Raw genomic sequence first — 72,089 nt, 5'->3', positions numbered from 1 at the left:
AGTCACGTACTAAGAGCTCAGGTGACCTTGTGGTGGTGGTCTGCTGTTACAAGGAGAATTTAAGATTGTGATTAAGGATTGCCAGTGTTACATTGACTAACTCAAATTTATTTATAATTGAGGAAAAATCAAACAGGTAGAGATTGTATTGGATAGAGATTGTTACAAGATTTATAAAGGATTGATGAGGTTTTAGAACTTATGAGAACATTACAGCTTGTTTGCTTACTCCAACTGCCATTTCAAGATAGATTTAGAGGATTGATTTTATACAGTTTGTTTACATCATGGCGATTGTGAGTTTTTATTTTGTGTGCTTGCTTATAATTTTAGAGAGCCCATAGAGTGATATCATTAAAGTGGCTAATAGCCTTATATTATGTAATTTTGTTGCTTCTTCAATGTAAGAAGCTAGAACTTTGAATCTTTCAGTGTATATGGAAATTTTACTACAAACATTTGCTCTCAAAATGAGCTTTAATATTTGGGGAGTAGCTGTTACTTTTCTCCAGAAAAGAATATTTGAAACTAATTTTAAGCTACTAAAGATATATTAATTGGCTAAGTACCTCACCTTACCAGAGGACTTAGGTCTTTGTTATGCACATTGAGATAAAACTTCAGCTGTGTTAATACAGAATTGTAGGCTAGAGTCATGGAAGTATTTTAAAAAAAACCTGGTGAAACATATCTTATTCCAAACAAGAGTTAATTGGTTATTACAAAATATTGATATTTGGCCTATTACATATATACAAATTTCAGGCAAATTGATAATTTTACTCCTTGCATGCTTTTGTATTTACTGTAAATTTGTGCATGCAACCCATAGAAAAATAAGCTTCCACTGTTTTTAAATGTTAAAATCAAGCTTTCAATTCATATACTGATAGCCAAAGGTGTGGCTTGTGGTTTTACAATTGATTAAAAGTTTTTCCTTTTTAGATACTACTAGCCCTCAAATTTTACAATTGCTTAATGCTTTATTAGAGGCAGGTTTTCTACTTGAAATCAGTGAGTGATTCCAGTGTAAATTGTCTGACAACTCACTGTCCTTTCAGTGCTCTGGCTCAGAGAACTAAACAAACCATAGACCCAGCTCTTTGAAATGATAATGGAGTTGATAAACACCCTCAAAAGAGGAAGCTCCATTTGCTTACTTTCAACGCCCAGCCTCACCCTGCCAACTCAGATTTCTAAATAAGGCTAAATCTGGACCTTGTTTACAGGATTTGACATTTCTTATTAATGCTTATGTTTAGGTAAATAAAGTTTGTGAGGTGCTGGAGAGATGGCTTAGTGGTGAAGAGCACTAAATACTGTTCCTTTATAGGACATTTAAGAACTCAAACTGGATTGCCTAGACTCCTTAACTAGGGAAGACAGATACCAGACAGATTAGACCTTACATAAAAAAAATTAGTAAAAAAATCTCACCCTTTAAAATCTCATTCTTTATATATCCAAAACAATAATGCTAAAAACAATAATTTGGTATACAAGTCAAATTATAAATACAAGTGCTCAGTGTCCTCAATTTAATCCTTGAGGACTTATCTTAATAAATAATATTTTAACAATTTTAATAAATAAAAGGGGGAGCTATCCCTGAATGCTAATAATGCTACTTTTATTTCAATTTTAAAATTTGGATGCCAAAGTTTATGGCACCTACAACTAGGCATACTCCTGCCTAGGTGAAATAGAGATCCACATATTGACATGATCCTGTCCAGATATTTTATATGGGGAAGAGGGAATGTTGTGTTTTTCTACAGGATGCTACAAGGTGTGCCAGCTGCCTGGGTGGTTGCTGAGACTTGCTGATCCTGGTTACATGAAGATTCAGCTCTCGTGGTTCGGGTCCCTAGAGTCATTCCTCTGCCCTGAAAGGAAGGCGGAAGATCCCCCCTTCACCTTTTGTCATCACAGAAATCTTGCCGTTGCTGCAGTCAGTGTTACCACTGCGTGTGTTCCCGTCCCACTGTGGCTCACGCTCAGACTCTGTACCTGCTGCTTGCTGATTCCAGCTGTTACCCCTGTCCCTTCATTTCCCTGGTGACTCTTGCTGCCTTAACTGGTAACTGGTGTTGCCATTTTACAGACTGGCTTCACAGAAAGCCACCTGTGTAAAGCTACAATGACTGGAGAACTCTGTCCTGGTCATACAGATCTCAGAAAGTGGTTCCATTGTCTGCTGGTTGTTCCAGAAAAATGACTGATCCTGAACTGTCCTGGAAAAGACCTTGACACTTTCGGGCTGCTATTGTAGCAGCCATTACTGCTGCAGACATTGTGTCTGCAGTGTCTGAGTTATCCTCCCCTATTGTTAGACAAGTACAATGGGTGAACTTTCTGGAGTAGTTACTAACAATTGGAAATTCTAAATTTCATTATAGGAGTGGCTTGACCATGGCCCTTGGTGGCAACAGCTGAGGAGGACCAAATGAGGTGCCCACTACTTATTGGGAGTGGCTCTGTTTGATGCAGCCCTATGCTGTGGATCAGTATTCATACCATGGTTGGTTTGCAAACTCAGATCTCAACAGTAATGTGACAAGGCCGTTATTCACTCAAGCACTTGTGGCCCATTACACAAAGGGCCTCCCCTGGAATTTGGTTATCTTGCTCAGGACTTACTCTGTATCTGAGTTCCCTGCTCCTGCACCCCAGGACCTGTGGGTCCATTTGCACTGGGAGGAGAGGGTCTCTCTCTGTATTTGAGTTCTCTGCTCTTGCACCCCCATAGATCTGTGGATCATTGCACTGGGATTGAGAGAGACTCAGTGATTTCCTTTGATCAGCCCCTGCACACGCTGAGGTTTCCTCATTGCACGCGATGGGGTGATCATGACTGCTATAAAATTATATATATTAAAAAGGGTGAGATGTAGAGGGCGCAATAATTTCGCCACCACTAGATGGCGCTGGCTTCCCTCACATTGGAAGAGCCAGGTCAGTCAGATGGCGCTAGCCTTTACCCATAAACCCGGCTCCTATGGGGAGATTATCTGTGTCTTGCATGTGCTAGAGTGCCTTCATGCCAGGTCTTTTGCCCATTTCGGGTACCTGATGAGGTCATGAGTAAGCAACCAATCAGGTGTGGGTGCGTACACGGGGGATAAATAGAGTGCGCCTGGCGGCGCAAGCGGGGCTTCCACCATGAGAGAGGAATAGACAGAAATAAAGTCACTCATAGTAAGAATTTCTATGTCTCGCGTGCTTCTTGCCGGCGGGAAGTCGTGCGTGGGACACTGGTGCATGGTCGAACGCTCAGTGGCCTGCCCCTTAAATAGAATTGAGTCTCTGGTCTCCGACACCTCCACCAGATACCATCAATTGTGGAGACTTACTCTTCGGTGTCTGTCACACTTTTGAAGCATTCTCTTCAGAGGCTTCTTGTCTAGTCTGTTACTTCTGAGGAGATGGGGGATGGGTCACTAGGGTTTGTCACAGATTTCCATGTCCTTCCCTCTCAATTGTGTGTGTCTGCAGTCATTAATATAGCAAAAATAGCCATTTTTACTGGTTCTTTTCTTAAACCAAATACGTTTCAAAAGAGTCCTTCTGGTTCAGATAATAACATATATTAAGATGATTTTCTTGCATATAACCCACAGTGGGAGTATGGGCCTCTACACAGTTTCTGGTGACAGCACAGACCACAAACACTGCCCCCTGCTGCGGTAGAACCACAGGCAAGGCCTTTGGAAGCTGGCCAGACCACAGATGTCAACATGGTCTCAGACTGCAGCAGAAGGCACCCCCACACACATAGCCCCATTGGTAACACAGCAATGTACATCCACATGGTTTCGGAGTGCACCACAGACCATGCAGAGCATCCGCCTGCCCTTTGGCGGTAACATGGGCCACCGAAATCAACACAGAACCCCACTTACAGTAGGATATCAGACCCTGAGGTGGCTCTTGGTGACGGCAAGGACCCAGATATCACCATGACCTCAGGTTGCAGCAGAGGTCACCCATATCTGCATAGTCCTCACTGGTAACACATGCCACCGAAATCAACCCAGTCCCCTGTAGGCATGGCTTGGAGGAACACAGGTGGTCATGAGACTAACGGGCTCGCCTGACTGGCTATTGACTTTTGCACCTCATGTGCAACTGCCCAGATCTGGGGCAGGGAGACAGATGGTACAGCTTCTTAAATCAAATATGTTTCAAAGGGTCCTTCTGGTTCAGATGATAACACATATAGTAAGACTATTTCTCGCATTTAAAGGCTCATTCTGGTCAGATTTTCGTTTGTCTCTAAAGCCTCATTTTGATTTATTGTCTCTGTCATTTTGATCCAACCATCCTGAATTCTCAGAGCTCCATACTGCAATCAACCCCAGCCTTCTGCACATGCTGAACTTTCTTTGACTCTTCAATACCTAATATTGGTTCTTCTATTTCATTAAAGAAAACAATAATAACCTTTTAAATATAATTTTAGATTTACCCGTAGTCCTTGTTTTAACAATACTTTTGAGTAACTGTTCTAAGAACTGCCATACTATCCATTGGCTTCAGATAACAAAAGTGACTTCGGATGCACTGAGCTGATTTGGCATCCACCACCATAGAAAGATCACACTTAAAAGAGGTCATCAGACTAAATGATAACTAGCACAATAAAACCAGAACTGGGCTTTCATTGAAAAAGACTGTTAATTAAGATATTAGTGACTTACTGATAACTAGAAGTTGAGTTACCACAAATAGAAAATAATAAGACTATTATAAATTATTTTGGATATGCTTCTATTTTCTGCACACACATACACACAAATACACACACTCAGTCTACATACACACTGTCTAACTATAGTACAATAATGTAGTGATAGTGTATTAAAAGGTCAAACTTAGGAAACCTCTGTCACCTGCAAAAAGCAAAGAACATAGATGAGAAACATCATTAATTATCAGAGGTTTTAGCAAAAAACAATAAGATCCTTAATAATATGGCATCACTAATTCGATTAAAAACAGAATTTTTTAATAAAATACATTCTGAGTATGGCTTTCCCTCTCTCATGTTCTCCCAGATTCTTCCCATCTCCCATCCACCTAAGTCTGTACTATTTCTTCTCTTTATTTCTATTGAAAACTACCAGCCATCTAAAAAATAATAAAATAAGACAAAATAAACAGGAGCAAACAGAAAAAAGAACACACACACACACACATACACACACACACACACACACCACATATAGACTTAGGCACACACAAATTTGCACACATAGAAATTATATAAAAGCACAAAATCAGAAACCATGTGAAAAACGTGTAAGCTTTTAAAAGCATTGTGAGACAAAAACACTTCCAAAAGTATCACTGAGTTTGTTTTATGTTGGCCATCTTCTTCTGGGCATGGTATGTACCCTTAAGTGTGATTTATATTGGAGAAAACTAATTTTTCCTTTGTGACTAGTTATCAATTAATGGCAGCTGTTGGCTTGAGGAAGGGGCTGCTGTTGGCTTCTCTTCTTAGTACTGGAACCCCAACCTAACTTTCCATAGTCGCTGTGAATTCATATGTGTGAGTCCTAATGTATCTAGAAGGCCTTGTTTTCTTAGTATTTTCCATCCCCACTGGCCCTTATACTCTTTTCTCTTCCATAGAGTTCCCTGAACCCTAAGGGGAGTGATTTAATAGAGTTGACCCTTTTAGGACTGAGTGTTCTAAGGTCTCTTAGTCTCTGCACATTGCTCACTTGTATTCGTTCACATCTAAAGCAAGAGGATGCTCTTGGCAGATGAATGAACAAGGCCCTGATCTATAAGTATAGCAGAATGCTGTTATAAGTCATTTATTGTTATGCTTCATTACCAGAACCATGGTACTTCATTATTCTCTAGGTCCATGGCCTATCTATGATTAGAATCTTAGTCACCCAAACAGTGTCAGATATAGGTTACACTTCATGGAGTGGGCCTTAAGTTCAATATCCAATGAGCTAGTAGTTGGTTATTCCTATAACATTTGTGTTACTGTTGTACAAGAGTATACTGGAAATATGCCATAATTGTAGATATAGCATTTACAGCTGGGTTAGTGGTTATCTTTCTCCTCTGGTAATGTACATTCTATTATCATGACCACTAGTCAGTCAGGGTAAAGGCAATAGGTAGTGTAAGGGTTCATGATTCACAGAAGAATAGTACCCTGGACTGAACTAGTATGTAAATGTAAGGAGTGTTTTATTCTGCAAAAGTCCAGCATGCTGGGGTCTACCATTTACAAAGATGGAGAAACTCTGAAATGAACTCACAGACCTGAATTAAAGCACTTTAAGGGAATTCCAGGGGGCGTGGGGTGTAGGTGACCTCTATATTAATCACGGCTCCATCTCTAGGGACATTTTAGCATCATTGCTGGAGCCTAGGGGCTGGAAACTGTTGCTGTGGAAGTCTGAAAACTGCTACTGATCCATTCATTGTCCTTGCCTCAGACCAGGTAGTGGGGCAACTTCTGAGGCCTGAGCAAACCTCAGTTCTTGAACTTGTCCAGTTCTTGCCTAGTCTCCTGAACTGGTAATTTGAAGCCTGATATGGAGTCAGCTTAGCCTTCTCAGTTGGTAGCACCATACTGACTTTTCAATGTTCAAATGGGTGTAGTGTTTGTATTCAACAATAGCTTCTTACCTTTGAAGGATCCTACGGGCTTTTGCCAGCCTTACACCCACCTCCTCAGGTCAAGACTAGGACTAGTACCAGCTTCCCACCTCGGGTCCAGGCTAGGCCAAGTTCTGTTCTCCACTCACAGTTCTCTGGAGGAGCAGAAACATTCTTGAAAAACCGCGGAATGTACTGACTGTCACCTGACCATCTGGTCCCAGATAGAGTTCGAATGGGTGTCATATGCTTGCTAGCCAATAGATTCAAAGGTCAATATGCTTAGCCAATAAGTCTAAACTGTAACCTTGCTGATGCAAACTGTACCCCTAAAAAGTATAAAAACTGCTTGTTATAGCCATTCAGGATCCCCTTCTAGTCACTTACCACGAGAGCCTGGTTGAGGGTCGACCCTGACAGGCTGGAAAAATAAACTTCTTGGTTTGCATTACACTCCATTTTGTGTCTCACTTTGGGGGTCTCCCAGTAATTAAGACTCACTTTAAGCCTTACACCATCAGTTTGTGGATCGCAGCCAATAGCTATGCAATGGTTTGGGTTGTTTGAGGATTTCCATGAGTCTCCTTTGGCCAACAAATCGATTATGGCCCAATTCTTGCACTGGACCACTTGAAGGGTTTTATAGAAACCTATTAATTCAAAGGTTTTTGAAAAAGAGACAAACATGAAAGAAACTTATGTGTGGTCACCAAATAATAGGGTAGACAAAGTCCTAAATATACATCTCTCACCACAAAATGAGATATTTTTAAAGGGTGACTCCACTGGAATTTGGCTAGCTGGTATTGTGACTCTAAGGAATAGAATCTTTAGAATATATCAGTTAGATTGTGTTAATACAAGTAAGAAGTTACATACATAATAAAATTATGATATCCTAATAGTCAGTAGTGCTATAAGTTTTGGAACAACTCTAGAATATCATTTATTTGTTGTCTTTGGTTTTGTTAATTGAAACTAGTATCTACATATATTTTATGTATCTAGAGTAGAACTATTGTTATTATCTTGCAATTTATCTGAAAGGAGGAAATCAGTTTTCATATGTCGCATAGTCCCTTGCACACATATGATGCTATCTTGCCATAGCACCTGAGTTAAGGTGGAAGGACCCGCCCTGGAGCATCTGTGGGATCCATGGAAAATGAATGTGCTGAGTGGGCAGATGCGTTTATTACCGCATCTGGTTATTTTCTAGAATGGATATGTGGCTTTCAAAGATCTAAAGATTGATCTAAAATATGCTATAATATAGGATGCTCTCAGTATATACTATCAATGTAAACTATATTATCAGTATGTACTACCAGTAAAGTCTAGGACAAACGGAAATAGAGTCAGGATTTCTTAAAGAGATAGATTTTCTAAAGAGTTTGTTAATATACACCTCTCGATAATGCACTTTATTATAGTAGTAACTCTGAATGTTATTGACCTCAAGTTTTTATGGACACACCAATTTGTTATTTACAAGAAATGCACATCACTGGCAAAGACAAACACAGCACTGAGGCAAAAGGAGAAATATAAGGGAAAAACATATACAGGAAATGTGACAGTGATTTCTCAAATTTCCGTGAGTGTAATGATTATTTTAGTACAGTTCTTCCTCTGCTGTCAGAACCAAACCCAATACTTGTTCTACATTTTATTTTGTTAGGGTTAAATCGTGCTAGGGGTAGGATGTGCTCATATTTTTTTCTGTAACATTGTCATTTATTCTACACAGTTACAGCAACTAAAAATTATTACTATCAGAGTTGCAAAGCAGATTGAGACATTCATAGTGGGCTTTTTATGTAGGTTCTGAGGATCTGAACTTGTAATTATATAATAAACATGTTACTGAATAAACTATCCTCCTTGCCCTCTTGATATGGTATGCTGTTTTAGAAATGATAATGTCATTTAATTTCAATTATTTTTATTTAAATATTGAAATTATTAAAATATTTATCAATAATTAAGTAAAACATTTAAATTTATAAGATATTAAAATTTCAAGCAATAACTATTTTTCAATATGAACTTAGCACTTATCTTTAGTGGAAATGTAAAATCTGCTTCAATATTTTGTGTATACATACATATGTAACTATAAATAATTATTATAGACTATTTCATATGAAAGGTACTAAAAACTAAAACTTACCTAGTGCTTTTTTAAAACTAATAACAGTCTTTTTCTGTTAAGTTTCTGACTGTCTTAGGCTGCTTTATAATAGGTGTTACTACAAACTCTGTTTACTATTTGAAGAAAGACTCCTATTCTCCCATAATGAGGACTATCAATCCATTTCTGCCTAAAGCAGGGGTAGAAAACAGGGTTCTGGCCCCTAGGATCTGCCTTGGGCCATACCTCAAACTGTTAGACTAAACAACATTATTCCTACCTCAGTAAAAAAAAAAAAAAAAAGTAAAAGCCAAGCTGTCAATGTGACCATTTCCTCCCCAAAGAAGGAATATGAAAGAGAGACATATAACTCTACTAGAAATATATAAGGCAGCTCTTCAGCATTTATCTTGTTTTCTGGACTTGTATATTGTATACTTGTACATTGTCAGATAAAAATAAATATTTTTTTCTGAAGCTTCCAGGTCAGTTTTTGGATGAGTTCAAACGAGATTTCATGCTGAACAGAGGCTCTTGAAGTGTTTTGTGCGATCACACATTTATGATCACATTTGCTAGGAGCTGTGCTGTGAAGCAGTCTCTAGCTTAATGACATTCTTTCAGCTGCCCGCCAACTTTCCATCTTCCACAGCAGCTAGATATTGGTGGACACTTCTATTTTCAGGTATAATGACAAACAACATAGATGGGGAAATTCCTGCAATGTCATAGCTGGTGGATGACAAAGAGCAAGAGTCACCTGCTTAAAAAATTCCTGCCTTCACCTTCTACATTAGATTAGGCTTGTATATCTGGATATAGGATATGAATATGACTGGGTATGGAATCTGATATACAGGGAATGTGACAGTGATCTCTCAAATTTCCATGAGTGTAAGGATTATTTTAGTACAGTTCTCCCTCTGCTGTCAGAACCAAACCTAATGCTTGTTCTTCATTTCATTTTGTTAGAGTTAAATCTTGCTAGGGATAGAATGTGCTCATGGCTTTTTTCCCCCTATAATGTCATTTATTCTGCACAGTTACAGCAACTAAAAATTATTACTATCCGAGTTGCAAATCAGATTGAGAACTGTGATTAGGAGAAAATGCCAGAACTGGACTATTTTATAACTGGTATGCCCTGGTCCTAGTTGTTTTCAGCTATTGGGTGATGTATCCATGTGCCATCAAACCAGATTTGTCACTATCATGGGAAACCATTTCAGTTTAAATGTATAATGAAAACAATTGATAATCTCAGAGAAGTTGAGAAATACAGAAAATTATAAGTATACTCTTAAACATTTGGGTAGAGGTATTTCAGGTTTTCCCTTTGTCCTTAGTTGTTACAGACCATGCCCTTTAACCTTACTCAATAGGCATGCATTGTTGGATACCGCATGTTCCCATCATCCTTTACTTTCTAGTGCCCTGGCTTTTCTCCAGCGTACTCTGTGATGACGTAGTTTGCCTTTTCTTGGTGCCATGTTATTAACTTTCTTTCCCTATTGGCATTTGACTTAATTTTTCATGGGATATTTAAATGATTAATAAACTTTTGGCAATCTAAACATTATGCAGAAACTATATTATAAATGTGTAAATATAAAACTACCACCATAACTTTCAATGAGATCAAGAATGAAAACTACTACTTACTGGGGCAGACCAGAGGCAAAATCAGGAGTATTAGGTCAGCACAGATCCAGAAAGATCCAGAAAAGGGAGAAAGGAAAAAGGGACCATACTCGCATTCAATGGTAAAGTCTCGAAGGCTAAAATACAGTACTTTCAACCAGCAGAAATTCACTAAATCATTTCAACAGAGCTTTTTATTGGCTTCCAAAACATGTAAACAAGTCTCTTAAAAACGAAAGCACTAGGGGGCCAGAGAATAGACTCAGTCCTTAGAGCACTGACTGCTCTTTCTGAGGTTCAGACTTCAATTCCCAGCAACCACACGGTGGCTCACAACTGTCTGTAATGCGATCAGATACCCTCTTCTGGTGTGTCTGAAGACAGCTACAGTGTACTCAGATACATTAAATAAATAAAATATTTTTTTTAGAAAAAGGGAAGGAAAGAAAGCGTTATGTATAAAACAGATCAGTGTTCAGCCTCCTAAGCACTGGGATTATGGATGTGGTCACCATGCCCCGCAAGAATTGCAGTTTTATGTATGTGACAAGTACCTTGTTTTGAAGTTAGTTTTGACTGAAATCCTTTCCACAATATCTAGTTCTCTGAATAAGGAAAGTCTATGGGAGAGCTTTCTATGCTTTTGGCAAACGGTGATTTCTCAGCCCCGGAACCACTAAGATGGAGGAACAGGTGAGGCTCCTCACCTTTACCCCTTTGAGCATCTTTAAGTAGTTAATGTTTGTTAGGAGGGGTGCATCACTTTCTTCCCCGAGAAAGCTACTCATAAATTATCTATGCTCCAGTAAATAAACTCCGACCCACACTCACTCAGGACACTCAGATTGAACTCTATGGGCTGCATACATACAAGGCATCAAAGTAGGAAGGAGACCTGGGAAGGAGAAGGTTTTAATAGGAGAGGGAGAAGGAGATGGTCTTACCAGGAGAAGAAAGCGATTGAAAGAGGAGGATAGGAAGTAAAAATGATTAAAATATATTATATACATATATGAAACTGTCAAAGACTTAAAAAGCCAAAAGTTTATGTTTGCGGAGAACAAGATACAAACTGCATGCTTACAGAACGTGCATTTTATTCATCAATGAAGTTAAAAATGTAATGCGATCTATGTATCTAGTAGATGCCCTGAGCCAACTTGTTGGATCAATAAATAATTATACAAATAAAATATGATATTTGCTCCCTTTTCTGTGCAAAGAGGTTAGATGTTTGCTTTGAAATAAAGTATATTTCTTTTGTGTTATGAACAAGGAAGTACCCCTTGTCTTCAAAGGAGTTTTATTTGCACAAATGTCGAGCAGAAATTAACTATATCTAACTTGCTCCTTCTTGTTCTAAATTCATAGAACAGAAGGAAGAAACCAAATATCAAGAGACATTTTGTACAAGTTTCACTTCAACAAAACCAAACACACAAGTATTTCAATAACAGAAATGGCTTCTCGTTATTCAATCCCTTTGTTTCGTCTATGAACTCCAACTGCCGTTTCCTGAGAACCTGCCAGCCATGCCTTCTGATGAAGAAGGTGTGCAAACTTCACTCTCCCTCCTCTCCCCCAGACCCACTCCCCTATTCTTACCACTGTCTCTGATGCACCACCTGCTGAGGCCTCTCCACACTCTCTGCTTCCATTTTCTAGAAACTAGGCAGATCTTGGTGGCACACTTTGCTTTCTTCCCTCTTGTGGACCCTACAGATCCTCCTCCTAGCCTCTCCCCATTCCTATGGGTCAGCCTCCAATTCCTAGAAACAAGTTCTACCAGTGGCTACCCTTGACAGGGCCTCAGAAGCACTCCCTACCAGGCAAACCACGGCTACCACATTCTCATAAGAACCAGAAAGAGGAACAGAAACCAACTAGCAGAGGTTGGTTTCTACCTAACAAAATCAAGACCAGATATCAACACCTAGAACTACAGTCATCCTAAATCCAGATGCTTAGATGCCAGCACAATAATGGGGTCAGTAACAACCAGGACAGCATGTCGCCACTAAAGGTCAGTAACGCTATTATGGTGGTCACTGAACAATGCAATGTAACTAAAGCACAAGACAAGGACTTCAAAATAGCCTTTCTGAATATATTAGAGGTCTTTAAGGAAAGTGTGAATGCATTTATTAATGAAATGTATGAAGACACAAACAGTGAAGTGAAATAAAAAAATACTTCAAGACATGAAAGTAGAAATAGAAATCAATAAAGAAAGAACAAGGTGAAGTAAAACAGGAACTGAAAAATTTGGGAACTGAAAAAGGATCTTCATAGGTATGAAGGATAGAGGAGATGGAAGAGAGAATCTCTGGCATTGAAGACAAGACAGAAAATTGGATACTCTAGTCAACAAAACTGTTCAATCTAAAAACCATGGCCTCCAGTAGAAACACAGACCATGGACATCCACAATCTCTGGGCGCTCTATGCGTTCTGCAGCAGCAGTACAGGCTACAGACACCAACATGACTTTAGTTGGCATCACAGAACCCTGCTATCTACATGGCCTTAGGTAGTTATATAAGCTAAACTCAGTAAGCATGTCCCACAGCAACAGTATGGTTCACCAGCATCGACATGATTTCAGGCAGCAGCACAGACTGCAGACATCCACAGGACCTGAACCTCTGTATGCAATTCAAAAGTAATTTGGGATTTCATCTTACTTCAGTTCGAATGACCAGGGTCAATAAAATAAATATAGCTCATACTGGTAAAGATGTGGCATAAGGGGACCACTCCTTCATTGCTGATGAGAGTACAAACTTGTACAGCCACTATGGAAATCAGTAAGAGAGTTTCTCAGGCAACTGGGAATTGGATCTACCTTGAGATTCAGCTATACTACGCAAAGGACTCCTGTCAACAGAAATTGGAAACAAATCAAATGTTCAACAACGGATTAATGACTAAGGAAAATGTGGCATATTTATACAAATGGAATATTATTTAGCTATTAAAAATATAATTTTTAGTTAAATAAAAGGAGTCAGAAAAAGAAATTGACCTTAATGATATAACCCAGAGCCAGACAGAAACATGGATGTTTGCTGCTAGGTCATTGATAAGCAGAGTGTCGCTCATATAACCACAGAAGTTAGTTATGGAGTAAGGGACTACTTGGAAAGGATGGGTCTCCCTAGGAAGGGTGAAATGGAAGTTTTGGGTTGTGTCATGTGATGCAGACTCACGTGGTGTTTTGCACATATATCATGGCTTCCAGTTTTATGTTTTTATGGGACTTCTGTATGTGTACGTGTGCCTCTGCATCTCTATGTGTTTCTTTTGCCTTTTCGTTGGCTCTTTTTCTTCTGTTGTGTTTTTCTTTGTCCTATTCAGACTTGTTTGTTTTAATCTATCTTATTTTATTTCAGTATTAAATTACATGCACTTGATTTTGTAAATGAAAGTCAAAAAGGTGGAACTGGGGTGGGAAGAGAGATGGGGGGAGGAAGAGGTGGGATAATGGGTAAGGAACAAAATCAAAATATATTGTATAAAATTGAATTTTCATTAAAAAGAAGGATAATAAAAGCAGTCAACATTGAAGGATGGCTGTAGATGCCCAAAGGCCCCTCCTGCTGTCCTTTTCATTTCTGCATCAAGATTCAAGTAACATCATAGTTCAGACAAGACCTTGTGAGCAATGTTCACTGCTAACCTGCACTTGGAGCACAAGAACTCCTTTGACAAGCTCCCAGAGAGTAGTAACAAGACCTCCTAGATGGCCACGTTGCTAGGTAACAGCATGTTTCCTTGGTCACGGTGAATCCATGGAAGATTCCTATCCCCAACGTAACAGCAGATTCTCGGTGGACAGTTCTCATATCCTTGGAAATGTGTGAAAGATTACCTACAGGAAAGTAACTTTTATGAAGCAAGACGGACTTTTATTTCTACCTTCCAGACATGTTCAGAAGGTAGGAAAAAAGGAATTTAAAGTATCTTTGCTATTATTTGAGAGTGAGCACAAAAGTCCAGCAAGCATAGATCATGTTTCCAGATTATATTGCAGTTAATGTTGTAAAGTCCTTACCTGGGGGCTGATGAAGGTTGTTGCTTCCAGAGTCAAACAAACTCAGCCATTACCATCTGCTCAGTACTTACTTGCAGCTAGCTGTAAACTCATGCAGTCCTAATCATTGCCTTATCAAAGGAGGTGTGCTGTTCTTAGGAACGATGTCTGCAGATACTCTTTAAGATGTAAGTGCAAGCTTCAAGGCGATAAATGGAACAGCTAAAATGGAATATCTATTAACATTAACTAGATAGGTGCAAATAAATCTATTTACTGCTGAAAGACAACTGAAACTTAGTTAAGGGCAAAGCCTGTTCTTTCCTTCCTCATTCCACATTACATCGCTGTCTCCTAAGTATTTTTACAGACCTTGCAGGTAATTTAAAAATGAGCATTTTGAAGAACTGTAATTTTCTTCAAGTTTTTAAATGTATATTGCTGTATAACTTGGTTCTCATCTTTTAAAGCATGCAATTCGCACTTTAGGCCTTCAATATTATGTTCGTCATGACTGCATAAGATATAGGAATCAGTTGTGGCTTCCAGTTACTGCCTGTAGACTAGAGTAAAGTTCTTAGGTAGGGAGCTGCTGAAATGACAGAATGGTCTGCTTCCATAAGCCAACTATGTACACCTCAAGTGGGATCATGATAGGACAAATGAAATATAAGTGCCTGATACTTCAGAGAATTGACAGGGGAAAGTAGTCATTTTCAAATGTGTAGAGACTCTGTACAGTGTTATGGACTTCATTTTTACCTGCCCTAGAAGGGAGTAATTTGTGAGCTCTATGTAAGGCCATGTTTACTATCAGTAATGTTCTTTTCCAGTGTGTCTCCATGGAAGGAATTTTAGGGACAATGTAAAACAAGTGACACAGAGATACAAATTATCTTTCATTACTGAATATTTGAAGGACAAAAGGAGGAAGAGGTAAGAATAAGGAGGCAGGACGAGGGGACAAAAGGAAGGAACCGGGTAGGATAAGAAAAGGAGGGCGGACTGAGGAAATCTGCAAATGGGAGGGAAGCAAGAAAGGAACATGCTCTGTTTTCTCAGCTTTGCATTTTCCCAGCCCCCTTGTCTGCACTCCTCTCTCCACAGTGCTTCCTAAAGGAGTCTGCTTCAGGTGGGTTTGCATAGTTTATCCTTTATCACAGGACTGATGCCTATCACATGTCTATCAGTATCTATTCTCTGCTAAGGCAGTAGGGAACCTGGTTACATTTTCAAAATTGTAACAATATAAAGAGAGGACAGGGTGCAAACCTAAGCAGGACTCCCGGTCCTAGGGTCCTAGGACAACAAAGCAATCCAGCGTCTAAATATGATTTTTAGAGAGGATATGGAAGTATTTGTATCTTCCTTGGCCTGAGTCCTTGAGCAATCTTTGCTTTAATAACTACCAGTAAACATGCTAGTGGCTTCTGCAATTTAAAAGCTTTTTTCTTTGTAGAAGACTCTTTCTTCTTTGTTTTCTTGCTTTTGTTGTACATAGATTTTGGATTCACTGCTGTTTATAAAGCTAGGCATGGAGATGTGGCAATGGGAGCATGTAAAATTTATGACAATAAAAATTTGGTTCTCATAAAATTAAAATCCAGCTCAGCTGCTAATATATGTAGCAAAAATAAACAGAATAAAATTTAACTCAGACTCAAGCCCAGGAAATGAACAAATATAGTTGGACAGTTCTTCAAAATTAAATATTATCTCATAACAATATAAATAATATCAGACTTGCCTGTTGTGATCCAAGGCTTTGGGTTAACAGAAAGAATTTAGAATGTCTCTAAAAGATAGTTTTCCAGAAGAGATGGCTAATAACGTATCATATGCTCAATTTATGAGTTTAGTCCTAAGAATTTAATATAGAGTTATTTGAGGGTAGTAATAATTTCTGAATTTAAACCTGGTACATTTCATTTGTCATTTCGGAAATTAACAATTCTTAAATATCAGATTACTCCTGGGTTTTATGAGAGCTGCATTAAGAGTTCTGCCTATTTTTCATTATCATCTCTACCGTGCTGATAGCACAAACGCTGCCGGTGAGCAAGCAAGCAAGATATAGTCCCGGAAGGAATTGAAACACTGGGTTAGACATAAAAAGAACAACAGAGGAGGAGCAGGGAAGGATTTTGTTAGTGGGTGACCTGGAAGCCTGGAGAGGGCATTGAGTGGGATGTAAAGTGAATAAGTAAAATAATTAAATTAAATTAAAATTTAAAATATCTGGGACACATTGGGATACTATGTGATGCTCTATCATGAGATCAATTGTATCATGTCTAAGATTGCCTGGTGTAAACAAAAATTTCATTAGTTTCCAGAGCCCAACTCTTTCTCTCTCTCTCTCTCTCTCTCTCTCTCTCTCTCTCTATACATCTATATCTCTCTACATATGTATGTGTATGTTTTAAAAATATATAATTTATAAGATTTAAAAATATGCTATATAAATTTATATATTTATTTATATTCTTAAGGGTAAGGAAGAGCTTTTACACTTGGGAAGAGTGCCTTTTGTTAACTAAAAAATAAATTGAATTTTCTTTCCTCCTCCTTCAATAGAGAGCCCTCATGGGAAAACCATTAATAGAAATGTAAGTTTTAGAAACTGAGTTGTACTGAATGCTATTTTGTTCATGCTGTATGTCATAGAGAAGCCCCTGGCCCTGATGTGCGCCTAGTGTCCCTTCTTCCAATCAAGAAGCTCAGCTGACCCCTAGGAAGTGGATTACCCGCTACTTCCTCCTTTGGTTACCTTACAAGTCATATATCTGCCTGCTACACATTTTAATTAAACGGCTCTCACTGCTGCAGACAGGTTATGAGGGTCATAAATTCATGACTAAAGGACACCACAGTCTTCTGACGGAAGGTGCTTGGGAACTGATAAGTTCCTATTGTTATTTTTCATCCTTCCTTCTCAGCTCACCCGATGGCTTCTCGTTAGTCACTCTACATGTTAAAAAACAAGAATAGATGGTCAGTTCAGACAATGCCACCTATTTTTAAAGACACTTTAAATCAAGCCTGATGGATGCTGTGTGGTTTCAGTCATGGAACTTTCTCTAGCACAGCTTTCTATCATTGCAATGATAATATTAATTCCTCTGTTATAAGGGTTTAGATTTGTAAATTATGATAGACAGTTCCTCACTGCTGGCAGAAGGACTAAGAATGAGCAAACAAATATAGCAGGCAAAGCACATGTGTCTGGTTTATTTTGAAGTGAGGGGGTGAGAAAAGAGTTTTATAGGCAGAATGCTGTTCTCTGCAACGCTATTCTCACCAGCTCCATGTTGGAGAGTTTAACTGCTGCTTGATGTGAATGAGACCTGTTCAGACTTGCAAGTTCTATTCAGTAGTAAAATGATTTATATATGGTCAGGTGGGACACTCAGAATAGGAAAAATCCATAGTAATAATTTTCCTTATCGAGTTTGCACTAATAATGGCAGAGCTTTATGATTCCTTACAGCAGTGCAGTACTCATCTGACACTTGCATTGTGTTTCAATCCTACTGGTTAACAAATGCACATTCATTCAATTTCTTGACCCTGTGTATCTCTCTTCTGTCCCCTCCAATACCTGTCCTGTCCCCCTTTTTTTCTCTCTCCACCTCTCTCCCTACAAAGTCCTCTCTTTCCTCCACGTCCCTTTGTCATCCTGTTCCTCCCTCTGTGCAGGACCGAAACATCCACCTCCTGGTCTTTCTTCTTCCTAAGCTCTATGTGGTCTGTTGGTTGTATCATGGACATACTGAGCCTTTGGGCTAATATCCTATTATCAGTGAGTACATACCATGTGTGTTCTTTTGTGACTGGGTTACCTCACTCAGGATTATATTTTCTAGTTCCTTCCATTTGCCTGTCAATTTCATGAAGTAATCGTTTTTAATGGCTGAGTAGTACTCTATTGTGTAAATGTACCACACTTTGTAACCATTCTTCCATTGAGGGACATCTGGGTTGTTTCCAGCTTCTGGCTATTATAAATAAGGCTGCTACGAACATAGTGAAGCACGTGTCCTTGCTACATGTTGGAGCACCTTTTAGTATATGCCCAGTAGTGATACAGCTCCATCTTCAAGTAGAACTATTTCTAATTTTTTCAGGAACCTCCAGATTGATTTCCAAAGTTGTTTTACAAGGTTATAGCCCCACCAGCAATGGAGGATTGTTCCTCTTTCTCCACAGCCTTTTCAGTATCTGCTGTCACCTTGAGTTTTTGATCTTAGCCATTTTGATTGGTGCGAGGTAGAATCTCAGAGTGGTTTTGGTTTGTATTTCCCTGATGACTTAGGATGTTGAACATTTCTTTAAGTGCATCTCAGTCATTTGAAATTCCTCAGCTGGGGATTCTTTCTTTATCTCTGTACTCCATTTTTAATAGAATTATTTGGTTTTCTGGACTTCTTGAGTTATATATATATATTATATATGTATGTATGTATATGTATGTATATATATATATATATATATATATATATATATATATATATTGGATATTAGCCTTCTATCAGATGTAGGGTTGGAAAAGATCTTTTCCCAATCTGTGGGTTGCTGTTTTGTCCTATTGAGAGCATCCTTTGCCTTACAGAAGCTTTGCAATTTTAGGAGGTCACATTTGTCGATTCTTGATCTTAGCACATAAGCCATTTGTATTCTGTTCAGGAAATTTTCCCCTGTGCCTATGTGTTCTATAGTCTTTCCCACTTTCTCTTCTACTAGTTTGAGTATATCTGATTTTATGAGGAGGTTCAAGATCCACTTAGACTTGAGCTTTGTACTAGGAGATAAGAATGGGTCAATTTGTATTCTTCTACATGCATATCACCAGTTGAACCAGCACCATTTGTTGAAAATATGTAGCAGTTGGGGAGGAAAGTCCCAGATGCCAGGGAAGAGAGAGGCATTCATTACTCAAGGGGGATGATTTTAGCCGAAATGTGCAGTGAATGGGAAATAGAACCTGTAGAGATCACCTCCAGTAGATAGGCATGGCCCTCAGTCAAGGGATGGGCCACTCACCCATCTCAATTTTTTTTTAATCCAGAAATGTTTCTATCCAAAGGAAGGACAGGGACAAAAAAAATGGAGCAGAGACTAAAGAAAGGGTCATCTGGGGATTGCCCCACCCGTGGATCCATCTATCTCCAGATACCCTGAAACTGTTGTGGATACCTAGAAGCACTTGCTGACAGGAACCTAATGTCTCTGTTCCCTGGGAGGTTCTGCTAGCACCTGACTATGCAGATGGGGATGCTAGCAACCAACCATCAGACTGAACTTGGGGACCCTGGTGGGAGAGCTGGGACAAAAACTGGAAAAACAGAGGGGTATTGCAACCCCATAGGAAGAGCAATGTCACCTGGCTGGACCACCCAATGTTCTCAGGACTTGATCACCAACCAAGGAGTGTACATAGAGGGATCCATGGCTCCAGATATATATGTAACAGAGGATGGCCTTATCTGACATCAATGGGAGGGCCTTGTTCTTGAGGAAGTTTGATGCCCCAGCATAGGGGGGATGCTGGAACAGTGAGGCAGGAGTAGGTGAGTGGGCGGAAGAGCACCCCCATAGGGGCAAGGAGAGGAAGGAGAGGACAGATGGGATGGGGGATTGTGAAGGGGTAACCGAGAAGGGGGACATCATTTGAGATGTAAATGAATGGAATGATTAATAGAAAAAGAAATAGACATATTAGGGGGCCTTAGGAAAACAAATCTTTCTGTATTAGCCACATCACTGTTGGTGTGATAAATTAGCATGGCCAAGAAATTTATAGAAGACTTTATTTGGACTTATGGTACCCAAGGGATAAGAGTTCATGGGGCCAGGGGGACAGAAATGACAAGTAGGCATGGTAAATGGTAAAAGAAGTTTAAGGATCAACTTCAAGCAGGAATCAGTGACTATATAATATTACCTCCTACCCGCAGTGACAAAATCTGTTTATCAAGGCTGCACCATCTAAGTCTCCCCGAACAGTGTCAGCAACTAGGAATGGAATGTTTAAATACCCCGAACCTGTGGGAGACATTTATCATTCAAATCATCCCACTCTCTGAGCTTCAATTTTATCATCTACAAAACCAAAATCATTATGTTTTATATTTTATTAGAAACATATAAAAAGTAGAATTCATGAATCCATTCAAAAATTTGATAAAGTGCCTAGCAAGCAGTAAGCACTCATTAATACTGGCTCTAACATTACGTTAGTTGCATGAGCCGGCAAGAAGGCTGAGAAGACAAAAGTACCTGCCTGAGGACTAGAATTCAGTCCCTGGAACCCACATGATAGAAAATGAGAGCTGAATTCCTCAGGTTATCTTCTGGCCTTCTCATATTCTGTAGCACACACACACACACACACACACACACACACACACACACACACACACACACACACATGCAGATAGATATGTAAAAAAATTATCTGAAGTAGTAGCAGCTAGAACATTACATAACCAGCACAGCTTCCTTTCATCAGGAAGCATCTGTTTTAGCTTCTGAATGCCGAAGCTAAGGAGTGATGGTACAGCAGTCACCACACCTCAGATTCCTAGGACTCACTTGTTCTGCAATGTGGCCCTCAGCATTGTGCATATTAAGATCGTCCTGGACCGGAGAGAGCAGTTTTACTAGGTAGTTATATAACCTGGAAGATGTTTTTTCTCTCAAGGGTTAAGAATCTGTTTTATTGTGATTTTTCAATAAAACACAGTAAACAAAATACAGAATGAAAAAAATTCCATATGACATTTGGAAGGAAGTGAAATCAGTGACAATTTTCAGAGTTCCAGAGGCTTCATCACAATGTTGTCCTAGGGCATAGCTTCTGGTCACTGCTTAAAGCCACACTGCCTAGGAGTGACAGAAGAATGTGAGGGCAGAAATGCAGAGGTGTCACACCCAATATGTCAAAGTAGTCACCTAGTGACTAATCTTCTTAGCTCCCTTCTGGCAGCAGGAGGGCATTGAGAGAGAGGGGAAGTAGGGTGACAAAGTGGAGGAGCTAGAAAGGGTTGGAAGAGAGAAGGAGGATATTGGATACTTACCCACAATTTTTTATTGGATATTTTATTTATTTACAGTTCAAATGTTATCCCTTTTCCCGGTTTCCCCTCTGGAACCCCCCCATCCCATCTCCCCTCCCCTGCTTCTGTGATGGTGCTCCCACTCCCAGCTTACTGCCCGGGCATTCCCCTACATTGGAGAATTGAGCCCTCACAGGACCAAGGGCCTCCTCTTGTATTGATGCCAGACAATGTCATCCTCTGCTACATATGCAGCTGGAGCCATGGGTCTGTCCATGTGTACTCTTTGGTTGGTGGTTTAGTCCCTGGGAGCTCTGGGGGGGTCTGGTTGGTTGATACTGTTGTTTTTCCTATGGGGTTGAATGAAACATAACCTGATTCGGTTAATAAATGATGGTTCATTATTATTGGGATAATGGCACAAAGGAGTTCTACTTTAAACCACAGAAATGTGGGGCTAAGGATGGTGCTCAGAGTTCAAGTGTGAGCTTCACAATAGCAGTGCCCTGGCTTTGGTCCCAGAACAACAAATAAATAAATGACCCAGAAAATTTTACTGCAAGACTGGGTGATAGAACGTCCCTCATTGACTTCTAGTCTTCTTTCACGTTCATCCCCTGTTCCCAGCATTCAACCACATGTGTACACACACATGAACATACAAGTACACACACAAGCATGCCAGAGAAAACCACCAAGTGCTTTCCTTTCTGCTCTGGACTTCAAGGAACTTACACACATGAAAGAAGAACTTCATGTATGAGAACCAAGAGAGAAATGTTAAGAATTTTCTGTTAATTCAGTTTCACATTTTGTGAACATAATTAGAGTTGAGACATTAACTACCCTTTGCCCGTTGTTTACTAGCATTTTGATTTCATTTACATTAGTGGATTTTATTTTTTTAAATTAAGTTAAAAGTCAAACCTGCATTCACTGTTAATCCCTGAGGGTATTATTTTATTTTTGTTCCATTGATTTCATTATGATTATTAGCTGAAGTTACGCTTACGGATGTCAGGTCTTGGTTATATTAGTAATCATAAAGTTCATAGACTGTAGTATTGTTCCTCAAATGCCAGTAAAATTGTTTCTAAAACAAAGTATTCCCTGAGAATGGCTAGAACAGGTTGGAAACCATTACACTGGGTGAGAAATAAGGCTATACTTTCTGATTTTTAAAAAATATTTAGGAGGGCATGCATGAGAAAACAATATCAACAGGTTCTTAGAACTTGAAATATAATCTACTGCAAGAGAGTGAGCTTAAAAATAGAGGGATAGCTTCTTAACAAAAATAATGTTTGTTTTAAAATTATTTATTCTTAACTTAGGTATGACACACATTACAGAAAGAGAAACTGATAACCATTGCTGGTAGAAGTTTAAGAATGAATAACAAGCTGTGGAATTGAGAGAGAAAAATAACAACATAAAACAAAGACACTGTCTATTTCAGTATAGAAACAGGGACGAATGTGGAAGAAACCAGAGATTTAAATTGAATGGCTTGACAGATTTCAAAGTGAGCAAAGCTATTTACAGAAATTTCCATTTTAGTTTGACTGCCACAAATTTGGTAAATCTTAGGGAATATTTATGGTCAAATTTATGAGGTACCACAAGACAGAGTAAGGATGCTGGCAGGTGCCAATCTAGCTGTGTAGCTCCATAGAGAATGGCATTACAGTGCATGACCTGAGCAACTTGGCATTTTATAAACTTGGTAGTAGGGTAACATATTTACTTTCCTGAGACAGGCAGTTCATGCATACATTCTAGTTTTGAAGATAAGGGACATTTGCTTAAGTGACTACTGTGTGTGTGTGTGTGTGTGTGTGTATACATATATGTGTATACATATATATGCATATATTTTTATATTATAAACTATGAAATTATATACAATATTTTATATATAAACATATATGTTTAAGGCAATACAAAGTTATTAAAATTTTTTCATAAACTCTTACAGTGTCATTCAACTTTTCTCTTGACAGAAGTTTGTGCTTATTATCTGCTCTTACTTTAAACAGAGGTGCTTATTTTTAGGGCAACAAAGGAGATACAAAAATACTTTAAATGCATCCTTTTCCTCAGTTTCTCAGACCAAGCCACAAGCAGTCAGGAGACCTGTCCATCTGTCACATCATACTGCTCTGGTCTCAGGGAGCCTCAAATCCATTCAGTTCTTCCAAGTAACAGAACATGTCCTTCACGTTCAGGTTCTGGAATATCATCCTTGGTAAATATTATTTCATTATCAATTTAACTTACATTATGTTTCAAAAATGCATGTCATGATATTTAATAAAAACCATGAATGTTTTTATTTCTCTCCCTTTAATTAAAATGGTTCCACTTAGCCCAGTTCAGTTAAGTTTTTATAGTCTGTTCTCAAATTATAGAACAAAACTCTTTCAAACATAGTTAATATACTTTATTCAATTTTTCTATTCCCAATGTCTGACAAAATTTTGTCACCCAACATATGATCACGCATGCATGCATGTATGTATGTATGTATGTGTGTATGTATGTATATGTATACATATATGTATAAGATATTTATTTATTTATTTAAAAGAACATAACAAAGCACACAATGAGCTATTGTTACTCCCATATAAGGGAAATATTTTTAAAAATCCTAGAGTTCAAGAGGCTCTACATAAGTCAATAAGGCCATCAAAATTAAAAAACAGAAAAACTATAAGACAAGGCATGACTATTCACTGTTGTCTTGTGGAGAAAAACAATCATGTCATACCACACTGACAACTTAACCCAGTGGTAATCAAGACGCACTCCAGATTCTTTGTGACATCACAATGGACCAATTAAGCCATGTAACTGCTCATAGAAATCAAAACGAGCTTTGTTGTATTTCATGTGAAAAGATGGATGATTTTCCTTTCCTCAAATACAATATAATATAAATGGATTTATCTTGAAGTTTCTTCTGTATCCACTATCTGCTTTCTAAAGAATCACTAAGAAGCAATAGGGTGTGGTAGCCCTAGGGGCTGGAACCTGAAGGAATGTTTTCTATATAGAAATTGTCTATTTAAAATGTCACAACAGAAGCAAGTGAGAACAACTTCTGAAAGCATAAAATTTTGGAAAGAAGTTTCTGAAAACATCTAAACAACGCAACTCAGAATAATTAATCTCTGCAGTTTAGCAATGTGAGATCTAGATGTGTTTACTGGTTGTTTTAAAGCCAGTTCAGAGAAGCAACTTAATGCCTAGAAAATTCATTAACAAACACTGATTATTTCAACACATTACACTAGCATTTCTAACATTTTAGCGTCCACTAATTGGGTTTGTGGTGATAGTTTATTTTTACAATGAAGGTGTGAATTATATTTTGAAAAACTCGGGTTATCAAAAGATTAAGTAATGATATAAAATGATCAGATTTTAAAATTTTATTGTCACTATTATTTTTAATTATGTGTGTGATTATGTGTTTATCTTTGGGTATCTTCTCTTGTGTGTGGAGTTGTTGGTGGAAGCCAGAGGAACTATTATCCCCTGGAGCAGTTGTGAAACAGTTACCTTGTGTCCTGGAAACTGAGCTCAGGTTTTCTAGGAAAGAAGGAAGTACTCTCAAATGATGAACTTATCCCAGCCTCGAGATCAATGAATCAAAGCCACACTTTAATAATTAAATTTGTGACAGCCCTTTTCCAGTTATTCCATATGTTGGGCCAAGAAAGGCATTAAGAACTTGAGGCCCCAGGAAGTTCGGAGGTCTGGTGGGGTGGGTGGGGTGGGTGGGGTTTGGGGTGGGTGGGGTGGGTAGGGTGAGGACATCCTCATAGAGATGGGAATTGGGGGGAGGAGGTATGGAATGTGGAACAGTTGGAGGATAGACCAGGAGAGGAATAAAATCTGGAGTGTAAAAATAAATAGATAGATAGATAAATAAATGAATAAATAAATAAATAAATAAATAAATAAATAAACAAATAAATGCCATCATGACATAAAGCCCACAGAAACGATTCATAGTGTAGACTCACATGTGTACTAGCATACTAACAGTTCAAAATCTCCTAGGAAAAACTCATGTTTAATTTATATTAACCACCTGAAAGATAAGATTATCTAGCAGTTGAAATATTCTTATATTGGTTACCCAACTTTATACCTAAGAAAAACATAAGCTATGTGAGAGGTTTAATAAGATGAATGGGGTTGTTCTTAATGTTTTGATGGCATTTTATCAGGCCACATATTCTCAATTGGTCTGGGTGTAAGAATGGATAGCAGGGGAATGGAAATCTATGATTTATGTAGATATTTAGCATAGCATATATTCAGTAATATAAATTTAGTTTGTTTATATTAACCTGGAAACTGTCAGAGATGCAAAATCCTGGGAGTTTTGATTGTCTGCAATGTTCGCAATAAGCCAGAGGCACTGTAATTCCCTGAAGCCAGAATTATAGGTAGTTGTGAAACACTACTCTGTCGTTGACAATCAAAAATAAGTAAGTTGCAAGTGCTGGGATACATGGCACGAAGATGCATAATGCGCTAAGGTGACGTACGTTACAGGACATTTGGAGTTCAATTTGACTGAATGTTTGACACATAGAAGCAAAAGAAACACATTATATGATGTGTGCATATATTAGATGATATTTATTTTCTCTTTTGTTTTAAGCTTCCATCAGATTCTTACAAATACCTCACTTGGTACAATATAGAACAGCACGAGATTCAAGGTAGTCAGCTACATTGTCCAAGAATAAGAAAAGGTAAAAACAATTCTTTTTACACTTTCTCTGAGTAAATTGTGTGTGTGTGTGTGTGTGTGTGTGTGTGTGTGTGTGACTATTCTATTGCTGTGAAAAGACACTATGACCAAGGCACTCTTAAAATAGAAAGCATTTAATTAGTGCCTTGTTTATCCTTAGGCAGAAGGCAGGTATGGGGGTTTGGGGAGACGAAGCATGGTGGGCACTTTTAAAACTTCAGAGCCCATTCTTAGGCTCTAACACATCTCCTCCAACAAGGCCATACCTCCTAATCCTTTCCAAACAGTTCTATTACTGAGGACCAAGAATTTCCAACTACAAACCTATGGGAGCCATTCTCATTCAAATCGCCACAATGTATATTTGAGTATATTTCCTAGAGATGGAAAGATATTGTTTATAGATTGAATTTTTTGTAATGGCAAAGCATTTTTTATATAGTGACTTCATCTTAAAGCATTGTGTAAATAATACTATTTTGTTCCAAATAATAAAAAGGGTTGGTTTAGATGGTTATGGGACCTACTATCTATATATCTAGATCTACATATATATATGTATTTGCATTATTATGCTATTAATGAAAACATACCTTTAAAATTGTATATATTTATATTACATGTACATGTTAAATGTTTGTAATAAATGTTTGATCATTTTTTAAAAATTAGTTTGTTAATTTGTTTTTATGGTAATATTTCAACAAATGAGCTAATACTGCTTTAATTTTGAGTAAATATATATTAAAATCAATAAGAGATTATATTCAGTGTGCTCCATTCTTCAGAAAAAACAAATCCACCAATATTTTTGTCTATACATAAAATTATATGATATTAGTTATAATAATTGGTAAAAATGATTATGGGAGATGTGAAGTCCCCAAATATGTCAGTAAATTGAAGAACCAGGGAATTACTACCTTAATTGGAGTCTCATGGGAAAATTCTAATACCAGGCCTAGAGTCTAAATGCCAGGATATGTGAATTTCTGATCAGTCCCATATCCAGAAGTGAGAGTGAACTCATCTCTCATCCATTTAGTTCTCTCTGAGACTCAATGATCGGGTTATACAAGCACAGGAAAGTGAACACAGGTCTTATTTACTTGTACTGAAGCGTCCTGTGACAATGACAATTTTATTTGTCATCCTACCTCGATTAAGAAATATGTAAAGAGATGGCTTAATGTTATATCTGGTTTTGCCTGTACAAATACTATTGAAAGTCTTTCATTTGAATTGGTAAAAAGAATTTCCTTTACACAGAAGAGGTGGGAACTATACACCTGTTTGAAGTCCATGATAGAAAAAAGGGCAGAGAAAAGATGATTTGTATCTCTCTTCAGGGGCCGGGATACTCAACTCCCATGCTTTGTCCCCAGAATCCCTACCTTAGATTTTGGCCTTGGACTGTAATAAGTTAGAACTGTAAAAGGAATTTATATACTTCTCATGTCATTGTGTATTGATCACACTTAAGTCAGTAAAATAAGACTATGCAATTCCTGTTTCACTGAACTTTTCATTTTTACAAAATTTCAAGTACTTTGAATTATTCTCATCTATATTTAAAGTATTACTGAAACACTGTATATTGTACAATTGTGTATAATTATAAGTATTATATATTATATTTGTATAATATATTTTATAAATTTTATACAATATTTACATTTTATATATAAATACTATATAATGCATGTATATATTATAGGTATAATATATAATATATGAATGTAAATATATGTATACATTATATTATATAATATACATAACATACATAACATTTATATATTATAAATGCATAATTAACTATATATTGTATAACTGTATATGATATAATTTAATGGCTAATTTTGAGAAGGCATACTTAGAGATGTTAACCTGTTCATTTATGTCTACCAGTAGCGCTATTTTGCCCACATAATACATGTCTTTCATTCAAACTCAGCCAACAAAGACCTAAACATATTCTCAAAACTGGTTCAAAACATGCTCACATACTTTAGTGCTATTAACTTTAGGGAACTAAGCATTAACTCATTTCTCAAAATGCCACTAAATAACATTAAGATATAGAATTAGACATTGCATTTAGGAACATTAGACTGTTTTGCTTTTTTTTGTTTTTTTTGTTTGTTTTTGTTTTTTTGAAAGAGAGACATTTTAGAAAATTAGGTAAGAGTGAGACAGAAGATACAGAGACCAAATAGGTACCTGTCAATGAGGAGTTTGCCATTGTATGAGAGAATGAGCCATGCCACTGCTTGAGATGAACAGGAGTCAGCTTGGATCTTTAAGTACATCATGTGAAAAACTGCATTTCTGGACCTTTTAAACCGCATTATGCTGTAATTCAAATGGGATGGACTTCTGGAGCATCACTGCACTTGCTAAATAAATGATGGCAGCAAATTCTGTTGGAGCCTGTCTGAAGGCTTTCCTATGAGACATACTGAATGTTTTGAGAAGAGACATCTGATAGTAAATAAAGGATGTGTGTGTGTGTGTGTGTGTGTGTGTGTGTGTGTGTGTGTGTGTGTGTTTGATTTTGTGCAAATATACACACACATGGTTGGGGGATGCTTGATGTTTTTGTCAGCTGCAGAGATGCAAGAAAAGCCTGTATTTGCAGTTGACCCGGATTCATGGGAAATTGAGGCTGAGGGAACCTGTGTGGGCCTTACCTAGGTTTTCTGCATATATGTTATGGCTGGGTAGTTTGGTGTTCTTGTGGCATGCTAATACTGGGAGCAGAGTCTGTCCCTGACACTTTTGCCCACTTGTGGGACCCTTTTATTCCTACTACATAATGTTGTCCTGCCTTGATGGGAAGGCATGTGGCTAGTCTTTTTGCAGCTTGTTATGCCCTGTTTGATTGATGTCCTTGGGGGGCCTTTTCTGAAAGGAGGCAGAAGGAGGGTGGATGTGGAGGAGAAGGGTGGTGTGAGAGACTAGAGAAGGTGAGGGAAGGGAAACTGCAGTTGGGATGTAATATATGAGAGAAGAATGAGTGAAAATAGAAGCTATAGTTTGAGCATAAGTAGAAGGCTGAGGTATGGTGAGAACTTCAGAACTGAAGAAACATGAAAGCATAAAAACAGTAGTAAGTGTGAGAGAAAAATGAAAGTGAGCATGTACAAAGACAGTTTCCCAGTCTCCTCCCCCTCCATGATTTAAAGTGCCAGGTCAAGTGCTGAGGTCATCAATCAGCAAATCCAATCCCACTCCATGACAACAGTAACCATTCATGCAGAGGACACCATTGCTCTTCTGAGATAAAGACACATTTTCCTTCCTTAGATCATTAACAGAACCCAATCTTTCCTACGTGACTAGTCATAAAAGAAACAGAGCTTTACCCAGGGGAAGGAAAACACTGGGCAAAAATCCTATCACCTTAAACTATAAAGAAAATAGATGTCCATTCTAAAATGGCCTCAACTTGATTTAAGTTTGTTTTGTGAGATGGAAAACAAATGTTTTCAAGAACACACTGATAAGAATTATCCTCCTCTGAGATTAACTCCTGAACCACTTATCAAAACTATTTTTTGTTGGTCTCAACTGTCCCAATTGTCTATTCCCAAGTTGGTGGGGAAAGCAAGGTTATCTGGTAAATGATAAACATCAATTTCCTGAGCCTTTGATTGCTGGATCAAGACTGACTTAGCTTCATCTAATTAAATGAAGCAAACAAGCCAATTGTTAGCAGAATCCTTCTAAAGGATAGATTTATTTCAACTGAAAATCTCCTAGCAAAGTGATTCTTTGACTGCCATTTCTGGTCATAAATCCAGTGAGGAGACAAAGAAAGAGCTGAGAGATAGCAAGCTAGAGCCAACATCCCTGGGCTGTCAGATACTCTGCTCTATAGTCTTAGCCCCTAAGATATATCTTCAATTACTAACCCCGTAGGAGTAAAAAAAATAAATTGCCAATTTAATGTAACTCCTCACAGAGGAAATGACCTTTGGCCTTCAATACCAAAGAAATCTTTGGAATCTACTGCAAAGAGAAATAATTAAAAGACCAGAAAATCAATAGCACTCAAACAAACAGTACAGGGCAGAGCTTAAAAACTCTGGGGTATTCAGCACACTATGAGCATTACCAAATCTGGAATAGGTCCAAGACAATACCATTTGAAGGTGTCTAAAATCAATTGGCTGGATTTGTCAAGCTTTCTACACTGTGGACTTTAGTTCCAATTATCTTCATTGATAAAGACCATTTCCTAATCGAGGTTACCTTATTTGCAAATTTGTTGAACCTACTAGAGTTGGGGGTCAAAGTATATCTTGGGTTACCACAGTAGAGTTCATTTTGACAGAACAGGGCTAGATGACACCTTGACCTATGCCTCCCACTGGCAAGAAAAGACTAATGCTTGTGTCAAAATAATCAAGCAGTGGGTTCTTTCTCTTATTGCCTCCATAAATCCTTCAGAAATGGAATCAGTACTTCCTGTCTTTATGTAGAGCAGTGGTTCTCCACCTTCCTAATGCTGCAATCCTTTAATACAGTTCCCCAGGTTGTGGTGACTCCCAACTACAAATTATTGTGATTGATACTTCATAACTGTAATTTTGCTATTGTTATTATCATAGTATAAATATTTGTGTTTTCTGATGGTGGGAGGTGACCCATAGGAAAGACATAGCAATCCAAGGTGAGAACCCCTAGTCTAAACAATCATGCCTTTTGAGCAATGTCAGCTGCGGTGCTTCTGTACGTTCCTTTTTATATGTTCTTTATCTTTGAAAAGATTGGAGTCATGAATTCCAGAAAAATAGAGGGACAGAAATGGAGACAAAGGATATGGGTACAACATATATAAATACAACATACTAGCACTGGGAGGCAGCTTTGAAAGCTCACTTTCAGTTGTTTCAGTGGCCCTGGATGGTAAAAGACTTAGCTTTGCTTGGGTAGCTCAATAAACCATGCAGCAGATTGTGGAAATAAAAAAGCATATGTTGGCCATTTTTTAAAGAAATAAATGTCTTATAAATAATCATAAGTACAAAACAAATGTGTTTTATATCCAAACTCAGCTCACTTTGGGCCCTTGCTTCCGACCTTTCTGGTATTTTTAGATATGCAAACAGCCGAAGGTCAGCACCTGAAAATCCATTATGTAGACTCACAGGGTTCCTTTCCACCCACCTTAAGATCAGAAGCAGAACAATCTTTCCTAACCTTGAGAGATGTGAACAAATCTTATTTGGAGGAGAAGATTGGATAACACTAGGAAATTGTTTTGGAAATACAAATGAGGATAAGATGTGGGCGGTCCTGTTGACAAGATGGGCTGTGTGGTAGAGGAGTAGTAAGTCATACCTGTCATGCTTTGTGTATGCATGCCACAGTAAATGTTGTCTGAAGGCAGGGAGCAGCATCGAAGGAAACCCCTGTAAAAGCAGCCTGAGCTTTATGAGATCTGAGTATCCAGACATTTAAAAGGAAGGGACAGAGTCTCATACTGAAAAACGATCAGATAAAGAACTCAGTGAATTGGGACACCTAAAAAGAGAAAATTGGGAATGGCTTCATATTCTTCCACACAAATTATATCAAGCATAGATATACTGCTGGCTCCCTTCATCTTCGTGTGCTAGATATAATTTACATAGGCCTATAGGCTAATTCTATATGCTGAATTTTCCTGCACTAATTAAAGTAACTTTTTTTTGTTTTTTACTTTTTAGTAGTTGTAGAAAAAAAAAAAAAGAATTACATTTGAGCTTAAAACCTATGCCCAAAATTTAGGATGGTCTATTAAAATGGCAAATAATATATAGTCTAATTACTGTTTTTCCCATTAATCTGCTACTTCAGATTTTAGAAGAAATATACAAGTGAAGTTTTGTGTGTTCCTGCATGTGTATGTGTCTGTATGTGTGTCTGCGTATATGTGTGTATGTTGACTGTGGATCAAACCCAGGATCTTCCATGTGCCAAGCACTTGTTCAACTCTGATTCACACTTCAGTTATTTTATTTAATTTACTCTTTATTATCTTTAGAAGAAAGGACCATTAGGGAGATATATGTGTATGCATGTGTGTGTCTACTCTATATATATGTTAGTATATACATATCTAATTAATATGTATATTATCATTATATTCCACATATGCATATAAATTTAAATAATCTGCAATTATAAATTCTCTTTTTTCTAAATTCTATTGAAAACGAAAATTAATAGATGAAAAATGAAGTTGTTCGCCAGTTCTCCTCTTATGTAATGAATCTTGGGATGGAGATATATAGATGATAGACCACTAGACAAGGCTTCTCCAGGAGAACAGGGTCCGGAGTCATATGTATGAATCTGACTCTCTGTTTTCAAACAGCGTCTAACCTCCCAGTGGACCTTCTATCGTGGATTCTACATCTTTAGTTTCAACCAATGACAGTTAGAGAACCTGTGGATGCAGAGGCTGTCCTGTACTTTGCAAGATATGAGAGGAAGTCCAGTGGGCAAATTCTAAGAAAAACATTTCTGGCAATCCTTCAAAAGTGGAAAATACAGTAAAGTCATTTTGGGGCTCAAGTGATCTAGCTTCCTTTTACCTGGGTTAGGCATAGTAATGGAAATAAGGTGATTAAATCAGGTTATTTTTCCATCCAGATAGAGACTCAATTTTCAAACGCTTGACAAAAAACAATCGAAGATGCCAATGGTGGTCTCCTAACAACTGGGGTTTCATATTATGTCTTTGGTTTAGGACCCTCTGAAGAGTGGTTGCTTTCCAGACAGGTGGGATGCATTGCCTCCAAAGAAAAGAGTACTTAAGAGAAACGAATGGGAAACCTGGTTACAAGAAAACTGGGAAGATTGCAAGGTGAGTTCTGGTAAAGGCTGCACTCCCTGCCAATCAATTTCAACATTACTCATGAAAATAATAGGCTATTTGCACTAATTCCTTAAAAATTCATACCGTATATCTTCCTTAAGGGGCAATAAGCCTGCATGAGTACCGAAATATTCAGCATCTCAAGATAAGAATCCACAATTCTTCATCTTTCCTTCCACTTTGCAATTTAATTTGGACAACATTATATATTTTCTACTTACAGGGTGGTATTGTTAAGCAACAGGAAAAGTTGAAAATAAAAGAAGATGAAATTGTTCCCTTTATTTAAAAGAAAGTCAAATTTCGGGTAGGAGAGATGGCTTCATGGTTAAGAGCACTGAGTGTTCTTTCATTGGCCACAGGATCAATTCCCAGGCCCCACACTGTAGCTCACACTGTTTCTAATTCCAGTCCTCGACAATCCAATGCCCCTTTTATCCTCTGTGGGTATTACATCCATGTGCTGTGCATAGACATAAACATACTAAAAACATCTGCACACATTAAAAAATTTTAACATCAAATTTATTATAATAGTGAGTATCATTATATGTATGATGTTATCTTGAATTTCTTGATTGACTTATCTTGGTAAAAGTCTTGAGAAGTCAAGGTAGCCAAAATGCTCTGCATGGAATCTGTACAAACACATTTTTCACCATGGAAGATATGAGCTGTGGTTTCACAGAGTGAGGCTCAGCTGACTGAGTGGGTGGCACTGAGACAGTTTGATTAGTCACACCATTCACTGCACAGGTGACAGTGGCTACAATCACTTGGTTCTAACTTAGTTCCTTAAAAATCACCTATATGCAGAGGACCGCATATCTATGTGGCAATACTATTGGCAGCATTGCTAGCAATAAAGAAATCATCTACTATGCAACTGTGTGGAAATGATTACATGACACTTGACAATTTTAGGACATCTAGAGATGAACGTGAGTGTGGAAGCTTGTTTCTTGTTGGGGTCTCCTGATTCATCCCTTACTTTACAGCTTGACTTCTTATGTCTCAACTCCTCCTTTACGACTTGACTTTGTATGTCATAGATTTAGTGCATGGAAAGGAATTTCTAAGAGGGTCTGTTGTAAATTTGCTCCATTGAGGAGAAGTCCAATAAAACAAAAGAAAACAAAACAAACAAACAAACAAATAAATGGTGGTTTTTCTCAAGTTGCAGAGCTGATTAGTGGAAGATGTACAACTAGAATACCATTTACAGTACAATGCTTCCTTTGGAATGGACTGAAAGAGCTTGCAGGAGATTGAGACCCCATATGAACAACAATGCCAAACAACCAGAGCTTCCAGGGACTAAGCCACTACCCAAAGACTATACATGAACTGACCCTGGGCTCCAACTGCATAGGTAGCAATGAATAGCCTAGTAAGAGCACCAGTGGAAGGGGAAGCTCTTGGTCCTGCCAAGGCTGGATCCCCCCAGTGAATGTGATTGTTGGGGGGAGGGCGGTAATGGGGGAAGAATGGGGAGGGGAACACCAATATAGAAGGGGAGGGGGGGGTTAGTGGGATGTTGGCCTGGAAACCAGGAAAGGGAATAACAATCAAAATGTAAATAAGAAATACCCAAGTTAATAAAGATGGAGGGAAAAAAGAAAACGAAAGATTAATTTTTAATGTTTATAAAATAAATGGATAATATTGCATAGTACTCTTTTAAAATTTAACAGTGTGCCTCCTACTCATTTATTTTGAAAGATAAACACTTCACCTGAGGCGCTGACCTCTGGTGCCAGGCTTCTCTCTGGTGCTGATTACTTTGGTCTATTCATTCTTTAGAGTTGTAATTTAAAGGATGGGGCAAGCATAAAGGTCAGTGGAGCTTGTTAATCAATGATCATCAAAAACATAATCAACCTTTGGGTAACTGTAAAAAGCTGACTTGCTAAACTCTAAACTACCATAGAAGACTAAATTGTAAAATAACAGAAGATAAGAACACTTACTGATGACATTGATACGTAGGTGATGTAGCTATGATTGTACTTCATTCTTTATGTTTTATTTTTAGCAAAAGAGCCTTTTGTGTTTTATAGAAAACAGAGCTTTAAGAATGAAATTTTATTCATTTCTGCCTATGCAGTTGGAGCCCAGGGTCAGTCCATATATAGTCTTTGGGTAGTAGCTTAGTCCCTGGAAACTCTGGTTGGTTGGCATTGTTGTTCATATGGGGTCTCAAGCCCCTTCAAACTCTTCCAGTCCTTTCTGATTCCTTCAACTGGGGGTCCCGTTCTCAGTTCAGTGGTTTGCTGTTGGCATTGCCTATGTATTTGCTGTATTCTGGCTGTGTCTTGGAGAGATCTACCCCATCCGGTTCCTGTCAGCCTGCACTTCTTTGCTTCATCCATCTTATCTAATTGGGTGGCTGTATATGTATGGGCCACATGTGGGACAGGCTCTGAATTGGCGTTCCTTCAGCCTCTGTTCTAAACTTTGCCTCCCTATTCCCTCCCAAGGGTATTTTGTTCCCCTTTTAAAGAAGGAGTAAAGCATTCACATTTTGGTCATCCTTCTTAAGTTTCATGTGTTCTGTGCATCTAGAGCAATCCAAGCATTTGGGCTAATATCCACTGGGAAAGGTAATAACAATTGAAATGTAAATAAGAAATGCCCAATTTAATAAAGATGGAGAAAAAAAGAATGAAATTTTATAATGTTTAATGTTAACAGTGGTTCTCACCTGGGGTTCATGACTACTTTGGCAAACCTCTATCTTCAAAAGTATTTACATTATGATTCATACCTTAAGAAAATTAGTTATAGTGTCAAAATGACCATAACTTCATGGGTGGGAGAAATCACAACATGAGGAGCTGTATTAAATAAAGGTTGAGAACAACTTGTCTGGAATAAAATCTGAGTTATGTTTTATTTAACCTTCTTTTCATATATGTATGATGTGTATGTGCTTGTGTGCATGCATGCACACACATTTGTGTGGATGTGCACAGACTATGTATGACATATGATCAGAGGATAGCATTAATTGTCACTCTTTGTCTTTCATCTTCTTTGAGATAGAGATATGAGTTTTGTTCACCCTATCTATGTCAGGCTAGCTGGCCTAGGAGACCTGAGGATTTCCCTTTTCTTCACTCCCGCATCTCATGGCACGCCCAGGATTATATGTGCTTGCCATCGTGCTCGCTCTCTGAATCTTTTCTAGGTGTTCACATGTGGGTTCTCACTATTTAGCATTAAGCATTTTATCCACTGAGTCATCTCTCCAACTTCAGGTTTTAATTTTCTATTTTTTTTTATTAACTGAGTATTTCTTATATACATTTTCAAGTGTTATTCCTTTCCCAGTTTCTGGCAAACATCCCCTCCCCTCCCTTCCTTATGGGTGTTCCCCTCCAACCCTCCCCCCCCATTACCGCCCTCCCCCCAAAAAAGTAAGATGCCTGTAGTTCCTTAAATATAGTAAATTATTTTGCTTCAGAACTTTAATAATGAGGTTACTCTTCTACTCAACAGCCTTTATTGGCAGAAGTTGGTGGTGACACCTAGGTTAAAATGATACACTGTCCTTTAGAAATGAAGGTTTCAAGAGCAGTGTTACCACCAGGGGTAGTACTGGCTTTTTATACCTAAAAGTTGATGGATATTAAAAGTAAGCATTCAATTACTGCCTTGAAATAAAGTAATTTATAAATATGTATTTGTAATTGCTTTAAACAACAAAATTTCATCTTTTGAATAACGTAGTCTTTTGCTAGATATCTTTTTAACATTTGAATTGCAGCTTCCCCTCTGTCCCTTTGTCACCTTCCAGTCTCTCCCGTCACCTCCCCCTGCATTCGCCCATCCTCCCCTTCTCCCTAGAAAAGGGAAGGCCTCTATGGGTGTCAACCAGCCTTGGTATATTAAGTTGCAATAAGACTAGTTCCATCTTCTATTCAGGCTAGACAAGGCACCAAGGTTAGGAAAAAGATTCTAAGACAGTCAGCGTAGTCAGACTCTAAACCACTTTTGGTGTCTCACATAAAACCTCAGATATACAACTGATACCTATGTACAGGGGGTATAGGTCCATCCCATGCATGCTTTCTGGTGGGCAGTGCAGACTCTGTGAGCCCCTATGGGCCCAGGGTAGCTGATTCTGTATCCTTCAATCCTTCCTCCCCATCTTCCACAGGATCCTCCAAACTCTGTTTTATGTTTAGTTGGGGGTCCCTGCATGAGTTTCCATCAGTTTCTGGGTGAAACTCTCTAATAGCAGTTATTGTAGCTCCTTCTTTGAGTATAGCATGATATCATAAATAGTGTCAGGTGGGCTCCCTCTCATTGCATGGGTCTCAAGCTGGGTCAGTCGTTGGTTAGACACTTCCTCAAATTCCCTGCTCATGTTTTACCCCTGCTCATCTTGTAGGCAGGACAAACGATGGGTCTAAGTTTTAGTGGTAGGGCTGGTGTCCCAACCCCTCCATTGGAAACCTTGCCTGGTTATAGTATATGAGTAGTTCAGGCTCAGTATCTCCATGTGCTAAGAGTCTTAGCTATGGTCATCCTTGTAGATTAGTGGGAATTTCCATTGTCCTAAGTTTCAAGCTCATTCTATGCCCCCTAATCCAGTTTTGTCTCCTAGTACTTTCTTTGTCCTCTGCACACCTTATCCCTCCTGTTTCCGTCTCCAGCCCTCCCCCTCCTACCTCTGTTTCTCTTGGTGTCTAATCTATTTCCCCTTCTCAGCAAGATTCAAGCATCCCTCCTTGGTTCTCCTTGTTACTTAGTGTCTTTGGGTCTGCATTAGGTAGCAAGTTTATTCTGTACTTTATGACTAATATCCACTTATGAGAACAAAATGTTCCAGAAGCTTTGGTTTTGTGACTTACTCTTGTTTTGAAGAGGTGGATGCTGCAATGTGTGCTCAACCACACCAGGTTGATGGGCATAAGGTGAAACCAGAGACCTGTTTCTAGAGACGATTCTGTAAAGCCTGGTGCCCATTTAATGGTGAAGAAAATGTTTGTTGGTGGTATTAAAGAGGATGTGGTAGAATATAATCTGAGAGACTACTTTGAAAAGGATGGCAACATTGAAACCATAGCATTATGGATGACAGAGTGGGGAAAAAAGAGAGGATTTGCTTTTGCAATTTGATGATCATGAAATAGTTAATAAAATTGTTGTTCAGAAATACCACACAATTAATAGGCATAATTGTAAAGTGCAAAAGGCCATTTCTAAACAAGAGATGCAGTCTGCTATATCACAGAGAGGTCATGGAGGAAATCTTTAGAGATGGTGGAGGAAACTTTGGTCATGGAGGAAACCTTAGTGGAAGAGGAGGCTATGGTGGTGGAGGTGGTGGCAGCAGAGGCAGTTATGGAGGTGGTGATGGTGGATATAATAGATTTGGAAGTGATGGTGGCAACTTTGGTGGCAGTCCTGGTTACAGTAGTAAAGGAGGTTATGGAGGTGGTGGACCAGGATATGGAAACCAAGGTGGTGGATATGGTGGTGAAGGAGGATATGATGGTTACACTGAAGGAGGAAATTTTGGTGGAGATAACTATGGTGGTGGTGGTAAGTATAATGACTTTGGAAATTATAGTGGTCAGCAACAATCAAATTATGGACTTATGATGGAGGGTAGTTTTGGTGGCAGTAGCTCAAGCAGTCCCTATGGTGGTGGCTATGGATCTGGAGGTGGAAGTGGTGGATACGGTAGCAGAGGGTTTTCAAATGAAACAGAAACAGCTGTAATTCTTAGAAAGAGAAAGAATGAGGAATTGTTAGGAAAGCTGTAGGCTACTTTGAGACAGTCATCCTAAATGCATTAGAGGAACTGTAAAAATCTACCACAGAAGGAACGATGATCCACAGTCAGAAAAGTCGCTGTGGCTTAAACAGAAAAACCTTCTTGTTCAGGACCATCACAGCGACAGTTTGCAAAAACTGCAGCCTTTGATTAGTGCAATGTAGTGTCAATTGGATGTACATTCCTGAGGTCTTGTACCTGTTGTAGTTTTGTCATTATTTCATTACATCAAGTATACTGCCCAGTAAATTGTGGTAGTGATACCAGGAATAAAAAATTAAGGAATTTTTAACTTTTCAAAAAACTAAGTGAGTACAAAAAATGTCTTTCTGGGTCTGGGTTACTTTTCTAGTTCAATCCATTTGTCTGCAAATTTCATGATGTCACTGTTTTTAATGTCTGAGTAATACTCCATTGTGTAAATGTACCACTTTTTTTATCCATTCTTCAGTCGAGGGACAACTAGTTTATTTCCAGTTTCTGTCTATTATGAACAAATCTTCTGTGAACGTAGTTGAGCAAGTATTCTTGTGGTAGGATGGAACATTCTGTGGGTATTTGCCCAAGTGTGGTATAGCTGGGTCTTAAGATAGATCTATTCTCAATGTCCTAAGAGACCAGTAAATTGATTTCCAAAGTGGTTGTACAACTTTGCACTCCCACCAGCAATGGAGGAGTGTTCCCATTGCTCCACATCCTTGCCAAAAACTCATTTGAGTTTTTAATCTTAGCCATTCATTAGATGTAAGGAATCTCATAATCATTTTGATTTGTAAGTGCTACTTAGCCAGTAGAAATTTCTCTATTGAGAATTATTGTTTTAGCTCTGTACCCCATTTTTAATTGGGTTGTTTGTTTTGTTAATGTCTAGTTTCTTGAGTTCTTGAGTTCTTTTTACATTTTGGTTATAAGCCCTATGTCAGATATGGAGTTGGTGAAAATTTTTCCCATTCTATAGGCTGCCATCTTGTCCTTTTGACAGTTCCGTTGCCTTACAGTAGCTGTTTGGGTTCATGAGGTCCCATACATTACTTGTTGATTTTAATGCCTGAGCTAAATTTTTCATAAATGTTACTTCTCAGTATTTTTGAGTTAGGCCAGTAGAGTAATCATTCATATCAGTCATTCTCCAACAGATTTTTATGCACTATAATCTATGTACCCTAGAAAATGTCAGTATATTATTTGAGGATCCTACCCTTCTCTCATCCATTTCTGACTTTATATCACTCAACAGTTCTGATAAGCACCCAGCTTCCACTAAGAATTCTGGCAATACAATTATAAGTGTTTACAAGGATGAATATTATGGAAGATGAAAAGGGAGATGATTTAATTAAAATTCAACAAAAGATGCATTATCACATTTGTAATAATAACTGCACTAACTTATTATGTGTGTTTTTCCTTCAGAAACTGAACATTTCATTTCAGGATCTGGGGGACCCTTACCAAGTTGAAAATTTTAACAGGATCCTTAGAAGACTGATTCGAGTTGAAACCCTTTGGTTGGTGGATAATTCACTCATTGATTTAAGTGCCATAAGATTGCCAAGGTACTAGTGACCGTTCTGAATTTAATATTTGCTCCTTGGATATATGTAGCTATAGTATACAGAGACTATACCATGATTTACAAAGGTCTTAGGAATGATCATTTGTGCTTAAGCAAAAAGTAAAACAGAAAAGTTTTATGTCAAAATGTCATATTTCAGAATGAAAAAAGTCTGTTTTCTTCCTAATTGATAGGTTTCATTTTTTTCTTTTTTTTTTCTTTTTTTTTTATTAACTTGAGCATTTCTTATTTACATTTCGAATGTTATTCCCTTTCCTGGTTTCCGGGCAAACATCCCCCTAATCCCTCCCCCTCACCTTCTTTATGGGTGTTCCCTTCTCCATCCTCCCCCCATTGCTGCCCTCCGCCCAACAATCACGTTCACTGGGGGTTCAGTCTTAGCAGGACCAAGGGCTTCCCCTTCCACTGGTGCTCTTACTAGGATATTCATTGCTACCTATGAGGTCAGAGTCCAGGGTCAGTCCATATATAGTGTTTAGGTAGTGGCTTAGTCCCTGGAAGCTCTGGTTGCTTGGCATTATTGTTCATAAGGGGTCTCGAGCCCCTTCAAGCTCTTCCAGTCCTTTCTCTGATTCCTTCAACGGGGGTCCTATTCTCAGTTCAGTGGTTTGCTGCTGGCATTCGCCTATGTATTTGCTGTATTCAGGCTGTGTCTCTCAGGAGAGATCTACATCCGGCTCCAGTCGGCCTGCACTTCTTTGCTTCATCCATCTTGTCAAATTGGGTGGCTGTATATGTATGAGCCACATGTGGGGCAGGCTCTGAATGGGTGTTCCTACTGTGTCTGTTTTAATCTTTGCCTCTCTATTCCCTGCCAAGGGTATTCTTGTTCCCCTTTTAAAAAAGGAGTGAAGCATTCACATTTTGATCATCCATCTTGAGTTTCATGTGTTCTAGGCATCTAGGGTAATTCAAGCATTTGGGCTAATAGCCACTTATCAATGAGTGCATACCATGTGTGTTTTTCTGTGATTGGGTTAGCTCACTCAGGATGATATTTTCCAGTTCCAACCATTTGTCTATGAATTTCATAAAGGCATTGTTTTTGATAGCTCAGTAATATTCAATTGTGTAGATGTACCACATTTTCTGTATCCATTCCTCTGTTGAAGGGCATCTGGGTTCTTTCCAGCTTCTGGCTATTATAAATAAGGCTGCTATGAACATAGTGGAAAACGTGTCTTTTTTATATGTTGGGGCATCTTTTGGGTATATATGCCCAAGAGAGGTATAGCTGGATCCTCAGGTAGTTCAATGTCCAATTTTCTGAGGAACCTCCAGACTGATTTCCAGAATGGTTGTACTAGTCTGCAATCCCTAAAAATGGAGGTGTTCCTTTTCTCCACATCCTCGCCAGCATTTGTTGTCACCTGAGTTTTTGATCTTAGCCATTCTCACTGGTGTGAGGTGAAATCTCAGGGTTGTTTTGATTTGCATTTCCCTTATGACTAAAGATGTTGAACATTTCTTTAGGTGTTTCTCAGCCATTTGGCATTCCTCAGCTGTGAATTCTTTGTTTAGCTCTGAACCCCATTTTTAAGAGGGTTATTTGTCTCCCTGCGGTCTAATTTCTTGAGTTCTTTGTATATTTTGGATATAAGCCCTCTGTCTGTTGTAGGCTGGTAAAGATCTTTTCCCAATCTGTTGGTTGCCATTTTGTCCTAACCACAGTGTCCTTTGCCTTACAGAAGCTTTGCAGTTTTATGAGATCCCATTTGTCGATTCTTGATCTTAGAGCATAAGCCATTGGTGTTTTGTTCAGGAAATTTTTTCCAGTGCCCATGTGTTCGAGATGCTGCCCTAGTTTTTCTTCTATTAGTTTGCGTGTATCTGGTTTGATGTGGAGGTCCTTGATCCACTTAGACTTAAGCTTTGTACAGGGTGATATGCATGGATCAATTTGCATTCTTCTACATATTGACCTCCAGTTGAACCAGCACCATTTGCTGAAAATGCTATCTTTCTTCCATTGGATGGTTGTGTCTCTTTTGTCAAAAATCAAGTGGCCATAGGTGTGTGGGTTCATTTCTGGGTCTTCAATTCTGTTCCATTGGTCTATCTGTCTGTCTCTGTACCAATACCATGCAGTTTTTATCACTATTGCTCTGTAATACTGCTTGAGTTCAGGGATAGTGATTCCCCCTGAAGTCCTTTTATTGTTGAGGATAGTTTTAGCTATCCTGGGTTTTTGTTATTCCAGATGAATTTGCAAATTGTTCTGTCTAACTCTTTGAAGAATTGGATTGGTATTTTGATGGGGATTGCATTGAATCTGTAGATCACTTTTTGGTAAAATGGCCATTTTTACTATATTAATCCTGCCAATCCATGAGCATGGGAGATCTTTCCATCTTCTGAGGTCTTCTTCAATTTCTTTCTTCAGAGTCTTGAAGTTCTTATTGTACAGATCTTTTTACTTGCTTGGTTAAAGTCACACCAAGGTACTTTATATTATTTGGGTCTATTATGAAGGGTGTCATTTCCCTAATTTCTTTCTCGGCTTGTTTCTCTTTTTTGTAGAGGAAGGCTACTGCTTTATTTGAGTTAATTTTATACCCGGCCACTTTGCTGAATTTGTTTATCAGCTTTAGTAGTTCTCTGGTGGAACTTTTGGGATCACTTAAATATACTATCATATCATCTGCAAATAGTGATATTTTGACTTCTTCTTTTCCAATCGGTATCCCCTTGATCTCCTTTTGTTGTGTGATTGCTCTGGCTAGAACTTCAAGAACTATATTGAATAAGTAGGGAGAGAGTGGGCAGCCTTGTCTAGTCCCTGATTTTAGTGGGATTGCTTCAAGTTTCTATCCATTTAGTTTAATGTTAGCAACTAGTTTGCTGTATATGGCTTTTACTATGTTTAGGTATGGGCCTTGAATTCCTATTCTTTCCAGGACTTTTATCATCAAGGGGTGTTGAATTTTGTCAAATGCTTTCTCAGCATTAATGATGACCATGTGGTTTTGTTCTTTCAGTTTTTTTATATAATGGATCTCGTTGATGGTTTTCCGTATATTAAACCATTCCTGCATGCCTGGGATGAAGCCTACTTGATCATGGTGGATGATTGTTTTGATGTGCTCTTGGATTCAGTTTGCCAGAATTTTATTGAGTATTTTTGTGTCAATATTCATAAGGGAAATTGGTCTGAAGTTCTCTTTCTTTGTTGGGTCTTTGTGTGGTTTGGGTATAAAGTAATTGTGGCTTCATAGAAGGAATTCGTAGTGCTCCATCTGTTTCAATTTTGTGGAATAGTTTGGATAATATTGGTATGAGGTCTTCTATGAAGGTCTGATAGAATTCTGCACTAAACCCGTCTGGACCTGGGCTCTTTCTGGTTGGGAGACCTTTAATGACTGCTTCTATTTCCTTAGGAGTTATGGGGTTGTTTAACTGGTTTATCTGTTCTTGATTTAACTTTGGTACCTGGTATCTGTCTAGGAAATTGTCCATTTCCTGCAGATTTTCAAGTTTTGTTGAATATAGGCTTTTATAGTAAGATCTGATGATTTTTTGAATTTCCTCTGAATCTGTAGTTATGTCTCCCTTTTCATTTCTTATTTTGTTAATTTGGACACACTCTCTGTGTCGTCTGGTTATTCTGGCTAAGGGTTTATCTATCTTGTTGATTTTCTCAAAGAACCAACTTTTGGTTCTGTTGATTCTTTCTATGGTCCTTTTTGTTTCTACTTGGTTGATTTCAGCCCTGAGTTTGATTATTTCCTGCCTTCTACTCCTCCTGGGTGTATTTGTTTCTTTTTTTTCTAGAGCTTTTAGGTGTGCTGTCAAGCTGCTGACATATGCTCTCTCCTGTTGATGGTTTCATTTTTTAAACTAAATTTTGGCATAGTAATTTGGAATCATGGAATCTGTAAGGAGTAACTCTTGTCGTTTTACTTGTGTTGTGAACTGGAAAACACATCTCTATTACATATATTATGGTTATAAGGCATTAATTTTTACTTAGCTTCATTTATTAAACACATGATATTCTATAAAGTAGTTAACAAGTATTATCTTCAAGGTTACATAACATAGACATTAAGGTTGTTATCCTGGGAACAGAAACAGATAAAATATTTAACAAAAATTTTTTTGCATGGACCTTTTCATCACTGAAAAGATGCCCTCCAATTGTAAATGACATTCTGAGTTTCTGGTCAGTGTTGTGTAAGACCAATTCCACCAGGCAGAACTGTTGGGTGGAATGAGCTTCTGAAAGCCATGAAAGGCTGGACGAAGTCTTCAGGAGTTGAACAGAATAGTGTTGTGAGCAGGTATGTTGTCACCTTGACATACCTGTGAAGAGGGAATTTCAACTGAATAACTGCCTTAATCACATTGCTCTGTTGCCATGTCTTCCGGGTAATTTCTTGATTACTATTTGATGTGTGAGACTCCATCCCAGTGAGAGCATTCCCATGCCTATGCAGGTTGGCCTGGCTATATAAGAACATAAACCTGAGGGTAATCCAGAAAATATCCTTCCTCAATGGGTTCTGTTCCAAGTCCTTGTCTTGTCTTTCCCAGGTGATAGTCTGTAACCTGTAAGCAAAGTAAAGCCTTTCCTCCCCAAGTTGCTTTTGTCATGGTGTCTATCATGGCAAGAGAAAGCAAATGAAAACTATAAAGAAGGAAACAGACTCTACATAAAAGGAAAGTAAATCTCAGAGCAATTAAGATGTGTTTCTGATCTTGGGTTGACAAGGCTACAGAAACATACCAGCATCACTGTACAGGAGAGAAGAAACAGCTGGGGAGATGTAAAATAGGCCAGAATATGCAAAGTGTTGATGTATCTATCACCACCTTCGGGCATTTTCAAAGTCTGTGTGAAATGTACATAGCATTTTAATACACTGCCATTCAGGTTTTAGAAATGAGTTTAAAAGAACACAGTTTTAAAGAAAATGATATTAACACACATGCATTCATACACACATACACCCACAAATCATGCATCACTCAACACCAACTTTTTAGTAACCTTGGTGATTTAATTGACTAAGATAGAAGGGATACATAGGTGTATTTTGCCAATACTAGTAGAAATTTACAGGCAACAAAAGCAATTGGATGGTCATGGAGATTCAGAGCATATTTATAACACTGAATTAATGTATATATATATAATGTAGAATATATATTCTATCATATATGCATGTATGTATATATGAAAAGGTCTAATTTTGATGCTTTGTAAATGCATTTTCTTCATCCTTATTCCTTTAAGAGAGGACACATAATATAAAGTTTTACAAGTGTAATTCATATTTTACATCTTCAAAATTGTTATACCGAAGAAGAAAAATCTGATGCACACAACACATCCATAGTTACCTCTTATTTATCAGGCAAGCTATGCTACTGTCCTCTAAACTTTTGCCTGTCTCTGTCATATCTCGTTGCCTGAAGCAATTTGGGAGGGAGTTATTCTAGGTGATGTTGTGATGAGTCAGGATGAGAGAACAGAGGGTGAAGATGTGACTGACCACTGTGGGGGGAACGGACCTTGGCAGAGAATGGAAAGAGAACAGAGCAGCAAAAAGTGCTGGCTGAGTGTGCAATTAAAAATCGCCAAGGTCCTCAAGTGGTAAAAAGCAGACATCAAAAGTTATTAAAGATATCAATAGGCTGTATAAAGTTTATATGGAAATAAACTGGCAGAAGAATGAGGATATTAGATATGCAAAAGGAACAATGAATTCTGAGGGCTTCATTTGGTTTTGTGCTTTCCATTTTCGTTGTTGCCCCTTATTTACCAATAACAGTTCTCATATCAAAGTCAGTGTACTGATTCTTTCTTGTGGAATTAAATGCAACTTATCCATAAAGAATTTATTTTTCCTTAAGGCAGTATGCTAGAAATAAACTTTGAATTATTTCCTCCATCATCACAGTCTCAAATAATTATGATTTTAAGGCAAAAATATAGGGAAACAATACATAGCAGAAAATGCATGGAATTTAAGTGCCTAACATACTTTTATTTGATCAAGCATACACTGTATATTTCTTTTATACGTAAATCAAGGTTTACATCTGATTTAAAATGGTATTTTCTCACTATAGAGTTTTTAAGTACACAAAAGCAAGAAGAACAACAACTTCATTACTTAGGGGCAACATTCTACACAACTTTTTGTTGGGAAATGGAATGAAACTAGTCACCTTTGCAAGATGTATGGGACATTCAAGACCTATTAAACACATAGGGAGAGAAGGCGGAGGCCTATGTATAGCAGGCTTATGATCTACTCATCCATTTTTCTCCAGTGGTGAACAGGGCTCATGAGTTGTAACTTCCTTTGTGATAGTTCTCACTGTCACTTTCTGGCAAGGTAATGATCTTAGAGGGGACGTGGCATTGAACTGGAAGGAGTGGGGGTAGGGGAGGCTGAAGTTCAGATACATTGTATGAGGGAAGAATAAAGAATTTTTTAAAAGGCAAATGGTATAATTTATATTGTCTCCAGCTGCAGAGTTTTAAATATGAGCAAAAACTATCTCACGTCTTTCAAACAACTACCAAACATACCTCAGATACAACATTTGTCACTGGCTGAAAACCACATTGAGACACTGGATGGCCTTTCCCGTTTTCGGTGCACACCACTGGAAACCCTCACCTTGAAGAGGAACCCCTGTGAATTTCACCAAAACTACAGGAAGCAGTAAGGTTCAAATGTCTGGTTTTCCTTTTGTTGACCAGTGAACTTTAGCCACATTGCATGCTGTTTCTTTCTTGTTTACATTTACTTAGCAAAGGTTTGCTCTTCATTTCATGTGTATATGTGTATGCCTGAGTGCATATACATACACTATCTGCATGTAGGTACTTGTGGCATGTGCATGCATGCCTGCGTGCCTCTGTGTGTGTGTGTGTGTGTGTGTGTGTGTGTGTGTGTGTGTGTGTATACACATACATCATTTGGGATGGAATGTATCTTGTCAGATCTTAGTGTGTATACACTTGTTTTCTGTTTCCAGTTCCTCAGACAGAACATACTTTTCTGTGATCTACAGCCCAAGGCTTTACTATTTTTGGCCAAAGAGTTGTTTTTCTTTCAATTTGTTTAATTATGTATTAATACTTCCTATATTTCTGCTTTTATACTGTTTAGTATTTTGAGAATTCTTGTTTATTTTTCTGTTCTCGAAGGGTGTTGGCTCCTTCCATGGTCTTCGTGGATGTATCTAATTTTGCCATCAGTGTTTTGAATTCCTGCAATTATCTTTTTCAATGCTTGCTTAGTTATCATATCTTTCTTTAGTCTGTGTTAGTCACACTTTTCCTTTTCCTTTAGTTATGACAGGTATTGTTATAGGACACATAAATGTAGATTGCCAACTATTGTTTTTCAGAAATAAAAAAATAACATTCGTTATTTTGGAACCTTTAAAATCTCAAGAGTGGTGCTGTTCAAATGGTTTTTCCTTTATCAATGATTACTGATTCCCTCTTGGAGCTTGAAATATTCTTTGTTCTGTCTACTATAAGTTGATGCAGATAAGTATTTCATGGTCTTGTTTATTATTCCCAAGGTTTCCTGTGTCTGGATGGCCATTTCTTTTTCTAGATGTGGGAAATATTGTTATGATTTATTGAATATACATTTTTGTGTTGCTGTCTTATATGTTTCCTCCTCCTTCCATGGTCAGTTTTGTCTTCTAATGTTATCATTTCCCTCTTTCATGCTTGTTTCTTCTAATTGTTTTGTCGTTACTACCATTCTAACTTATCTACCTGTTTATTAAACCCTGATATTCTATATTCTACTTAATCCATCCCTTTGGCAAGGTTTTCCACTAAGGTTTTTATTTGACCTACTGTAATTTTCATTTTGAAAATATACATTGACTACTTTTGGCATTTTAAAATCTCAATTCAATTTTGTTTTCATATTCTAAATTGACCTCCTCCTTTCATTCAGTCATTCTCTTTGAACTAATTAAGGGATATAATTAAGTCCCTTTTCTTAGAATAAAAAATAATGGGTACTAATGTTTTACTTGCATGTATGTATATGTACTGTGTACATGTTTATGCCTACAGAGGCCAGAATATGATGTCAGATCTCTTGGAACTGGAGTTATAGGGAATTGTAGGCATCTTGCCATGGTTGCTTAAAATTGAAATCTGATCTTTCATAATAATACCAGATACCTTTAACCATTGATCAATGTCTCTAGCTCCCTCATTTTTCATTTAGTTGAACATTCTTATAACCATTCTTTTAAGTTTTTGTCTGGGATTTCCTCTAACTTACTGTCACTAGAATTCATTATGGGATTGGTAATTTTCAAAGAAATCTTGTCTTGATTTTGGACAGGGTCCTTCCATTTTTGTGCTGGGATTAATTATTTTGTTCTGATCTTGTTGGTTACATTAATTTAATCAACCATTTTCTTTAAGTCCAAATATGGGACTAGGTTATTGTTGGATTTTGTTGTTACACCTTCCCATTGCATTGGAGGTGCAGCTCAATGACTAAATTCTCAGCCCATGTGTAAAGAAAAGTGAGCACCACCTCTAACCAAGTGAAGGCGTAGAATCCTAACTACAGAAGCAACCACGCTGTAGGAGAAACTCTTGCAGCTCAATGTTCTCAGCTTGCCAGGCCTTTCCTGCCTTTCTGTTAAGTGTTCACATTCTAACTGCTCCTCTGCGTTTTAATTCAGGTCATGTCAAATACGACTATATCATTCTTTTAGTCTCTTGATCTTAATAAACAGGGAAGGAGTTTTGGGGTTTGGACATGTGGTTGCGCTAAGTTTGTGTACACATCCTTGGAAGACAATTTGATCACAGTCTAGCTTAAGATTTGATTGGGGTAGCAGACTGTGATGCTGAACAGGTGACACTGGGTAATTTTCCAGTGTCTGATTCACATGGCATATCGTGCAATCATTGAATTTCCTGTTTTTAATGTCATCGTCTTCAAGGATTTTCCTTTTCCATTAATTTGTGTCCAGAGTGGAAGCCCTATTAAAGGTTTTTTCCCTCTTCTCTACTGATTTGTTCAGAAGTCTAACTTATAACCTGATAATTCCTTTATACATTGAACACACTATATTTCTATATTTGATCTAATCGCTAACAATCAGTTGATGATGTGAGCCTTCCTTGCCTTTCCAATGCCTTGTCTCCCCTTTGAAGTAACAGATCATAGTAATTTCAACTTTATAGGGTTATAGTCAAGAATTGTTTTTCCTCACTCACTGTCTTCATTTGATCTCTGTAATGGGACTTTCTAATACATACAAAGAAATTCTATTTTGCTTCCAAATTTGATATATTTTCTCTTGTATGTTTAAAAGATACCATGTCCTTAGCTTTTCTCTAAATATGTATTTCTAAATGTTATAATAAGATTGTCTTATACATTTTTTACTCTCTGGTTTTAGTTTTATGATGATCCATGAGTACCACATACAAGCAAGTAATTGATTAAGTCAACTGCAGTGATTGAAAGAACTTAAAATCTGCCAAGAAGAAATGATTTTATTGTTTTGTCACTGCTGGGAACATTGTTGAAATTTAAATAGCCTTGGATTGCATACTAAGCAAATGCTCACTAAGATAGATGATAGATAGATCAATAGATAAAAGAAGATAGATTGCAGATAGATGGTTAGATAATAGATAGATAGATGATAGATAGATGATAGATAGATAGATAGATAGATAGATAGATAGATAGATAGATAGATGGATAGATAGATAGTGTAAATAAAAATAGATAAATGTCTCCAGCAAATTCTGTGTCATTGATATTCTTATGAGACTTGAAAAGATAAGAGCAAGTAAATGAATTCTAATCTTACATTTTTCCCATATGACTACAGATTAACTTATCTCTCAGCTAATTCTTTTTTAATAAGGGTCAAATCATCTCTAGGGACAGTCTATTCCCATTCTATGATGGGAACCCTTTGCAGACATCAAGCTTCAATAACAGATGTGGTTCTTCCTATCTTTCCTTCTCAAAATTGCCAATTTTTCCATGATTGCCAAACAGCTTTATGTAATGTTCTATTGTTCAACTCCTGCTCTACAGTGACAAACTGTCAAAATTTGAATTCTAATCTGTGTTGTTATTACATGAATCTTATTATCATTATTGCAATTGTCTCCCTTATGACTGTAGTCAGAAGGCAAACTTTCAAATTGCTTTTACAAAGCAGTAAAAACTGGCAGCATAGTGACTTTAATATTGAGCTAATATTTAATCATAATGTTTTAAAGCTTAAAATAATATTTTCTTTATTGAGAGGAGGCTTAGGCAGATATTTCAACATCATTCATAAGATGTCACATTCTTAGTCATAAGGATAACTTAATACTATAATATTTTAGTTTTGTTAATATGGGGGATTTTATAAAACATCTTGGTGCCAACTTAAGTCACTTGACTTCTTCCAGAATCCACATTACAGTGAAAACATTAAGATGGTCTGAAACCTGATATGCCCTGCTATTTCACTAAAATTCTGTCTTCAGAATAAATGATATGGAAAAAGTCAGATGAGAATAAGTCTCTCCTGTTTTTCTGGTATTAACTCTATTGAATTGGGCCTGAAATGGATGTATACTGACTTTTAAGCTACAAAAGGCATGTTTTGTTAACTTGGGTACTTGAGGGGTGCTTTGAAGAGAGAGAGAGAGATGAGGTGGTTTTATCATATAAAGAAAGGACTTAAACTTCCTTTCATGCTGAGCAGATAAGACAAAGGTTGAGGTCCACCTAAATTTAAGTTCAGTTACCAATCCAGTAATCCCCACTTTGAAGATAATACACTATTTATTTTGTCACTAGGTGCTCATATCAAGGTTTTGGGCCGAACTCTAGAACTCCTTGACTCCCTGTTTGTAATTATTTTATATGGAGCTTCTCTGGGATAATGTTACCTAGCCTAGAATTATGACTCTTTCCTTTTTTTCTCCCCATGTTCAGATAAGACAGCTTGATTCTAAAGAGAAAGGACTGACATGGGGGTAACCCCACTTCCAGGATGTGCTCATTTAGCTCAAGCTAATCTCTGCCATCTTTTAGAAGCCCTTGTCATATTATTTTCATCACAGCTTCGTGATATTGAAAATTTTGTTGGTGATGAAATCTTATGACCTAAGTCTGAACACTGATCTCTGAGGACTTAAATTTTAATTCTTCTCTGTCTAGTACTGAGGTCCTGAATAAAAAAACTTAAACTAGGGAATCAGAATCAGGGTAATAGATCTGCTGTGAAGGCTAAGTGAAATAATGTGCAGAATGTATTTTTGCTGCTCAGAAAAGCTGGCACTGGACAACAGAAATTCTTAAGCAGGTCAGCAGCACCATTAGCTAACAGGTTTAGGATCTTCCATTTCATTGTGGAGACCATAGATTCCCCTTGCTTGAAGTCTAAGAATTCCCAAATATAGATGACCTGTCCACTTGAAGGAAGATACTGCCTTGTAACAGTTCTCTGCATATGATCACTGTTTTAATATACTGATCAGAAGGATCTCTTTTGACCTTGGAGTTGACTTCCTATATTTGAAATATGACCCCCAGAAGAACTTTCTGTCAAGACAACATAGCTTGCAAACTATATTTCTCATCCTGCTTTTATTCCACTCAGCTCTCACTAAATAACACTGCCTTCCCGCAAACCCTTACTGAACTTTTAACTTTATAACAGGCACATTTGCCCTCATAGACCCATTTGTTTTCTTATAGTATATTGGTTGAATCCACTCACTGATTCTTTTTCCTAAAGTGCTTTATGAAAACTGGACTGGTGCTCTCTTATAAAAAGAGATTGAATTCTGTCTCATATCTCTGATCAATGTTTATACCTGCTGAAAGGTCAATTAAATCCAAGAGAGGAAAGACTATGCCCAGGTCATTAACTCAAAGAATGAACAATGGCTTGCTTGTTTTAACCCCTCTTCAAGATATAGAGAACAGAATAAATTGATAGCCATCTACCCTTCCTTATTTGAATATGACAAACATATTTATTAATAAAATTCCTTGCTCAATATACTTATTTAATTTTTATTTTATTTTTTAGAGTGTTCTTGTGTTTGCCAAACTTAAAGATTCTGGATGGGATCTTGAAGTTACCAGAAGATTGTTCCCCTCCAGAAAATATTTTTTCCAAATTATGTATTTTATCATAACCAACTCTGCAGAGAAAGAAAGCAGTTACTGTTGCTGACGAAAAGCTAAAAATTAAAGGAATTCTTCATTATATACTATGTGAATATATTTGCATAATACATACAGGGGTAATATATACATATTCAGTATTTATTCTGTCTTGAAATCATGGTAGGAGAATCTCTAATAGACCATTTCATGGACAGGGATATAACCTAGCTATGAAGTTATGAAGCTATAAAGAAGTTCATGCTCTATGATCAATTTCCCAACACTCTACAAATAAAAGTTAGTTTGATTAACTGTTGGCTGTGTTTTTTTTGCACTTGCTCGCCTCAGCCCCCGTAGAGCAAAATCTAACACAAACAATATAGGAAAGTGTGAGTGTGGTAGCAATGTCTCTGAAAACCTTGTCTTCCTAAATCACAATACCATGTGTTGTATTGATCTCTGCTCCAAGTTTCGATGTCACAGGATGGATTGCATTTCTTGTCACATATCCACCTGCTCTCTCTGCCACAGGCATTTATTTCCCTTTCTCCTGAAGTCAGACCTTTCTTTGACCAGTAAGATTGTGTTACAGAGCACCTATAGGCAGAAATTTGAGGACCAAGTTTGCATTTTGTTACATATTTTAAAAGCCATATCACTCCAGTGAGTTAATAGAAAAATAACAGTTGCTTCCAGGGCCTGGCATGACTGTGGTTAGCGATAGAGCCACCATCATTCCTAGGGAAGATTTAGATGGACCAAGAAGAATTTCATGGTATTTTACCATAGACTTACCTCTCCCACCTAACAGCTCCATAAATTTAGGGGCCGAAACACATCCTTACTAAGGATGTTTCCTTCCACCCCAAACAGCACAGTGAGCATTCAAAATCTTAAGTGAACACATGTAACCACTACAGGGAACCATTAGTATCTGCCATAACTAAAAGATAGGTTGCAATTTTAGGTGTTTCCATAAAATTAATTTTAAAAGCTTCTTTGGCTTAATAATATTGGAAATTTTAAAACTGTTGTAAGAACACTGGAAATTGACCATGTTGGGGGAACAGGGAAATACTATTTTGCTGGTTGCACTAGTTGAAATTGGGTTTTCTGTAACATAAAGGGAAAACATTATAACTGGCAAGGAAATCATGGGTTTTATACATGGAAAATGAGAGGTGCAGGATTGTTGTACTTATCTCTTAGAAACAATGGCTAGAATCTAGCCTTAGATTTTTTCAATACCTACTTTAATTATTGTTATTCAATGCTTCAACATCCCTTTGAGCCTACCGCCTACCAGAGGTATGGGGGAAAAAAGGTTAATAGAAAACCAGGGTTGTGGACCTGTTTAGAAATAGTTCTTTGGGGTTATTTCAAATCTTCATTATCAGCAGTCCAGTCCATTGAGTAAACACCAAACATAAATCAGTAAGTGGCTTGATCCAGAAGAAACTATGAGGCTCCAACTATCTGCACAACTGTGGCAAGAGGTAGGCAGAATACCATCAGGAGTTCTTTGGTGCACTTCTCTTTATGAAGTCACAGTTACCTAAGATGAACTAAGGAAGCAAGGCAGCAAAGACCAGCCTCAGCAATGCTTGATGAAGATCAGCAAACAGTTGCAAGGCAAACCAATGCAAGAGTGTCATCTACTGTCTGCTGGGTTATATTTATACTCTTTCCCAGACATCATGTGTCTTCTCGAGCATAACTCCAGCAAAACATCACATGCTCTTTTACCAGGCAGCTTCTTGAAAAAAGCACATGTCTGTTCTCAGCAAAACATCCTCTCATGAGACAGTTTCTAGAGAAACATCACATGACCCAATTGAGTCTCAAAGGGAACCAGAAATTTCCACTTCAAGACTCACAGTTTGAGATGTCAGTATGTACATCACAAGATCTCTAAGAAAAATCCTATGCTTGGTGTACTGGCTGTTTTTAATGTGTCAACATGACACAAGCTGGAGTTATCACAGAGAAAGGAGCCTCCCTTGAAAAATTGCATCTATGAGATATAGCTGTAAGGCATTTTTCTCAATTAGTGATCAAGGATGGGGGAGAGCCTTTTGTGAGAGGTATCATCCATGGACTGCTAGTCTTGGGTTCTATAAGAAAGCAAGCTGAGGAAGCCAGGGGAAGCAAGCCAGTAAGTCATATTCCTCCATGGCCTCTTCATCAGCTCCTGCTTCCTGACCTGCTTGAGTTCCAGTACTGACTTCCTTTTGTGATGAACAGCAACCTGGGAGTGTAAGCTGAATAAACCCTTTCCTCCCCAATTTGCTTCTTGGTCATGATGTTTTTGTGCAGGAATAGAAACCCTGACTAAGATACTTGGCTTGTACTTATATTTTCTAATCATAAAAAAAAAACCAATATTCTATGGGCAGGATAGTCAAAGTTGCTTGGCTTAAGTAGCTATTGCCTGTGCTGTAGAGAAGGTGAATGGAGAAATTACATGAACTGACTACAACAGGCCTACAGTTTGGACTCTCTGCCCACCAACTCTAGCAGTTACCATTCTTTATACAACAATTATACCATTTCAATTGTATTTACTAAAATGGCTTTTCTTGTATCTTCTAAAATGCAGAGAGACCTGACTCACTCTTAGGTTTTAGCATTACCTTTAGTCATACTATGCCAAGCAATACACAGCAACTTTTCAAATTAGCACTAAATCTGTAATTATGTAAATTTATAAACAGTTAACAAAAGCAGCTGACTTCTGGATGAAGAACAACAGTTCTCTTTGAAACTTTTAGGTACGTCATAATGCTGAAATATTTAGTGTTTCTACAACAATAGGGATATCTTAATAGCACATGTCTTCTTATATATAATTTTGTGTCCCAATTATATTTCCCCCAAAGGGTTCATATGTTGAGGTTTTGTCTTTTACTGTCTACTGTAATGCTAAGTGTAGGTCCCCAAGACCTGAAGTCTGCACATAACCCCTAGAACCCTGCCCCCAATTTAATTCTGATTGGTGAATAAAAATGTCAACAGCCAATAGCTGGGCAAAAGAGACAGCTGGGGTTGAGGTTTGTGGGCTTTGGGAGAGAGGACCATGAGGAGAAGGTGGAGGAGGAGTAAGAAGAGGAGGGAGAGGAGGATGAAGAGGAGGAGGAGAAAGAAGCCACACACCATGGGGTAAAAAATGAACATACAGGAGAGGAGAAGGGAAGGTGCCATGGAATAAGGGTCAAGACAATTTGGCTCTAGGGCTTCCCGATTGGAACTAAGAGTGGCCAAGATGAGGCATAGTAAGTAATAATTTAAGGTTATTGATAGGAAAGTCAATTCTGCCAAGGACATATTAAAAAATATAAACGCTATATGTGTCTGGGAACATGAATGATCTAAGGTGAGAAGAAGCCATGGGCCAGGATTTTAAGTATTTTCTACTGCATGACTGTCCTGACAGTTTAGTTCAAAAGTGTCAGGTTAAATAGCACAGATGCTATAGCACTCTAAATGAGACATATGGAGCAAGCAACTCCTCAGATAGAATAGAGTTTCAGTGACTAGAACTCATTCACTATGTAAGAAAACCTACATGTTTGTCTACCTGGCCCCATGAAAATTTATGTTAACCCTACACTTTTCAAGCAAAGACTTTCCAGTTCATATCTGGAACAGTGGGAAGTGAACTGAAAACAACCAAGGCAAGAAATAGACTGTGGTGGTGTGAAAGAGACATCCCCATGGATTCAGGACTTGAATACTTGTTCTTTAAATGGTGGAGCTGTTTTGGACAGGATTAGGAGGTGTAGTCCTTCTGGGGAAATCTTTGAGGTTTCAAAGCCACGTGTCATTCCTGGTGTGCTCTTGCTTCTTGCTTGCAGTTTGTGATGAGCTCTCAGTTGTTCTTGCCACCATGACTGCTGGCTGCTGCTATGATTCCCTGCCCTGATGGAATCTTATCATTCTCAAACTATAGACCCAGGAAACTTTTCTTCTCTAAATTGTTTTGGTCATGGTGTTATACAACAATAAAAAAGTCACCAATACAAAGACTGTAGTTTCCTTAAATAAGTTTAAGTCATAGGCAGTGAAAAGTGAAAGATTCCCAAAATAAGTCTCCTGTATAAAGTTTTGAGAACTGGTAGTAAACTGATTTGGTTCTCTTAGATGCCATCTAATATTAGTTATAATTTCTTTCTATAATAGAAAAATGTAGCTTTTGTTTGTTATTATACTACCAAATAGAAACGATGAATTGACAGCTTTTAAAAGGCTAATTACAGACATGAAATGAGTTTCTGATTAGTTTTACTGTTCTGGAACATATAAACAAATTTTTGAATCACTGTAAGTGAATATTTGCTTTTCTCTCTTTTTTGTATTTCAAGAAAAGAATATTCTATGGTTTTTGTTTAGGACCTCTGAAAGGTCACATCAAACATTTACACTAATTTATAAAATGCCTTGTGAATCCTGTGGCTAATAAAATCTCTCTCTTTTTTTTATAGTGCATTAGTGTCCTTGAACAAGACATGCTCTAAATCACATTTTCCTTTACAGTTCATATTCTAATGACTCTGTACAATATATCACAGAATACATATTTCTTAAAAGTAGAGAAATCTTTTTTATGGTTGTGTTGGTACAATATGTGTTTGATGTATTAATGATGCATATGATTTGTATAAATGATAAATATATATGGGATTCTACATTATATGTATATCATATGATTGGTATGGGTATTATATTTCTATGAGTTGATTATAATTGTGGAATGTATGTGGTTGTAAGTGTGTATGTATTAGATATGAGCATATGGGATGTAAATGTATGTGCATATGTGTACATTCAGGTGTGAGTGTTCCATGTTGATTATCATGAGGTAGTAAGAAGACAACCTTGGAAGTAGGAGTGACCTTTTACCTTGTTTGAGACAAGATACCCTCTCCATGATTGCAAATTCCACTTCCCATCTCCCAAGGAACCTTGGAACTACCTCATCACTATACCTTGTCTGGCTTTACATTGCTTTGGAAGATCTGAACTCAGATATTCATGCTTATGTCATAAGGACTTTACGAACTGATCCATCTTCAAAGCCTCATTCATCTTCATTCCTCTTCATATATCTCAAATAACTAAGTGGGAATCTCAACGGGTGTTATGTAGACAAGTAAAATTTGGTTTTGTCTTCATAAAAAAATGATTTTTAGTCCTGGAAAAAATATCAATCACATTTTAAAAGTCTAAAGTAATGAAAGGCATAGAATTTAAAAACTATTTTTTTGAAAATCAAAAAACTCAGAATCGTTAATTTTGCGTGAGGCAGATGGTATTAATCTGGGACTTGCTCTGACCTACTTTTCACCTCTTCCCGGGACCAAGTCAGACCAATAGTTCTGCCCTCATTCTTCCTTTCCTGATCACTGAGGCTGTTCTACTTGGATTCTGATTAACAACACAGCTAAGGGATTTACAGTTGGAAATTTGAAGAGGGCTTTGAAGTCTTGTTTTCCTAATACCCTTCCTTCTACTCAATGAAAAAAAGTTCAGATAACTGCATTCTTTGTCTTTGTCTGCTGGTCAGTCCTTCTCCTTCTCCTTTCAAGGTCATGTCGCCTTTCAGTGCTCTCTCATGACTCAGAGCCCATACACATGGAGAGGTGTGTTGGGGGCTGTGGCAGGTGGTCTTAGCTGAAAGCTAAACCAAATGGAACAAAAATCTTTCTACTTCTTTCTTATTTGCGTAGTTTTCTGAGCTTAGAGAGTATGTCTAAGTTTGAGTTTGAGGGAAAAGGTCATTTCCAAATATCAGTAGTAGGCTTAGTATTATGACAGAAGTATTTCTTATTTTGGATTGAGTTCTATTGCATCTCAATACAATTTACTAGAATTACTGGCTCTTGGGAACCAAAACACAATTTGTAATGAGATGTAATTTGTTTAGCTCATTATTATTACTATGGTTTATCTCTATTTAGAGCATTGAGAAAGTATTTTTCTAGAAAAGACGTCTGGTTCTCTTCAGTACTCTAGCCATATATTATTTTAATATCATACTGGTATTTCCCAGTCTCAATAGGGTTTATGCTTTCAAATGCTTATAGATATACATTATATATTAATAGTCTTCCTAAATCTTAAGTAAGTCTTCCAGGTAGCAAGCACTTAGCTGTCCAACCTGATGATGCACAGTTTGGTGCCTAGATGTTAAGGGTTGCAATATGCTTTAGCTGCACTTTTCTTCCTTTGAAATGTATATAATATTTTTCTCTCTCTCTTCTGATTAATTTGGTTTGAAGTATATTTTGTCTGATATTAAAGTGGATATAATCCTATCCTGTCTATAATTTTATTACCACTTGAAAAATCTCATCTATTAATATGATCACATAACAATAAAACTCCCACACTTGATGTTTATGCAACATTCAGACCTCAGCTTGTTCTACTAGTGAGTACCCTTCCTCTCTTTCAGATCTTCTCCTAACTCTTACACTGGGGTTCCCAGGCGTAGTCCAATGGTTGGCAGTGAGTATCTGCATCTCACTTAGTCAGATGCTGGCAGAACCTCAGAAGACAGCCATATGAGGCTGCTGTCTTCAAGCACTTCTTGGCATCAGCAATAGTGTTAGGGTTTGGTGTCTGCAGATAGGATGGATCTCACGGTAGGGAGGACTCTGCCTGGTCTTTCCTTAAGTCTCTGCTCCACTATTTTTGTCCCTGAATTTCCTTTAGACAGGAGCAATTCTAGGTTCTGTATCAGAGGATTGACTTATGTGGCATCAAGGGGAGGGGAGGCCCTTGGTCCTGTGGAGGTTTTTTGCTACAGTGTAGGGGGAAGCTATAGGGATGAGGCAGGAGTGGTTGGGTGGGTAGGGGAGCATCCTATTAGAGGCAAAGCATAAGGATATGGGGTGGAGGATTAGCAGAGTGGAGATCAGGAGGGGGGGCAACATCTGAAATGTAAAAAATGAAATGTCCAAATAATAAGCACAGCATTGAAACATTATTTGTCTAGACTCTCTCTCTCTCTCTCTCTCTCTCTCTCTCTCTCTCTCTCTCTCTCTCTCCATGTATATAGTGTGTATATATTTGAATCAGTCACTGTTCAAGTCTCTCTTTTTGTTCTCACAGCAATTAATTTCCAGAATGTTAGTGGTGGAAAGTCCATTAAAGCATTGAAATTTTCCTCCTCCTTCTCTTCCTTCTCATCCTTCTCCTCTTCCTTCTCCTCTTTCTCTTCTTCCTTCCCTTTCCCCCCTCCTCCTTCATCATCATATGACCAATCTGAAGCTATAGGTTAATATTGGGTCTCACAGCTGGTTCAGGTGACAGTGGGCATGAAAGCCTGTTCTAACATCTTTGCTTTCATATGGGACTCCAATGTCTAGGCCTATCCTACATGAGGATAACCTGAGTTGCTTACTAAACTAGCAAAAATAATATTACCTGAATCCTAGACCGATTAAATCAGATAGACTTTAAGGTTGTTAGGTTTCATTAGGTTTTTAGGTTCCTGATGATTCTATCCTAAACCAGGACTGAGAATCCTGTTTTATGCCATTATCTTGCAAAATGCCAATGTTTACAAATATTATTTTAGTTTTAAGCTGTCTTATAATTTTTCTTGCCTCTGGTTCCCTAACCATAAATACATAAACATTCATTGATTCTAATGTGAGGAAGATAAAAACAAGCAAAAGAATCTAGTTTGATGAGGTCTCTCAAAGCATTGGCACTCAAATATGCATTGATTTTAAACTACGGGTGATTATAGGAAAACAAAACAAAAAGTCATTGTTCAGCTTTGACTTTCAAAATGACTTTTGAAAGTACATAGGGAAATGATTTGAAAAGCTAAGCTTTCAATGAAAAGGATGATGTATGTGAGGTTTTTTTTTCTTCTTCTCTGAATTAGACCTTTTAAGTGTCAGAAGTCACAAATAGATGGACGCAGAGATGAAAGATAAGTGAATCACAGAAGAGGAAAGATGAAAGATGTGTTAGAAGAGTCAGAGACATGAAATAAAAAACAGTAAGTGATGATAACCACTTTCTTTGGATAGGGCTTGAAAAAAAATAGAAGCTAACAAAAGATATACCTTTGGGGTGATTACCTTGCATATTAGTTAAAGTTCTCTGGGAAATCAGAAACAAATAACAGAAAATGGAATGAAGGAATGGCGAGGAGGGGAGGAGATGGGAAAAAAGGAGAGAAGAGGGAGGGAGATTGAAGGGAAGCCTCAGAGGAGAAAATAATGTGCAAAGTAATTCCAGATAGAAGGTTCCTACGGATAAAATTCCTTCGTAAGTGGTCAGAGCAGAAAGCCAATCTTTTTCTGTTCAAATCCTCACCTTAATGGATGACACTTACTGTTCTACAAAGGATTATTTGAACTCAAATCTACCACATTTAAATGGTAATTTAACCCAAAAACTTTTCAAAGAAACAGCCAGAATAAGATTGTCCCAGTCAAGTTGAAATATAAAATTAGCCATCCACCCTGTCAGTTGTGGCTGATATCAAATTAACTCTTTCTCCTATCCACTATGATATTGTGAAAAGAGATTATCTGTCTAGGTGGATCTGAGGACCAGAACGTAAAAGGAGTCCTTGGAGACAGCTTTGTACACAAGAACTGTATGAAGGCTCTCACATCCCAAACCATTATTTTATTGTAGAACAATTTTTTTTAAGATTAGAAGAGAAGTTACATACATGACAGCCAAGAATTGCACAGTCTTGAATATTTTAGGTGCTAAGCTAATGTTAGTTTCACTGAAAGCATTCCAGAGTATCTGAGTCATCTGTGGGGACTTTCCACCACATCTAGATGTGATTTGAACTTCACAGCTCCTTACTAAGAGCTAGTTTATATGATTTCATTTTGTGTAGATGGCAGATCTGAAGAAAATTACATACGGAAAGATCCAAGACAGAGATGTACAGAGGCTTTCCCCAAAAACATGGTGTACTCAAACAATAAGACTTTATTGTAAAAGGAAACACATTCTTATTCTCTCACTGTGAATATGTTTTCTTTTACAATATAGACATTTTCTATGTTGATCCATGGTAATTTGTTAAGAGAAAAAGGTACAAGAATTTTTTATAATGTGATTTCAACAGACAATATTTTAAAAGTGAAGAAAACAATCTAGTCATTGAACAGGTGTATGCTTATAGAAACAGGAAATAATTTTTTTCACCAATATGAGCTTCACTTCTAAAAGGTGATTGAGTGATTTGTCTTACACACATATATATTCATAAAATATATATGAAAGTCAACTTAGATCATTTTACTTAATAGTTAATTGCTTTGTCATTATTGAAGGGGGATCTTACACCTGTCAGAATGGTTAACATTAGTCACACAAGTGACAGCTCATGATGATGCAGATGTGGAGCATGGGGAACTCTCCTCCACTGCTGGGAGGAGTGAAACTTGGATAGACACTATGGAAATCAATATGGTGATTCCTCAGAAAATTAGGAATTGATCTTCAAGACCGAGCTATACTGCTCTTGGGAATATAGCCAAAAGACACTTCATCCTATCACAAGGTCACTTACTGAACTGTGTTCATAGCAGACTTATAATAGTCAGAAACTGGAAACAACCTAGGTATCCCTCAGCTGAAAAATGGATAAAGAAAAACTGGTGCATTTACATAATGTGATATTACTCAGCTGGCAAAAACTGATATCATGAAATTTTCAGACAAATGTATAGATCTAGAAAATATTATCCTAAGTGAGATAACAGACCAAGAAAGACAAATATGGTATATGTTCAACTTACATGAATATTAGCTTTTAAACTCTAACCCACAGACTCAGACTTGGAAAAGAAGAGAACTCTAGCGGGATACACAGGACTCCCTGGGAAGGGAAAGTAGGATAAATTTTGCAGGGGGACTGGGAGGGGGAAGGACAGGAATGGGAAGTATCTGGGGAAAAAGGATGGAAGGAGAGGGTATCAGAGAGACTGGAATTGGGGTGGAGGCATTTAGAAAATGGTGTGGAAGTCTATTTCAGGGGAAACATTTTGGAAGTTATGATCCTAGTGGAGACTCCTACTAATGAAGAACATAGAGTCTGAACTGGCTATCTTTTGTAGTCAGGGAAGACTTCCAGTGGTAGAATTGGGCTGCATGGCACTGAGTTTTTGGCCAAAAGTGTGTCTTGGAGATCCACAAGCAACCCAGACTGATGTTAGGAAAAAGGGTGACTCTCTGAAATCTGACAGTAGGATCCCGTTTCTAAAGACACCTTCTATATAGCTCATTGAATAAAGAGAGGTTGGTTGGTGTTTGCATGGGGCATTCACCCATAAATTCTAGTGGCCTTGGTGTAAGAAGGTACAATGTAGGCTACTAAGGGAGAAACCTGGACAACTCAGTCACAAAGTCTACATCAAAAATCACAGAAATATCAGAAAGCTTAAAACAAAGGGACACTGTACACTTGATTACTAAATAAAAATTGGTGAAGACAGAAATTATGAATTAAATTAAAGATGTTCTAGAATTGAATGAGAATGAATGTTCAACATTTATAAAGTTATGGGGCAAAAGAAAGTCTATTCCAAGAGGCAAGATCATAGCACTCAGTGAGAGATTGGAGAGAGATAATACTTGTATCAATAGCATTCCTAAAATCTCTACAACGAAAGAAAAAAAATCATATAGAAAAGCAAGAAGGCTAGCAATGAATATCCTAGTAAGAGCACCAGTGGAAGGGGAAGCCCTGGGTCCTGCTAAGACTAAACCCCCAGTGAACTAGACAGTTGGGGGGAGGGCGGCAATAGGGGGAGGGTGGGGAGGGGAACACCCATAAGGAAGGGGAGGGGGGAGGGGGATGTTTGCCTGGAAACCGGGAAAGGGAATAACACTCGAAATGTATATAAGAAATATTCAAGTTAATAAAAAAAAAAAAAGAAAAAAAAAAAAAAAAGCAAGAAGGCAAGAAATAATCAAACTGAGGACTGAAATCAATATATTAGAAACAAACACACAAAAAAATCAATTAAATTAAGAGTTAATGTTTTGAGAAAATCAGTAAGATTGACAAACTGCCATTCAAGTTAACTGAAGGGCAAAGAAAGAATATCCATATTAACAAAATGATAAATTAAAAGGGAAGCATAAAACCTGACTCCAAGAAAATCCAGGGAATCATAAGAACATAGATTAATAATCTGTACTTGAGATTTGTACTTTAAGATCTGTACCGTAAGATTTGAAAATCTTAAAGAAATGGATCATTTTCTCAAAACACATGCCTTACCAATGTTAAATCGGACTGAGATCAGCAATTTAAATGGAATTTAAACATCCAGTGAATTAGAAACAGTAACTAAAATCTATCCAGAAAATCCAGAGTGAAGTTGTTTTAGCACAGAACTCTACCAGACTTTCTTTTTTTTTTATGTTTAACTTTAATTGTATGGATTTTACACCTCAACTGCAATTACCTCTCCGTCATCTCTTCCCAGTTCTTCCTTCTATCTCTTCTCTTCCCTCCCCCCGCCCTCCCCATCTACTCCTCCTCCTCTTCCTATTATCTTCAGAAAAGGACTGGCCTTGATGAATATCAAGAAAACATGACATATCAAGTTGCAGTAAGACTAGGCTTTTCCTCTTCCCTTAAGGCTGATAAGGTAACCCAGCATGGGGAAAAGGCCACAAAGGTAGGCAACACATTCCGAGACCGCTCTTGTTACCACTGTTTTGAATACCAAAGGGGACCATGGTACACAACTGTAATGTATGTTCAGAGGACCTAGGTCAGACCCAGGCAGGCTCCCTGGTTTGTGGTTCGGTCGCTGTGGGCCCCCTTGCCTCCTTCAATCCTTCCTCCCATTCTTGCACAGGATTGCCCATGCTCTGCCTAGTGTTAGGCTGTGGGTCAGTGTAACATTTTCCATTATTGCTGTGTGAAGCCTCTCTAATGACAGTTGGGCTAGATGACAATCTCCTTCAGAAATGGCTAAAATTTTGACATTGAGGAGTAGTATGCATCACAAAATCATGTGATTAGGTGATGTGCACTGTGGTTCCATTTTTTCTCTGCTTCAGGCACCAATGCACAAGTGGGAATGGATGAAGTGAAGTCTGGACAAGACGGGTAAGGAGGATGCTGGACTGGCAGTGAATGCCAGTGGGGAGAAAGTCTCTGAAGATTTCAGTGTTACAGCTCCTTTATATGACATTCAATAAAACAGATCTCTCCGATGCTATTCAATGAAACAGCTTGTGTGCAAACACTTTATTAGGGGTGAATCAATGGCTATCTATATGAACCTTTGCTATGATTAATGATTGCTTCAGCATTGCAGCATGTCCCTAGTTCCAATAGTCCTTTCTATATAGATAAGGTTATGTCACCAATAACTGTATTTTCAGAGAGTCTCAACAAATAGATAAGCTGGCTTCTGTTTTAGTAAAAAAATAAAAACAAAGATTTAAGTATATTTCCTCTGTGAAAGATAAGCGAGTTTCACTTATTTATAAGAATAATTTTGTATCACATAGCTAATGCAGGCATACAAGTAAACTTCAAGTGACCATATCTAAAACAAACAAAGCATATATACTAAAAGGAATTTATCTTATCACAAAAATACTGCCAGATATGAAGTCATGAAAAATTACTTGCAGAAATCCAATTTTTTAAGCTGAATATATCATTTTTTGTCCTTTGTGACCTGTCCTATGCTGTACTAGTTCCACTGAAATGTCCTGTTGAAACATCAATAACCAGTGAAGTGTGAAGTCATGTTGCTTGATGTCTTCTCTCAGTAAGGGAACATCAACATATATTTTATTAATTTCAAATCAAAAATTATGTTACTGAACCAAATTTGAAATAGAAATTCTGAAGTATTTTAATCTCCTAGACTATGAAAGAAAAATTAATGCAAATACTCTTCAAATGATTCCACAAAATAGAAACATAAGAAACATTTTCAAATTTATTTCTTGAAGTTAGTTACCATGTTACCCAAGCAACATAAAGATCCAACAAAGAAAGAGAATTACAGACCCATTTCCCTTATGAACAGAAATGCACATGTACTCAATAAAATACATTTAAACCAAATCTAAAAGCACATCTAAGTTATCATCCACCATGGTCAAGTCAGCTTCATTCCAGAGAAGAAGGGATGATTCAACACTCTTAAATCAATGACGGAAATCCACCATATGAATAAACTGAAAGTAAACTAAGGACATGATCCTCTCATTAGATGCCAAAAAGACTTTGGAACAATTCAACATTCATTGATGATAAAAGCCCTGGAGATATTAGTGGTGCAAGGGATATACCTCAACCTCATAAAGACAGTTTCCATAAAGCTGATAGCCAAATAAAGTTAAATGGAGGAAAACTTGTCCTGCGCTATCATCTCGTCAGCAAGAACACACGCGGACACCAGGATCCTTCTGCAGCAAAGCGTTTATTACATCTTGAAGAGGAGAGACTCCGCGGCCCCAGAGAGCGTTAGCTTTATATCCCCCAAAGCAACGTGTTCCTTCCTGATTGGCCGCATAGCCGTGATCTCATTGGCATGCCCCGGGGTGGGCAAAGACTTGGCGCGAACACACCCTTGCACATGCCCACTGCGTCCTTCGGGGGTGTACAAGAGCTGTGCCCTGTACTAACAGACAACAGCTGGTATGGGTGGCTACCAACATCTCCCCCTCTCAAATAATATAAAGAACAAGTTCAATCAACCATTGGGCTCTTGTAGGACCCAATCAGAAACAAAATTGAAGTGGCTACACATATCTTCAATATTTAGACCAAACACCATTATGACTTTTCTAGCTGTGATTTTAAGAGAAGCACCTTGTCACCTGCTAAATCTAATAATCAGCTCATGCAGACGCTCATCCCAGGGCAGCTTCTTCAGCTGACCCAGGCTCCTACTACAGGTGCAAGGCTCCAAGGGCTGATTGAACTGTTTTTTATTCATTTGTTCCTTTTTTGAAAAGAGTTAAAATCAAATCAAGGTGTGAACGACCAGCAGATAAAGTTTTTTTTTTTTTTTTACCATTCTCTTTTGAACATGAAACATAAAACATTTAAGCAACAAGAAACAAAAACCACAGACATAAACTGACATACATGGACAGCTTGGTGCACCAAGGACAGACAATAGACAGAGGGAAAAACTAGATGGTGTCCCACCAAAGGGACCCAGATTCAATAGAGTCAGCAGAGAAGGGATTTCCCTTTCCCCCCACTTCCACGGTGACCATCCACTTGAGTGGAGTTGATATGGACGATGGATTGTCTGAATTCCTGGACTAGTCCATCAACGTGTTGAAACCAAATTCCTGAAAGATACTGAGATATATTACGGGATATCTGAGCAGCATGACTGACATTCACAAATGGTATGGAAGTGACACACAGTCCTGAATATTTCCACTCACAACCCAATTACATTAACTCCATCAAGCTGTGTATGGGCGTTGAGATGTCCTTGGGGGTAGGGGGTAGGAAAAATGAAACTAATGCTGTAGCTGATGTGTCCTGACTGGTCCCAGCTGAAAGTCCTTGAGATCAGGAATCCAAGTAGGCACACTCTGTAAAATACAACTCTGAAGACAAAAGTTTAGAATTGAGATATCTTTTTGTTTGATTCTCCTGAATAAATTTTCAGGCGGTCTACCTCTATCAAATCTGATCAGTATGACTCTGTGAAGTTTCCAGAGCCTAATCACACCTTTTACAAGCACAAAGACAAAATTTTTCTCCCAAAATACTGTGTTCCTTTTATCTCCTTTTCTTTTCTTTTTCTCTTTAGAGACCTTTTCTCCTTCCGACATACTTTCTTTTTTTTTTTTTTTTTTCTTTTTCTTTTTTTCGGAGCTGGGGACTGAATCCAGGGCCTTGCGCTTCCTAGGCAAGCGCTCTACCACTGAGCTAATTCCCAACCCCCGACATACTTTCTTGTTGCTCTGCAAGGATCCTCTGACCTGTCCTAACGGCTGTAACGGCTTCCCACACAAAGAAAAAAATAAACAAAATTACCAGCCTTGCCCACAAAGGATCCATAACTTTCAGTTTCTTCACAGTGGCTCTCCACCTAGGCCCATATCTTTCTTCTTCATAGCGAGCTGCCTCATCTTCTAAATCCTCTTCCTCTGAGGGGCTAAGCTCGTCTGTTTCTGAACTATCAAGCCCAAAAGCCTCTAACTCCTCTACCGGATAAAGGTTTTTTTTTTTCGGGGTTTTCTTCTCCTTCCCCTGTTTCTCTCCCAGGATGTCCTTTCCCGTATCTCTTGCTTCCTCAGATCCAAGGTCCTTGGAAAGGCCTCTTTTCTTAGGTGCACCTTTCCTTCTTAAAGCTTCTAATCTTTCACCTCGCTCTGTTTCTGACATGCTGTCCAGTAACTCCTCTAACGCCCCTTGTCCTGCTATTACTGTTGGGCGGCATTTCTCATCTTCTAGGCACGACTTCTGACTGTGCCTAGCAGCAGCCGCAAAATCGAAAATCAAAAGAAAAAGAATGAGCACTGCCAAAACAATAACAAAAGCTTCCACCACATCTTCTAATGGGGGAGAGAGATGAGAGAGATCAAGACCAAACATGCCTCTCTGAGCTTACCTTCGTCCTGCAGTTCTGAATCCTCTCCTCGAGCGGAGGGTCTCCTCGGCGCCGGCGACGGTGAGGCGTTTTTCCCCAGGTTTCGGCACCAAATATCCCGCGCTATCGTCTCGCCAGCAAGAACACACGTGGACACCAGGATCCTTCTGCAGCAAAGCGTTTATTACATCTTGAAGAGGAGAGACTCCGCGGCCCCAGAGAGCATTAGCTTTATATCCCCCAAAGCAACGTGTTCCTTCCTGATTGGCTGCATAGCCGTGATCTCATTGGCATGCCCCGGGGTGGGCAAAGACTTGGCACAAACACACCCTTGCACATGCGCACTGCATCCTTCGTGGGTGGACAACAGCTGTGCCCTGTACTAACAGACAACAGCTGGTACGGGTGGCTACCAACAAAAACTTAAAGCAATTTCACTAAAAACATGAACAAGACAAGGTTTTCACTCTCTCCATACTTATTACACACACACACACACACACACACACACACACACACACACATATATATATATATATATCTATATATATATATATATATATATATATATCACCCTAAATTTTTCTAGGAAACTCCTACAGCTGATAAGCACTTTCAGGAAAGTAGCTGGAAACTAAATTAACTCACGATAATTATTAACCTTCTCATATATACATGACAAATGGACTGAGAAAAAAATAAGGGAAAAAAAACTTTCACAATATCTCCAAAAATATAGGAAGTAAAAAAACTAGTATAATACAAACCCTAAAGGTGAAAAAATGACTGAGCTATCAGAAGATGAAAAGATCTCCCATATTCACGGAACAATAGGATAAATTTAGTAAAAATTGCCATCCTACCAAAGGCAATCTACAGATTCAACACAATCCTCATCAAAATTCCAACATAAGTCTTTGCAGATCTTTAAAGTATAATTTTCATCTTCATATGGAAATGCAAAAATCCAGCTAATATAATTCTGAATAATAAAAGATCTGCTGGAACTATTGCCATACCAGGTTGTCAATTGTACTACAAAGCTATAATAATAAAAACACCTTGGTGTTGGCACAAAAACAGACACCTTCATCAATGGAATAGAATTGAAGACCCATTCACAAATCTGGATCACTGTGGACACCTGGTTCTTTTGATAAAGAAGCCAAAAATACATACTGGAAACAATATAGCATCTTCAACAAATCTTGATGGTCAAACAGGACAATCTGTTTTTAAAACACAATTAGAGTCATAAAAATCTCCTGGCACAAAACTCAACTACAAATGGATCAAAAAACTTCAACGTAACCTCAGTGTAAAACCATACATACTGAACCTGGTTAAAAGAAAGTGGAGAATAGTCTTAAATTCATTGGCAGATGCAAAGACATACTGTAAAGATCACCATTAGCACAGGACTAATCAATTATTGATATATTGGACCTCATGAATCTGGAAAATTTCTGCATCGCAAACTGGCCAGCTACAGAATGGAAAAAGTTTTTTTTTTCTTTACCAACTACACATCTGATACAGGGATAATATCTAAAATATGTAAAGAACTCAAAAAAAAAGATATGAAAGCAAATCAATTGAAAATATGATACAGATCCAAACAAAGAATTCCTAGAAGAGGAATTTCAAAAAGCTGAGAAGCACTTAAAGAAATGTTCAACAGCTTTAGTCATAGGAGAAATGCAAATGAGAACTACTTTCAGACTTTATTTTATACCAGTCAGAATTACTACACTTGATCTTAGCCAAAAGGCCAAGAAAACATCCAGTTAGAATTACAAAGCAATAAAACAAATGACAGCTCATGTATGCCAGGAAGGAATAAGGGAAACACTCATTCACTTCTGACAGGAATCTAAATTTGTATAGTCACTACAGCAATCGGTGTGGCATTTGCTAAGGAAGATAGTAACTGATCTACTTCAAGATCCAGATATACCACTTTTTGGGGGGAGAGGAAGAATACATATTCAAAGAATGCTTCATCCTAGCACAGAGACACTTGCTCAAACATATCCATTGGTGCTCTATTCATAATAGCCAGAAATTAAAACAAACTAGAACCCATCATCAACAGATGAATGTATAAAGAAAGTGTATGTTTATACAATTGAGTATAACTCAGACATTTTTTAAAAGTTTAAATCCTTAAGTTTGCAGGAAAATGAATGGAAGTAGAAAAATATTACTGCAGGTGAGGTAACCCAGACTCAGAAAGGCATGTGTAGTAAGCAATTGCTTATATGTGAATATTAGCTGTTAGGTCAATGATAACCAAACTATAACCTCTAGAAGCACAGAGGTTAGGGATGGAGTAATTGATGTGGAGTACAGATAAATCTCTTTAAGAAAGAGAAATAGGATAGTTCTGGACGGATGCAAGAAGGGGACTGGAATGGGAGGATAAAGCGGGTTGGGGCAGAAAAGAGAACAGGGAGGTGAATTCAAGAGGGAGACAGCTAGAATTAAGGCCCATTTGATGGGTAGTATGGAAACCGAATATTCGAAAGGCTTCTGCAAATATATACATATATAAAAGTGATCTAAATAAAATCACCAAATAATGGGGGAGAAAGAGACTTAGCTGAATATCTCTTGTACCAAGTGAATCTCTAAGCACAAGAAATGTGTTAACATCTAACTAAGATGTTGGCAAAATTGTTATGGAATTTCCATTATAGCTTCCAGTTTAATAGTTTCATGGGATTCCTGAGTACACAGGACACCATCTCTGTTTCTTGTACCTTTTCTTGGGTCCTTTTTTTGTTTGTTTTGTCCTATTATGGTGAGTTAGCTTTTTATTTTATCTTATCTTGTTTTATTTTATTATTTTCCCTTAGAAGCCTGACTGTTTTCTGAGAGACAGAAAGGAGTAGACCCAGATAGGAGGGGAGGTGGAGTTACTGGCAAGAATAGAGGGAGGAAAAAATCATTATCCAAATATATTGTTTTAGGAAAAATGTGTTTTCAGTAATGGGACTATAAAGACATAATCAAGCTTAAAAATAGTTAAGGTGGAAAACACATTATCTATTTCTACTTTCAAACTCTCTTTCCATCACTACTTTTGCTGTGTTCAGTCCATGTTATAAACATAAAATATAGCACTTCATGCTTGCATATCAGTAAGAACCAGTTGCTGCTATGTTTGACTCCAGTGGGTAAATACCAGAGAGAAGTACACTTGTTGTTGACATACTGCTGCATAACCTTCCCTGGGTTTGATAAATTAGTGCAAGGGTCAGACTGTTTTTCACTGGAGGTCTTAGGTGGAGAGCAAGAAAAGTCAGGCATGGAATTTGAGGCAGTAATTTGATTATGCCAGTGGGTGATGGTGGCCAGAATACTCTTCTTTCCTAAAATGCTATTTTAAAAGCTTTTGTGGCATCATGCCAAGAATCTCAAAAGATTTAATGCTTCATTTTCAATGGCAGTCAAGGATGCATTTAAGTTTTGGAAAGTGTGCTTTTCCAGGAAGAGAATAAAAAAGACATATACTTTAGATTTTGTTAATTATTAGGACCCTAAAATGGTCATATTAACAATCACCCTTACCATTACCCCTTATCTAGTACAATGGAAGATAATGGAAGTTAATTATTTAACAAAAAAAAATTCACAAATACTTTGAGAAAAGTAGTTAATGTGAAATGATACATGGCTTTTGTTTGTTTTTAATCTTTGTAGAAAGTTAAACAGTGGGAACTAGTAAAGAGGAATTAAGAAAAACAAGGCAAGGAGTAAAACTATCCATTGCTTTTTTGAGAGATCAACTATATCTCCACGATTTGGACAAGCATATCCATATTTTCTACTTTCAAGAACATTCGATAAAAGTTTCA

At 37.8% G+C, this 72,089-nt stretch overlaps 1 long non-coding RNA gene and 2 pseudogenes across 1 annotated transcript; 2 read left to right on the top strand and 1 right to left on the bottom strand.

The window, feature by feature from the left end:
• Nucleotides 1-37,955: 37,955 nt before the first annotated feature.
• Nucleotides 37,956-39,090, top strand: LOC116895832 (annotated as a pseudogene).
• Nucleotides 39,091-40,357: 1,267 nt separating this feature from the next.
• LOC116895453 lies at nucleotides 40,358-52,680 on the top strand. The gene is made up of 3 exons (XR_004387277.1): nucleotides 40,358-40,482; nucleotides 46,982-47,179; nucleotides 52,566-52,680. It is a non-coding gene; the product is annotated as an uncharacterized LOC116895453 (long non-coding RNA).
• Nucleotides 52,681-69,897: 17,217 nt separating this feature from the next.
• LOC116897649 lies at nucleotides 69,898-70,012 on the bottom strand (annotated as a pseudogene).
• Nucleotides 70,013-72,089: the final 2,077 nt, after the last annotated feature.

This window comes from Rattus rattus, chromosome 3, assembly GCF_011064425.1.
Source record: "Rattus rattus isolate New Zealand chromosome 3, Rrattus_CSIRO_v1, whole genome shotgun sequence".
In the NCBI taxonomy this organism is placed as follows: Eukaryota; Metazoa; Chordata; class Mammalia; order Rodentia; family Muridae; genus Rattus; species Rattus rattus.
This window is presented reverse-complemented; position numbering and strand designations above follow the sequence as displayed.